Here is a 72089-nt window from a genome sequence, read left to right as displayed (position 1 = left end):
GTTTCTCAATGACTGAGAAATGGTACTGTAAGTAGAGACCACAGCAGACCCTCCTGGTTTCAACCTAGTGCTGGGCCTTAACAATTGCACCCTTTCGGATAGCGCCTGAGCGTGCGATTCAAAGGAATTGTATCAGCAAATGACACACTAAACACAGAGTAAACAGATTTGTTTGCATTGAATATTTATATTTTATATTTAAAAAAAAGCCCATCTGTGTCTTGTGATTTGAGATCAACATATTAACCTCTTAACCCCCGCCTTAACCGAGCACAGTTTCTCCAGTTCGGCTTCTCAACTGGAGCTTACAGCCGCATTTGAAAGCTAAGACCTACAAAACTACTCGTAACTTTTTTGTTGTGTTGTCACCACGTTTCTGAAGAGTTTTTGTCGTCATTTCGCTGCATTTTTGTCATTAATTGTTGCTTCTTCATCACTCTTTGGGTTTCTTTTTGGGGCACTTTTTTGTTGTGTTTTTGTTGCTTTATTCTAGTCGCTTCTCATGGTGTTATTTTTGCTTTCCGGGGGGGGGGCTAAGAGGTTAAAACCAACAGATTTAATGTAAATTTGAATCACAATTACAAAAACATTCATACATGATGTAAAAGTGTGTTTACACAGGTCTGTTTAGCCGGTAACTGAGCTAAAGCCACCATAACCCCGAAAGGACTCAATGGATTCAAATACTGACTTTGATCGTCCTGCCGCCGAGCCCTGTACTTCACAGTACGGTTCTGCACCTTTCTGCAGTGAAGCTGGATCTGTTTAGTGCAAATACTTAAATGTTACAGAATGGATTGTGAACCAGTGTCTGTGAAAAAGTGGGACTCAGACCCATCATTTTAGATCACATGACAGGCTTTTGAGGTTTGACAAAATGTTCTAATCACTGAGCTCCTGTCATCTTCGACCTGGAGCCTTTAATGCCATATAAATATATATATAAATAAATAAATATATAAGTATAAATAGTTCCGTGTGCATATCAAGTACTTCATGGGGTTTGACTGAATCAGGCCAGACTGAGCTGAGGACACGCCACACATATGATATGATTTGAAGAGAACAATACTGCAGCTCTCACAGTACACCAAATGATTTATTGTCACATAAAGGCATACAGTACTTATTATATACATCTCTTTAATTTATGTACAAAATATAGAGCCCATGGATGTTACACATGTATAAAAATATGCATTACATCTATAGAAATATGTACACAATGTGCAAAACGTATGGCGTACGGACAACAAGAGGCATGGCAAGAGCAGTGGGACACAGAGGTGACTCAAGTACACACGATAAGTTCTAACTGCTGCCTCTTCTGTGCTTCGGACGATACGCAACCACCGCAGACTGTACGTGGAGAGACTTCAGGACGTCCGGCTAAAAATGTACACATGAACTCCACAGGGGAACAGTCAGGGTCCTTTAGCGCAGCTGCCACTTCCTGTCCCACACAAAAGAGTGGTGAGCTCTGACACGCTCAAGAAGGACATGTTCACTTCATAAATTACATTACATATTTTACACGCCAAAATAAAGACAAATATGTTGACAGAAAATAGTGTCACCTTTTGCAATCGTAATTTATTATGAATGAAAAATACATTTATTATGCTAAATGTAATTAGCTTAGGTGCATGATGAAATTTAATTCATAATTAAAACAAATAGGCTGAAGATGAATAGAATATATATATATTTTTTTTTTGTGTATCTTCTTTTTCCAACAAATGTTTTTGATAAATGAAACAATTTAAATTTCATACTTTGTCTACTTTATTGCTTTTTGCCCAAACAAGCAAGCAAGCTAGTTCTGCTAGCCTTCATTTAGGAACACTAGCGTTTCCTGTCCCATTCTAGTCTGATTAAGATTTGCACTGATAAAACGGTTTTTAAAGATTTTAAAGCTGTGAACAGTGAGTTACTGGCAGATAATCACTGACTGGGAGGAGATGTTGTGGTTTAAATAAGTAGCCGTTGTCATCTTGAAGCTAAAAGCTAACATGGAATGACTTTAAATTTACTAAATATAATTAAAACCACATATAGGAGCTTTAAAATAAAAGAGATTATTTTAAAGTTTTAAAAGTTCAGGTTTCTGAATGTTAGCATCAAATGAATGTTAGCCATTAGCTTAACACAGAAGTAACCTCCAGGGAAGTATTTACATCCTGGTCGCACTCTTAACATAAGCAAATCTGAATTTCCAACATGCAAACTATTTATATGAGTGAATAAAAACTAATCCACGAGGTGACAGAAGGTGACAGGAAATAGTGCAGGTTAGTGGGACCAGTTTAGCAGTTTCGTACAACGACCTAATAAGATGAGATGCAAAAGGTGACATATATTTAGTAATTATTATAATGGGCGTGTTGTGTGATATCAAGTGTGTGGTACAAAATATAAAAGACTGATTGAAGTCAAATAGCACGACAAAAGTAAAACCAAGGCAGGATCTGACAGTACAGTACAAGTATTTCAAACGCGAGCAGCCGTTATCGCGGTTAGCCGTGACTGTCCGGCCACACCACCACCACCACAGTTCAGAAGTTAAGTGGTCATCAATGGAAAATAAAAAACCTCCGAGCACAGAGGTCTGGTATGTCTAAAAATAACTCAAACCACAAGCAAAACAGACACGTGACACCGGCGTTTGTACAGAAGCCACGTTTGTTCCCGATGATTAAAGCAAAGACAAACACGCTGTGATGTTGTCGTTTCAAGGCCTGGTTTTGGCAAAAGATATTCAACAGACGACATTAGCGGCGAGAAAACAAAAATAACACAAAAGATAGAAGTTTGTCCAGAACTTTGGCGCCAACACATTTACATGGAGATGTGAACGGCAGAGTGATTCGTAGGGCTCTCCTGTTATTGCTGAAGTGAATACAAATCAGCGAGACACCGTTCAAAGCGGCCAAAAGAAGCACCAGCAAAGAATGTTCACTGCTGTACTCTGGTACAGCGATTACTTTCACTACAAAAAGTAAATACAATGGAAATCAACTTCCTACATGTTATCTTGATTTGAGTAGATTTAACTATATTCGATTTAGTCACTTACTGGACTTGGATTATTTATGAGATCCACGAATATTTATGACTTGCTTACATATAGCCCTTCTTTACTATAAAAGTATCTACCAATGAGTACAAAAAAATTGCACTTGGAATAAGATACATCGTCTTAACCAATTGGCAGAATTATTTCATTTTTTGATTTAAAATTAATTTAAAAATGTCATGAATATTGAAAAATGTATGTTTAAATGTCAACATAAAAAATAATGTCTTCACGTATTAAAAATTCAATGTTGATCTATTCCAGGGGTGTCCAAACTACGGCCCGCGGGCCAACAGCGGCTTTTTATTATTTTAATTGGCCCGCTGTTAATTCTAAAATTATAATTCAATTTTTTTTCTTTTTTGTTTGCTTTAATTGAATATATATTAAATACATTCATAGGAAGCTGTGATGAAGGCTGTTTTTTACTTTAAGCATATTCAATTAAAAAGCATTGTTAACATTTTATTGAATTTGCCAACTTTAATACAATAGAGGTGAAGTTATATATCTGACCTCGACTGTGTGGCCCAGTTGTTTGTGTATTTTTCTGCATGTGGCCCTCAGTGAAGAAAAGTCTGGACACCCCTGATCTATTCAAATATATAAAAACATTTTATGGATGGGTTGTTTGTGTTTATGTTTTTTGTTACAATAATAACGCATCGGTTTTATATAGCGCTTCCTAGAGACAAAGACAGAGCACATGATTATACAATAGTACTGCCCCGGGATGCTTCGCTAAAACAAGTTAGCATAAACCTGCATGTATGCAGCTCGGCTACCATTTATCGTTTTGTCAGTGAAAACAGCGAGCGCACATGCTACATAGCCTACCTTAAAACATCAAGTTTCCATCCGTAACCGTGGGATTAAATAATCCTAAGAACGATAAACCTACTCAAAACAAGATGATTTTAGATATTTTTTTGTGCAGTAGAACGTTTTGAACATTGGCCCCTCCCCCTTGTCTTTTTGGCTTTATGTGTGAACAAAGCGCTGTTGTACTTTAGAGCGATATGATGCACTTGCTGCAATACAAGCTTTTAGTTTGACATGTTTTGAAAAAGGAGCTTAGCCCTTTCTGCTGCCTGTGCGTTTGGACAGTGGGACAGATAAAACAGTCTTCAGGGGCCGCGTCTGACGCAGCCCGATATCGAACACAGTCATGCACACGTATTAGACGCACATGGACATGCAGAAGACGGGAAGACACACGCAACACTTACCTACACATTGAAAGACGCACATTATTTGTCATGCTAGGTCGCTGCCTATTAGCTCCCATGCTCACAATCAACGTAGCCAACTCTCCTTTCAAGCTCTGCTGTCGTCAAAGGGACTTTACTGTACGGACATTTACCAAACGTCTTCCGATGTTTTTCAGGGGAATACCGATGTGTGACTTTTTTGGCCGGATAACAACAATGTGTTAAGTGCTGTAAAGGCAATTAAGATTTAGATTTGTAGGCAGATTGATCAAACATGGTTCTCAGTGCTGATATGTGACGAAGCAGGCAGTGCAGAGAGGTGGCCACAGAGCCGAGCGAGCCCTCTGCTGGTTAGAGCAGACAGCTGACCTCCACAGACATGCTCATGGTGACAGCAGCTCACACGTGGTGTCCAGTGCGTCTGCGGCTTGTTCCCTTTCCTCCGCTGAGTCCCACGTAAAAGCTGCCAACATTAGGAAAGTCTTATTCAGTTATTTGATACATTCAAATAGACTTATAGCGATTGGCCACGTTTTGTTGATCACAATCAGTTGGATCACGTCGTTAGATGTTGGATATGCTTCACATTTCCTTATTTTGAGGTGGTATAGTGCATAGCTCACATATGACGAGGAAACACTCCTCTTGTCGTCAGACTGAGGTCCAGCCTTTGATCTTTACAGTCATTGGTTGATCAGCTGACCCTCGGGTCATTCAAATGTCTGACACATGATCAGACTACTCTCACTGTACTGTGTGTACACTGGCTTTGAAGGGGGTTGGTCCTGACTAACTCCTGGATTCCACCAGCTGCTCCAGGCTTAGAGCCATTAGCTCTTATTTACAGAACATAAATGTCAGTTATCAATGTCCATGTCCAAGTTAATAACTGTGTCTGTGTTTAGACACATTACAGTCCTGGATTAAAGTTGTCTGTGGTGAGTCAGTTGTTTATTCGCCAGGTGGAATTCAAAGGTTTAGTTTATCTTTCCTGCAGCTCCATTTGTTTATTGAAATGTGTCGTCTGCACAAACATGGGCTTTGGCACACAGGCCTCAGACTTGTTCCTCAGTAACGTGATCCACGCTGCAGCCTCTGCAGTGTTCAGAGGGAGCAATCGCTCAAGTGTCTCAGTCGTTGTTTGGCTCATTCTCTGGAGATGATCTTCTTAAATCTCTTTCTCTCTGTCCTTGAGGCTTCTTTCAGGCCGTGTTTAAAGCTGTGCAAACTGCTGCTTGTGGAGTCAGTGCTCTGTACAGCGTCTCTCCTCGTCCCTCAGTCCCAGTGCAGCTGCAGGTCATGGGAGTCCAGGAAGTCGGAGGGGATACTGAGGGGGGTGAGGGGCCCGGGTCCAGGGGGCATGGTGAGGTCCAGCCACTCCATGTTGTCCAGGGCTGGATCAGATAGGCCCATGTGCAGTGAAGAGGGGGGAGAGGAGGAGAAGGACAGCTCGGATGTGTCCATGGGAGAGTAGGGCTGCTGCTCCATGAGCTGGGCCTGCAGCTCCTCCATCAGCCCCCGTGTGCGAGCATCAGCCGCAGGGGAGCTACCTGCCAGTGCGCCCTCCAGCAGCGCCTCCAGCTGGCTGTCTGGGGTCAGAGAGCTCAGACAGGGGAGGCAGGACATGCCCCCCTCCATCAGAGGGCCCAGGCTGGAGGGAGGGGCCATCTGCACCTGCGGAGGAGGCCGGGACAGGACCGTGTTGACCGGCAGAGTGCTGATGTGAGCTGTGACCGGCAGCGCCTTGTTCACCGGCGCTGGACTGTCCTGCTGCACGAACGGAGCCATCTCTGAGGGACACAGAGCATTCAGCTTTGAATCTCACAGACAAGAGAAGTCAAACACACGCCATCATCATTATTATTATTATTATTATTATAAAAGGCTGGCTGTGTGCCCGGCGCCTCACCTCCACTCTCAATGAGGATGTCGAACAAGTCATCCATTTGCTGGCTTGTTGCCGTGGAAACCTGAAACACAATCAGTCAAGTTAGAGACGTGTGGGTGGATCACAAAAACTCTTCAAGGCCCCACTGCCAAAAACACAGTCTCCCAGGCTTTGTGAGAGCTGCTGGAGCCAGGGGTGAAGTAAACCCGGTCAGAACGACGCTCAGAATCAGCATCGACATAAATGAGCAGAAACGTAACTTGTTGAAGAACGTTCCGGTGAAATGAGTGACCTCCGCTTTTGTACTAACCTGCGAGTTGTTGTTGATCTGCAGGTTGCGGCTCTGCTTGACTGCGTCCTCATAGCGGGGCGGCTCTCGACTTTTGGGCCGCTGAGGGACAAGTGAGGCGGACTGGAGGATGAACGTGGGATGTCCCGGAGAGGGAGCCTGGAGACAGAGAACATCATTTATTATAATTTATTTCTTATTTAATATGAACAAAGCAATGCGATGAACCGGATTGCACTGCTTTAACAAACTCTGGACACCTTGGTTACCTTGGCGAGGGGCCCGTTGGTGACTTGGTGGCTGGGGGACGCCCGAGGAGAGGCCCTGTTGTCTGGGGAGGTCCTCAGAAAGCACTGGGGGTTGATGTCAGCTCGAGTCTGGCTCTCCAAAGCGGGCGTGTTATTGCACAGGGTCACAGTCTGCTGGGACACAGAGATAAAGAGGAGACACGTTACACTTAAAGGAGCACTTCGGTCTCTCCTCGCCTTATATAGTTGATCAGTTTGGGGTCTGACCTGTAGTAGTGGTGTGGAGGCCGTCTCCATCTTGGCGCTCTGACGCTGAGGTACAGAGGAGTGCACCAGAGCCGGGGCGGGGTTCGACACGGCCGCCTGGAGCTGAACAGGCTGAAAGAGAAAACACAGAGTCAGATTAATATTTGTCTACAAAATATTCCTATTACAGCTAGAAAAGGTTTTGTTCTGTCTAATGTAGTTTTATATTGTCATAAGGCAGTTGGGTTTATGTATATATGGGCAGAAGCAGGTCACATTAACTTCTTAACTCCCGCCTGAACCCAGAGGATCTTTTTCCTCACGTCATCAGATTTTTTTTCCATCATTTTTTTGTTGGGTGTTCAACTCATTTTTGTAACTTTTTTGTCATTTTTTGTCACATTTTTGTCATTTTTTCGTAATTTTTTTGTATTATTTTGGTCAATTTTTTATCAAATTTTTGTAATTTTTTGTCACATTTTTTCGGCAATTTTTTATCAATTTTTTGGCATTTTTTGGTCAAATGTTTTGACATTTTTTCTTCCATTTTTTGTCAATTTCTTGTGACATTTTTGTGACATTTTTGCCACTTTTTCATAAATTTTTCGTCACTTTTTTATCAATGTTTTCTCACTTTTTTGTCACACTTCCATCATTGTTTTCGTCTCAGTTTTGTTGCTATTTTCCAGAAGCTTTTGGACTGGGGTAAAGCCAAACTGGAGAAAATGTGCTCGGTTCAGGTGGGAGGTAAGGGGTTAAAAGCTTTTTTTATCTCCCACCTGAACCGAGCACATTTTCTCCAGTCTGGCTTTACACATATCTAATATGTTCTTGGAAAAAAAAAGTGTCAATATAGCAACGAAAACGAGGATGAAAACGCAGCAAAAATGTGACAAAAAAGCGACAAAAGAGCGAAGAAAACGCAAAAAAATTACTGTAATCTAAAGCAGCACAAAGTCACTTGTTTACCTTAATAAATCCTTTTCGTAGTCCCTCTGGGGGTAATACAAGTGTTAATGGGATGATTGGGGGGGTCTTTCATTTCCCCCTGGTGTCTCTGGCCAGAAAACGGCAATTGCAACTTCGCTGCCTACGGGTCAGAGGCCCCAACACACACTAATGGAATCACGACGAAGGCTAACGGGCAAAGCTAACGGCGGCCTAGTGCCACATAAGAATCGCATAATAATCAGAAAAATAATCAGAACCTTCTCCACATTTAATGCTTTTTAATGCCCTGTCCTGTGGCCGTGCTGTTGCTCGGTTTGGACCTCCATCTTTAGTTACTTTGACGGATGAAGACAGACAGTGTGTTTTTTTACTGGAACACGGATTTGTTTAGGAAAATGAGTGACGTTTGGACGGACCCTTTCTTTTGCATATTCCGCATACGGCACACATTTGTCTTTCTTGCTGAACGCTTGAGTGCGTTACAGTAGGCCGCCATTTTGCATAAGAAATAAAACTGCGCGCTGATATGAGCCTTAAAATGTGCAGACAAAGAAATGGCAGAGGCTGCAGATGGACCAGGAAATGTTTGATGCAATAATTATATTACAATGACAAAGACTCAAATATTGCGGTTAACCTTTCAACCCCCACCTGAACGGAGCGCATTTTCTCCAGTTTGGCTTTGCCTAAATCTAAAAGCTTCTTGGACAAAGCGTCAAAACAGTGACAAAAACAAGGAGGTTTTGAAACTACGGTTCATCTGTCAGCAAAGGGTGAGCACTTATCAGAAGAGCTACTTATAACTATTATTCACATTTTTACTGCGACAAATACAAAAGTTACACACTCAGCGTTACATCTTTGCCCTCGGATTTTCTGGTGGCACCCCTGGTCTACTGCTATGTTCAAAATAGAGCTTTATATCGGCAGAAAATGCTCGTATAGATACAGACGGCATCTCTGGAATTGCCATATATGGTCATGTTTGAAAACAATTAAGGGGGAAAACAATTTGGGGGAAAAAACTAAACTTTCTCTAATTATTAAAAAACTACTTTAACAAATGCTGAATTATGAATATAGTTTTCTACTAAATAAAGATACAAAGACATGGAGAGGAGCAAAGTGGTTCAACAGCCCATACATACATAAATAACATAATACATACCATATAATATAATAAAAATGCTAACATTAATGCTAACGCTAGCTAGCACTACGTCTGCCGTTTTTTCGCTTCTACTGAACAATCTGCTGTGATTAAACATCCATATTGACCCGATTTAGACTTGACTTTATTTGTATGTGATAAATGAGTTTATATTGCGCCAGAAAATGACTATAAAAATAAAAATGTGTTTCCCAAAAGATTCCGTTTTCCCCTTCGGCGAGGCCACGCCCCCTTCTATGCCGTCTGTATCCATCTACTTTGGAAAGGTGGAACAAAATCAAAATCTCGGGCTCGACTGTACCTGCAGCTGAATGGTGTTGCTCGGCAGGGACACCGGCATGAGGATCTGCGCGGTGGCCTGTCCCGCGGTGGTGAGGAGGGTCTGCGGCGGCTGCCCCAGCACCTGCGACACCCCTCCCGCGTGGCTGATGAAGAACTGCTGTAGCCCCGGGGCAGCCTGCTGAGCTAGCGGCCTGCTTTGGAGCTTGGGACTCCGCTGCGTCGCCATGATTTGGGCCGGGGCCTGAATTTGGAGGGGCTTGGCGGAGGAAACAGTCACGTCTTCCAGTTTGACCACGGTGGGCCCGGGGGCGGTCATCTGAGAGCCCAGTATGGAGCTCTGGCCGGCGGCTGTGGCGGATGATAAGCAGTTTGTCCGGATGGCGGCCTCTTTCTTGACCGAGTTGGGGACGGTAGTGCAGTTGGAGAAAATATTGCACGTTTCCTGTTTGACGCCAGGCTCCGCGTTAGTGCCGCCGCCGCCGCCGCCTCGCTTCTCCACCTCCAGCTGCATTTTGAGCTCCTCCACCAGTTTCTGCTCCTGCTCCAGCTTCTTCATCAGCTCCTCGATCTGGCGCTCTTTCTCGTGCAGCCGCCGGTCCTTCTCTCGGGGCAGGGTTCCGGCCGGAGCGTCGGACATCCCCACGTCTTGCGGGGCGGAGTCAGCGGCGGCGACGGGCGATACGGGAGGGGTGGGGATCATCGTCTGAGGACGGGGGGCTTGTTGGGGGGGTAGGATGAAGGTCGGGGCTGTGGTGGTGGTAGTCGTGGCGCTGATCTCCATGGGGATGACGGTCAGTGCGGTGGTGGGTGCAGGGGCAGAGGTGGGGACGTGGTTGTCCTGGAAGGGCTTGAGACGCTCAATGAGGTCAGTCTTTGTGCCGGACACAGGGAGACCACGCAGTTTGAGTTCCATCTTCAGCTCGGCCACCTGGACACAACAGAGGCATCGGGGCTTATCGTTAGACAGTTGTGCTGCCAATGGTTTAGGAAGAGTAAGTGTGTAAAGCGTCATTGTCTTACAGTAGATGATTATAATAAGTAGATGATAAGTAGATAATATGAACATGATTTGTTGTGCTGTCCAGGGCAGAGCTGTCCAAACTTCTTTCATCGAGTGCTACATATTGAATTTTATACTGCGTTAAGGACCAGAACGCAGTGGTCAGTGCAAAGCAACATTCAGAGGTACTAAATGATGCAGTTTAGTTTAGTTTAGTTTAGTTTATTTCTTATTTGGCGTCTTGCACCCAAAGGTGCCCAGCCCGCATGGGCATCTTCAATAACAACGCACTCTCAAATGAAGACAAGCTTAATGTGAGGAGCCCACCACATGGCTTTCTCGTCCAAAAGGAACTTTTCCTGTGGTCATTGTAGATATTGTGAGAATATGGTGCAGACTGACCCTTTTATGGACCTGGCTACTAATAGGATGAATTCTATAAATGGTTTTATCAATTGCAACACCACCCATGTAGTGCATCGCCTTGAATGCCCCTGTGGGTGCTTCCACGTGGGCCTCACTAAAAGGAGGCTGATAGAGTGGCTGAACACAGATATGCCATTCACTCTCAAAACCTAAATTATCCTATGGCCAGACATTATATGGAGGTCCATTACAGCCACGACTACACCCTAAAGGTGTCAGGAATTGAGGTTATCACCTTAAATGCCAGGGGTTGGCGATATATTCTTTCGCCTAAGGCAAAGAGAATCATATTGGATCCATGCTCTTAATGCTACAGAATACCCTGGCCTGAATGAGGATCTGGACCTCTCTTGTTTTTTGTAATTTTGTTGTTTATGTTGTGTCTTGTTGCCACTATATTGTGAAGATGAAATGTCTACCCCTTGTGTCCAAAAGGACTATGACAGCATGTGTCTCAATGTTCTGGTTACACACCTGTAATCAGACACTACACCCTGATGAAGGCGCAAGCCGACACGCGTTGTTGTGCTTTTTAATGTTTCTGGCCCATTAATAAAGCCTTTTGCAAAATATGAGTGCCTGGACCTGATCTTTCTCTGCACTCTCACATGAGCTGTACAAATATATATTACACATAACAGTAACAATGTCCAACCTGTTGTGCAGTGAATGACCACGGACATTACTTTGAACACCTGCATTATATTCACTATAATCCAAATATAAATTAATAAAGGCTGAACGATTTAGCTAAAAATCAATATTGAAATTTGGATTTTAATTGCTTTTATTTCCTCCCATTTACCATCAAAAACGTTTTGTTACATATAACTGAAACTTAGACAATGTTATTGCTCATAAAATATTTACAACTGACTTAAAGTATTACTTACTTATTAGTCCTTAATAATAATTTTTAATATAATTCAAAATAGCCCACATTTACATAATTGTATACACGAATATTGTAATATTTTTGATCTAAAACATTCCCAAACATAAGCCTCCTTTTAGGTTCTAAAGGGTCCCAACTGAGCTGCAACAACTCTTTACTCTTTACAAGCAGCACAGGCTCTCCTTCATCTGACATGTGGAAACAGTCGGCGTTGAGGGAGTTTCTGAGATCAGTGCTTCAGAGCGTGCAGGCAGCGTGGCCCGGGACTCTGAATGGAGAGATTAGCGCGGCAGCTAACGCAATGCTAACAGAGGAAAAAAGCAATAGTTCTTTGCGGTAGCTGCACCGTAAACGCTGGCATTTTCACTGTACCTCCATGATCGACTGCTTAACTAGACTGAGAAGTAAACAAAAGCACGAGCACATGGCCGTCGTTCTTCTACGGGCCGCGCGCCTCAGCGTTTTGGAAATCGTATTGTGTAATATCGGAATTCCGCCCTAACATCAACCCATCTTCCAGACAATGATAATAAACCATCACCTTCATCTCCTCCAGGTTGGCCGGCAGGATCCCAGGCTTACGGTGGCTCAGGGTGTGGAGCGTCCGGGTGGGGGCGGGGGGCGTCGGAGGAGGAGGGGGGGCGCCCGGCAGCGACACCATGATGGAGGTGGGCAGGCTGTTTGCGCCGCCGCTCTGCCCGTCGGCCACAGGCCTGCAGGAAGACAATAGGTCAGTGCGCAGCCGTGTGAGGGGAATGACTGCATTTCCTCTGTGACCAAGAGGAGCGCCTGGGAAACGGGACAGGAAGTGTGCGGCGCGTTTCGGCCCCCTGTTCCTGGTTGTACGTACTTGAGCGGCGCGGGCAGGATGGTCTGGTAGTTGTAGTGCTGCTGCTGTTGACTGAGGATCTGCAGCTGGAGGAACAGCTGCTGCTGCTGGAGGAGCCGGGCGTAGGACGAGTCCATGAGCGCCTCGCTGGCCTCCTGCTTCTGGTCCGGCGGGACGTACTGGTGGTACTTCAGCTTCTTCACGCGGGACTTGGCCTCTTTGCTTTTCTTACTGCGGCTTTTGTCCGAGTAGGCTTTCTGTTGGCTTTGCTGGGAAGAAAAAGTGTAGGTTTATGCTCATTGTCACAAATCTGTAAGATCGTTCACTCAGGGCCACTTGATTACAAAAAGGAAAAATACAAATCACTAATATTTCAGCCATATTTGAAAAAAACAGATGGGACAGATGGGTCTGGGTGCCGTTACATTATTATCCCGATACTAGTACTTTAATGATACTTGGTTTTCGATACCTATATACTTCAACAATACTTTTTTCCGATACTTATAATAAAAATATTTTTGTCATGTTGGGCCAGAAAACAGAACAAGAATGTGTGGAAGAAATGTCTCCAATGTCAAGAAATGTGTGGTAAAATTGTGACAAAAATATGAAAACATTTTGTAAAAATAGAGGGGGAAATGGGGCAAAAATAGGAAAAAAAATTGAGAATAAATTTGGGAAAAAATGGGAAATTGGTAGTAAATGTGGAATACATTGGGGAAAAAATGGGGGGAAAAAGAGGAGAAACATTAGTAATAAATGAGCAAAAATGAGAAAAAAATTGGGGCAAAAAAAATAAATTAAAAAAATGGAGCAACCATTGTGATTTTTCTTTTTATGGGAAAAAATAGGGAAAACAGAAAAGTAAATATGCAGATAGCAAATATATTCATAAATGTTTTCTCCGTGAAGTAATTTTAGTTAGTCATTGTTGAGTGCATAAACTTGAATTTACACAGCCCTATATCTGACCTGGCTCTTTGTATTTGTATTTGTATTTGTATTTGTATTTATTTATTTAAAAGGGACAATGGATTTACACAAAGTACAGTATACGTAAAATGCAGGATTATAGCTCAAGCTAATTTCCATCCTCTGTCCCCAACCGGACCAGGCCCGGCTACACCACACACCAATCACTCTGCAGAGCATCAATCAGTCCACTATAAGACTATCGAGAGTACAGTGGAGTCTCACTTTTATGAGCGTAGGCCCAGGTTTGGAGGGAGGGGTCAGGGCGGTAATGGTCGGCTGGGGCAGCGTGATGACCGGAGGGGTCTGCTCACTGGAGGAGATGACCCTCATGAAGTCAACGGGTGCTGGAGCGGTCACTGGGACGGCCTAAAAGGCGGATACAAGGCAGCGGTATTAAACAAACTCTACCCACTTTAGGAAAGAGGTGGCAGAGAGGACAGAGTTTTGTTGTTTGGTCAGAAACTTCTTTTTCACACTATTTCCATTTGAATATACAAATCGACTTTCATCACAAGGGCAAATGTATTTCCTCAGAGCTCTGACCTGCAGGATGGTGCTCGGGGGGTGCAGTGGCGCGATGGGGACTATAGAGGGCGTCTCTGGAGCTCGGATGTCCCCCGGTGATGGGACCGAGGTCTGGGACTCCTGACTGGCCGGCTGCTCGGGGGACAGGGCTTCACTGCTGTCCTCGTCCAGCACTTTGGGGTAGTTCACCTGCCCCACTGAGAGACAGGTGTGACATTGACAGTACAAAAAAAAACACCACTTAAGTCCTCACTAAAACCTTAAGCCTTCTCACCAATGATGGCTTGTTTGAGGGTGGAGTCCACGGGCAGGATGTTCTTCTCCACCAGCTCCATGGGCCCCGGCCTCTGAGCGATCTTCTCGTTCAGGTCGTCGGCCAGACGGGCGCGCTTCAGCTTCATCTGAGTGGCCTGCAGCGACGGCTCTGCGCCAGTTTCTGGAAACATTAAGTTCATCATGAAGCATATGATTATTATTATTAGGCCAGCATGATAGGAATGCAACAAATTAGTGTCTAGAAAACATCTCAAGAATAAGGCAGCACAATAGAAAACTAAAATATTTGAGAACTGTTTTGAACATTTTGATGATAAACATAAAATGCAATAGCACACATGCAGTAAATGATAAACACTGGTAGAAGGGTGCGTTCTTACTCGTGTTAAAAACAATAAGCCTTTATTTCACCAGTATCCAACTATCTGCCCATGACTTGGAGGCGTAAGTCAGTTTAGGATTTCTAAAGAACACTATTGCTAAGTTTTATGTAAATGACGGTTACGTAAGACATAGTTAGAAATCAGAAAGTGTCAGGCAGAGCTAAATACTGTTACTGTCACAGCTGCTGTTAGAAAATTGTAACTCCCTCAGGAGAAACTTACTAAGAAAGAACATGACTCTCAGCCAGAGACACTTTTTTATCTTTTATCTCAGGCTTGAGAAGAACAGAGTGGAGAACAGAGTCAGGACTAAACTAAAAAATATTTTATCTGCACTCGAATAAAGTCATTTTTTCAGCAGTATAATTCATCTGACAACAAAACACCCTATCTCTATGGGGTCTACAAACATATTCTGAAATGCATGTGTTTTTCAGCTTGAAGAATGTGGACATTTGATGTGATTTGATGTGGTCCCTGTACCTTGAAGGATGTGCATTCTGACCAGCTCCGCTCTCTCGGGACGACTGCGGATTTTGTGCTTCAGGAAGTTCTCGGTCTAAGAGAATACGCACAGACAGTTAATTGCATAATCCATTTTGATCATTCTCGTTATGTCTGGTTTATTTGGGTGCTCGTCTCACCCGGGCTCTCTCCAGACTGCGGATCTGTCCATGGAAAGCGGCTGGACTCTTCAGCGCTGCCACAGAGACACGTCATTAAAAGCAGGACAAAAACACAGTTGTTTTTCTAACTGACACGGCCGGACACAGGCCAGAGCAAACATGTTTGTTTTTCTGATGTCTTATTATTGCTGAGCGGAGCTGTTATCCTGTGTCCGCCCACGCTGTAGCTGCCGCTCAGTGTAAGCCGTGTGACCACTGTACGGCTGTGTCACTGTACAACTGTCAGCGCTGTTACTCTGGGAAGGTGCGCTTTTGTCGAGGTTAATACGATTCACAAGACGATACAGTGAGTGTCAACAATACTGAATATATGTTGACATTTTTGAGGATATGTCTTTACTAGAATTTACTTATTTCGATTCTTCATTTCTATAAAATCTCCAAAGTAAACACTATAAAGGGTTATGATGCGCACTCCAGGACAGTAGGTGGCGCTATGCAGAAGTACCCTCAATGCCACTGGTGGTGAGTAAGCCCTTTTTAGTGTCTGTGAAAGCCTATGGACAGTCCAGCATTTCTCTAGCGAATAAATCAATATTTTAGAATTGCACACCTGGGATAATCACACAGACGACATTCAACACTGTCTATAAGGGCATGAAAGGAGAAGAATCCACTCGTGTCATTTTTGCAAAACGACAAAATGTAGTGGGAAAAAAATGGGGGAAAAATGTAATTCAATCTTGTACAATTTGACCTTATTTTTCTCTTAAAGCAGTACTAAGTAACTTGTTTGCCTTAATAAATCCTTTCCGTAGTTCCTCTGAGGGTAATGCAAGTGTTAATGGGATGATTCGAGGGACTTTCATCTCCTCCTGGCGTCTCTGGCCAGAAAACCCCAATTGCAACTTCGCTGCCTACGGGTCGGAGTCACCAATACACGCTAATGGAATCACGAAGAAGAAGCTAACAGGCTAACGGGCAAAGCTAACTGCAGGCTAGCGCCACATAAACAGTATTTACAGCTAAGTTTGAGTGAAAAAAATGTATAAGATAGTAGAGTAGTATAAGATCGCAACATGTTACGTCACTGCAGTGGCGCTTATGGCCTCTAGGGGCATGAGTTACTTAGTACTGCTTTAATAAAAATGTCACACTAAAAACTGTCTGTGTCTTAAAAAGTAATAACTACCGGTTAGTGCTCATGCTCATATTGTTTTATATCAATCGGAATTTCAAATCAATACATAATTTATATTTACCAATACCAAACAGTAATATATATCAGTGGTGATACTATACAAATAAAGTAACCACATGGCCGTCTTTTGGTTGTACTTTGTCCCCCGTCCCGCCTAATTTATTTAGATAATGCACCTCTTTTGCAATGTGGCCCAGTGAATCATATGAACATTTGGAAACAGAGAATTACGTAATAACAGGGCTCTTCACATGACATGTTGGATCTCAACTTTAATGCAGAAAATGTTGAGACCAATTGCTCTCCTGAAATATAAAATGCATCTCTGGGATAAAAAAAAAAGCAACCTGGCAGTCGTTACCTAAATTTGTTCTTTTTTCAAGTCCGTCCCACATTATTGTCAGTGGTAAAACAGGACGTTTTACAAGTGTCATGTACAAATGTCCGCGGTGTTACTCACGAGGCATGATGCCCTGCTCCACAAGCTGCTCGCGGGTCCGTCGCTGCTGGAGCCTCAACTGCAGCACTGCAACACAGTCACATTCAATGATTTACATGAGAGAAACATTATAAAGAGGAATTTGGAAGTCAATGCAAGAATAAAAAGGGGAAGACCGACAATGCTGCAATGGCAAACCTGAAATCGAGTGTTACGAACGCCGACCACATAAAAGGTCACTTTCAAAGCACATTTGGCTTTCAGCACTACATCATTACTAAAGCATTTTATGGCATGATGTTGCAGTGGGACTTAACGCCAGCGATTAATAGTTACGGGTTGCACACTTTGGTCTCGTTTCTCATAAAAATTCCTGCTGCTGAGTTTCAATACCACTTTTATTTATAAAAGAAAGAGACCCAGGAAGAACAAACACCCTTTTTTGTGTGTGTATTTTTGGCCCATAGGCTTTATTAGACAGGACAGCACACGGGGGAAGCACGCACCCAAAGAATAAATTACAAACAAACAAAAGAGTGGACTGGACCGGCTTGATAGTGCTTGATAGTGCTCAAGACAGAGCGAAATAGTGCTCAAGACAGAGCAAATCTAAACAAGACTTAAAAATGCATATAACTGAAAGAATCTTATCTGCACTCTTGCCTCTTACTGTAATTGATTAATTCTATGTTGATGTTTTTATTGATTGTATTTGTTTTCTTATATTTATGCAACTGTGAAGCACTTTGAATTGCCTTGTGTATGAATTGTGCTCTACAAATAAACTTGCCTTGCCTTGCCTTGATAGAGTTGAGGACGATTCCAAAATTGAAAATCTCAACTACAAAGGATGAAAGGCTCTCAGACAATGTTTGTGGCTAACTTCCTGTTGGCTAGTGTCGGGTAAACACGACTTCCTCTCCACATTTTCACGTAAATTAAAAATAAAAGGATTATGAAGATGGAAGAAAACTTAGATAAATGTACGGTAAGTGTGTTTCATAAAAATGTGTTCAGATGGTGGCGCAATTTTACAATCTGTTAGCGCTAAATTAACATTAGCATTTAGCTTTAAGGCTAAAACACATACTGATAAACATTTAAGTCTCTACCAGTGAAGTATTTCCATACTGACTAAGTTAATAATATGTTTATTTAGTAATTTTCTGACACAATGTTTAAATATGTATTTCTTTCACAGATCGTTATGCTAGGAAGTTAGCATCATTCCTGTTCCTATAGTGTGTTTTCCCGTGACGTCACTTTTCCGAAGTCGGACATGATGGCGTCCGACTTCGGAAAAACAGTCCCGCGAAGTTTGAAACAGCAAATTGGTGAATTATTGTCGCGTTCTCGGCTTCACAATAGACAGAAAACTACTTTGCAGTATTATCGTTTACCCAGAGTTGTGCAAAATAAGAGAGGAGACAGAACAATTATCTAAAGAAAGGAGACGATTATGGATTGAAAGCCTCAAACAGAATATGGATTGGAAAAATCTGGATTTTATGTTTGTGGATAGGCTAATTTTGTTTTAAAAAGTAAAAGGTGTTACATTTAACGCTACAATGTTTGTTGTCATAAAACTAAAACATTGTTTTACATTTAATTAACAGGGTATGGCCTATGTGTAAAAAGGTTTAATATTTTCAATTAGTAAGACAACACCTTATACTGTATACATTATATTTTTTATGTAATGAAGAAGAATCCACTGATGTGTTATTTTTGCAAAATGTCAAAATGCAGTGTAAAAAAAATGAATTTAATCTTGCACAATTTGACCATATTTTACTCTTAATAATAATAATAATGTCATCCTAAAAAACTGAAAGCATTCATATTAACAATGCCAAGAACCGACATTACCTTGAAATGTATTATACATGTATCCTATTGTCAAGTATGATTTTTGTTTTTATGTATATGCTCTAAACAGTGTGCTACAAAACTCTTGCAACTCTTGTATTAATGAGCAGTCAAACTCATCTAATCCGTTTTATTTCTTTTTCTATTTTACTAATCAAATCATCATTGTGACCTTACCTTTCCTCAAACTACTACAGCAGTCCCTCACCGTCTCCACTTCCGTAAAGGCCATCATTAAAAGTTTAGAAGTTCCTCCTCACACCATAGAAAAGCTCCATTTAATTCCACAACAGCTCATGATTAAACATCCAAAAATCCAGCTCAAAACTACGCAGCCAGATGGAAAAAGTCGAATCTGCAGCCTGTCCACTGACTCCTCTCATCCCCAACCTCAAATCATTTTATTAGAGCTGCCACCTCCTCTGACTCTAACCCTCACTTCCCTCTCGCTCACGGTTGGTTATTTTTCTAGCGTAGGGTGATGTAAACACAGCCAGATGTTCCAAACTAACTTCCGCGCAAACTACAGAGAACAGTCTGAGTCAGCGCCGGGAGAAAGAAAGAAAAAGAAAAAAAAAAGAAGCTGGTTGTGATAACAAACGAGCATTGTCAAGCATTGTGAAACTTTAGAGCAGATAATTCAAGGCTGGGACATCAAGAAAAAGTGATGAGGCAATGAACAAGTTCTAACGTGCATCTCGGTGCTAAGAATAGCCGATGGCATTATTTCAGTCACTCAAACAACTCGAGAATAGAAAAAACTGTCACTGTCAGGGTTTGTTCCTCCTATTCAGAATAAGGCACAACAACAAAATGGCAACCGTGCTGTATTAGTCGCATTGTGTCAACAGAAGCTCTAAAATCACCAACAGAGCTGATATTCTCTGGACCAGATATCAATCTGACCTTTGCCAGGATGACGTGCAGCCCAACGCTGGAAACATGCACTCATCAGGTCAATATAAAAACTGTACATCAACTTTCACAGCGAGTTAATGTGGGAATCATTAGGTTTAAGTGAGACGTATGGATTTCCAGTCAGTGCACGCTAATCCTACTGGAAACACGCCGCTGCCTGTCAAACACATGTTGACCTCTGAACTCTAGCGCCTGTGCAGAGCTAACATTGGAGTCCCTCAAACAACAGCCGCGCAGACCGCCACCGAACACTTTCAGACCAGGTTTAAAGAGCTTTCGGACTTTGATGCTGCCCGTTTCCACAGTCTGGCCAGTGTGTCATGTGTGGATGCTAGCCAGGACCCAACTGTGAAATATTATTACCACAGTGCAGTTAAAGGGCCCAAATCCTGCTGTAATGTTGTTATATCACCAGGACTATATCAAACACATGTTATGTTCTGTCTGCTCCATGGATGTAGATTTAAGTATAGAACATATGCACATGGCATCAGAAGCAGAGTTTGCAGTTTTGAAGCTCTGGAGGATGATTTTTCGACTTGCTGCTCTGTGGAGGAGGGGTGAGCTGGACGAGAGCTCAGCTGAAAGCTTACAGCTGATCTGTGGGAGAACGGGTGGCTATAGCCCAACCTAGATATTCAACCCATATATGAATTGGAAATTATTCAGTCAATGAATGTATTATCGCTTTACCACAAAGCAACAATGATGCTTCGAGCCGTGTACAACTTGGTTTAAGGCTAATTAAGAGAAATATATATGAAACAATCTGACTGAGGGCGCATTAGAGTTTCAAACTGAGGTTGCAATGCACCCGTTTGTTCCCCAGAGCAGAATTAGCAGATAACTAAAAAAATGTTTTTTACAAAAGTAAAAAGTTAATATATCTCTATAATTGAAACTAGAGATGCACCGATACGATACTGATATTGGACCCGGCACAGGTAAAATACGCCATCGGGTATCGGCTACAAATATCCGATACTGATCCGATATATTGTAGAAACACAAAGTCATTTTGAAGCTCAGAACCTGGAGAATTCAATCCCATTTTTGATCACTGCGCAAAATGCCTTGGCTAGCAACAGCATGCTAAGCTAGCTGGAGCATGCTAATGCTAACAGCCAATAACAAAGTGACAGAAATACTTAGCCTAAAAAATTAAAATTGGCCAGTGCTAGAGCGGCCACGTTTTAGTAGCATAGTTCATGAATAACTGATTTAACACAGTTTTAATGCACAAGTTGCAATCAGATCACTTTATGACTTTATGCGAGTTTATGAGAGTTGTTTGTAAACTAAATACCCGATCATATACCCAAGGATAGTGTAGAAAATCCAGTGATCCTTGTGGATATAACTGATAATTGATCTGTAACATCATGACAAGAAAATACTTTATTGATCTCACAAAGGAGAAAAGAGGAGCCTCCACTTTTTCACTCAGAGAAAGACACTTTTAAGAAAGTCTCTTGGTATCGGTTAATATCTGAAAGTTGAGAAATGCGTTTACAAATAACAAAAATCAGGTCCAGTGTCTCTGAGAAACCAGAATAAGATGAATCCCTCTGACAGTGGTAGGGTCTGTCTTGTGGGCAGCGCAGTTAAAACACTTGACAGTGGAAAGTTAGTGAGGAATGTCAACAGTAGTAGCGCCACTCATCATCTCGTGTCCGTGCCAACAGTCGGCTCAGAGTTTCCACAGTGCTCCTCCTCTTAGCTCTGCGATGATGTGCAGGTGTTAATCTGTCTACAGCGCTGACATCTCCCACCGCAGCATCAAGACGTCAGGGATAATAAATGGACAGGATTTGCACTTTTGAATATACTATTTCACATTTCTCGGACTACCAAGCCACTTTCACATAAAACACTGTTCCCCTCATGTGTCCCATCACTGTCCCATGCGCTGATCTCTCGGAGCGTCTAAGCCGTGATTAGGACATGGAAAGCTCGCCGGAGAGTCTTGGGAGCCCCTAAAGCCTGGAGATCATGGAGCCATCCGTCAGTGTCTGAGTCAGAGGAGTGAGCGGCTGGTGAGCGGCTCACAGCAGCGGCTTTAGGGCTGAGGGAGGCGTCGGCCTGGGCGTCACACTGCAGGGTTCTTTTGCCTTCACTTTAATGGGGCTCATTTCGCAGATTAGTTCATTCAGGAAGTGCATGTAAGCCATTTACATTTACGGCAGTGAGGGGCAAATCAGGTAACGCTGCCTCCTGCTGCAGGAGCGCTTTAAACACGGAGCAAAAGTCAGATCAGGTCACTCCACATTTTACAACATCTTTAGAATGCATCAAAACATTTCATCTTTGTTACAGCCACAAAAGAAGAGTCATACGTTTTTACAATTATTGCTGTTCTCAGTTTGACACTGACAAAACAGATTAAATGTGTAAGAGATTCTGCATCTAAATCAGTGTTGTTTTCGTCAACGATGACGACATCTTTTCGTTGAAGCCCCTTTTTTTTAATGACGATAACGTAACGATGACGAGCTAAAATGAGCTCTTTGGGGACTAGAACATGGCGAGACGTTTACGAGTTTACGTCAATGAGACGAGACGAGACAAAAATGGGAGAAGGTTTTTTTGTCAAACAGAGTTTGTGCGCGGAGTGAGAGAAGACACGATAATGATGCTCATGATGCGCCCGGGCAGCGGCGCCTCTTTCTCTCTCTCTCCCCGTGGCGTGCGGTCCCTGCTCGCGTACATCCTCCTCGGAGCGTCTGACCAGGTCACAGGGACTTTATTGTTTCTCAGGACAGTTTTCAATACCGTGGCGTATGAACGCAGAAAGCACGTTGAGGTGGCTACGTATGTGCAGACAGCTCTGTTGGTAAAAAATAAAAAATCTCGAAGCGATGATCAGAGGACGAGGAGAGCGGGCGCTTTTGGGAAAAGTACTGTTCACAGTAGGCCTACCACTTCTGCCAGTGCCTATCGTTGTGTAATCTGTTTGTCAAACGCTATAGCCAATAGAAGCTATTATTTATCCCAATGTCCAAGACTTATCGATATCAATTATAACTTCTTATAATGAAACTGACGAAAACTTGACAAAAACCTTTTTAATTTTCGTCTGACTAAAATGTGACTAAAACATCACATTTTGAAATGACTAAAATGTGACTAAACCTAAATGCATTTTCATCCAAAAGACTAAGACTAAAAGGGCTGCCAAAAACAACACTGATCTAAATGAATATTCACTCTGCATTTGTAGAAATGTAACTCTTCTGCATTTCCTCTCTATGTTTTATGGTCAAAGTATTGTGTCATTGTCTCACAGCACAGGTTATTTCACGGGTCTATACTTGACTCTTATCCCTGAAAAAGGCTTTTGCTGAACTACAACATTCTCCACATTTAGAGAACACATTTCAGAACTCCAGTCCCCCATGAGCCCCAACATGTCTTTAATAATATTAGAAAAAAGTTTTCTAAAAGAGGCCACAGAACCTCAGAACAATTTTAGGTGAAGAAATGCAGCCACAGCGGGTGTTAATAAGGAGCACTAATATTATTTTTACATCTTTAGGAAAGCAGCTGATGCTGGCAGTGAGGGAGATTTCATATTGGGTTTGTTGATGTTGAACACTTCTCAGTGCTGCTTGTAAAGTAGCTTGTTGGCAGCTTCAACAAATGAATGTGACTGACATATCATAAAGAACTCATCAGGTTCTTGATTCACCCACAAAACCACAGGCACATTCTCACAGCCTTTATATAAGCACTTTTTCAACTGCTCTATGAAATCTAGCCAGAATCAAATTCCACTTTCTAAAAGGAAATATTTTTCAACCAAAATATTTGTCCGTATAAAACACATGTTGTTTGTTTTGTTGCAAAAGGTCTCCACCACATCGCTGTTTATCAGGCTGAGCCACACGACTCCCATGACTCTCGCACCACTCACCGTTCTTGCGCTCGTTGAGCGGAGGCAGGGTCTGCGTGGGCTGCAGTGTCAGCTCCTCCATCTCGTGTGTCATGGCCTCACTCTGTGGACTGGGCACCAGCAGACTGGACATCCCACAATCCCCTTCTGCTCCTCCGCGCTGGGACACCTCCATTCTGCTGGAGAGCACCTGGGCCAGCCGTCTGTGTTCGCCCTGCTGCAACCTGCATGAGCACACAACAGAAAACAGGATTGTTAGAATTCACAGACAGACCGAGGCAGAGGGACACGTCCTGTTCAAACAATCAGGAAAACATCAAGGAGCAACAGTAGCTAAATATTTTGGAACCAGTTGCCTGTGCTGACATAATTTCTCCTTTACAAAATGGTGAGTGGGGTGTGTCAACTCTGGATCAAGGATCAAACAGGCGACCCTTTCCCAGTGAGGGGCAGTGGGCATGCTTGCAGCATCAATGTCACCCCTTTTTGCCGATTCAAAGATGATGCAATAACGTTAACCACCCCACAGTTGATTTGCAAGTGGACATACATGACTGTAATGCGGCTCATTAACCATTTTGCAGCTCATCTGTGGTTTGCAGGCCTCAGTATGATTTCATCCGAATAGTTAAAAGATTACAGTGGTATTTTACATAAAGCATCTGGAAAGGCTCAGCCTCAGACCAAATTATTCATTAAACAAGCTGGTTTGGCCATTACACCGACTAATCATGGCAAACCACCGGCGCGGGATGAATGCTCTGACTGTTCAGGCCTGACGTGACGTGGACTCAGAGCTTTCAATCTCTGGGAAACATTTTTGCGAAGAAAACAAACAGTGGAGTCTCCATGGCTTCTCCGCGCCCGGTGTTGGCCTACAGTTGACAGACTGCTCAGTCACGTTTGGGTGCCACTGTATTTATTGCCTCCAGCAGCACCCACATGCATCCAGGCGAGGACCACAGCACTCTCCCCTCACCACTGCACTGTTGTGTTTGGCAAACAGACCAGTCTCCACAAAACCTCTCCACACAGTGACTTAGAGCTCATAAAGCTTTTAGTGGTTATGTTCAGAAAAAAATTATTGGTGCTCGATTCCCCGATAATCCTGTTCTGGTTTGGCAGTCAAGTATCTGATATATGGACACGTGCAGAGCCTAAGATGACGTTCTACAACCTTTAACCCAATTCTCAAACACCATGTGACAGTGGCATCCTACACAAGTTTGTTTGGTCGAGACAGTGCATGTCAATGAACACACATGGATGTAAACACGCCGGATTGTTGCCATTGACTGTTTTCCATCCGTTGTCCCCCACTTGCACGTTCAAACCAACTCTCATTCACCCTGAACTATTGTACATGTTTTTAGTAGTAGGGGAAACCTTTGCAGATATGGGGAGAATGTAGAACATAGACCGGGGATCAAACATGAGACTGAGCACGCCGCCCACGTGTATCCTATAGCTGCATTGTTAAAATACTTTGGACACTTTAGCCTTGGGAATTCTTTTTTTTTTTTTTAAATGCACATATCTCGGTCTCTACCTATTCAACAGTGGCAACGGGGGCTAAGGCTACTCGCATTAGCCTTAGCATTACCTAGAGTTCCCATTTGGCCCTTCAGAGTCCCAGGTAGGTCTCTAGTTTCCTTTACTGTAGCTTGTTCTCTCCCATTGGTCAAAGTGATGAACATGCTTCCAGTTCATGTTGATAAACAGTTGTACTTCTTTAAAATTAAGCTTGAGGCGCTGCAATATATTTCATCAAACAACATTCATTAACACAAAACTCGTCTTTGGGTTGTTTTTCACTTATTACAAAACTAGACACCTGAATACACCTTATGTGTGATTCTTTTCTCTCTTTTTTAGTCCGAGGGGGTGTGGCGTTGCGGAACGAAGCTGTAAAGCCGACACTTCTCTCTCGCTCTCTGGAGCGCGTTTGACAAAGCAGAGCGGCTTCCTATGGAAATATCGAAACAGTTGAGATTTTAAAGATTTCTCTGAGTTTTTAAATGGTTAAAATCGGTCCAAGGACGGCTGAGAAACATCCTGTTAAAGTCTTCAATCCGCGAACCAGGCTGTTTAAAAGCACACTTGATGAAAAGCGGGGCATTTTTGCCTCTTCCAATAACGTTAGTGTCCGTGCAGAGAGGAGAGAGTTGGAGAGAAGAGTTAATCAGAAAGGAGTGTGTTTCATAAAACACGCAAAATCTCTGTTTCCAGAAAAAAAATCTGTGATTTTGATCAAAACTACCCTCTGTTTAGTTCATATTTCTCAGGAACCGAGGCACGTAGACTTAAACTGTTTTCACCTACGGAAAGCCTCCCCTTTCAAACGATTGGTCCATAGCTATAGAATACGTTGTGGTGCTTCAAATATCATGAAAAAGTGTCTGGATTGTTGGCACTCCACAGCTAAATCCCCAAAACAGCGCAGCACACAATGTGTTACAATACAAGGTAAGGTGGTCTGCCAACTCACCTGGACCGATAAGCTCCAGCCTTAACGGTCTTGATATCGGTGCCGAAAAGTCACACTAATGTCACGAGGCCAAATCACTGCTTTAAAAGGCTCTCTCCTCTCATCGCCCCCCCTGCATCTGATCTGTTCATCCTGAGAGCGCACAATGTCAGATCAGATCTTCACGCTGTGCTTCTCTCATGCTGTCCAATACTCGGCTTAAGTGCACAGGAAAGACATACAAAGTGTGCGTTTACTTGCTAAACCTCGTAATCTTAATCCTCAATATGAACATTTAGTATTCATTATCATTTTCCATGTAAAGTGTCAGGACATCAGGAGGCTTTAGGAGTCTCACTAATCACACTTTCAGCCCTGACCAGGAGTCAATAACACTCCAGGGTGGATTGAACGTGGATGGATGAGTGTTGAATCTGGCTCTCGTCGCAGCGTCTCTTCCACTTTCTAAGAATGACAAAGGACGCCACATGGGAGGGGGTCAGCCAGGCCCCGTGCGTCGGCCCCAGTCGGCCTCACTGGGTTTCCGTGACACTACGGCAGACACAGAGCTGCGGTAACGGGAGCTGGAGTAATTAACCTGCTCCATGCTAAGCCCCTCATATAGATTACAATCAAGCAGAGCCACGGGACTTTCTTGGAGCGAGAGGATGACACTCGCACAGGGCTCTTCGTCACCGTCACCAAGCAATTTTCAGTTCAGTTCAATTATTCAAACACTGCTTTACATGTATCCAGTCCAACCGTTTCAGCTCGAAGGTCCGGGTTCGATTCCCACCAGGGACGGGGCCTTTCAGTGTGGATTTTGCATGTTCTCCCCGTGTCTGCGTAGGTTTCCTCCGGGTACTCCGGTTTCCCCTACCACTAAAAACATGTAGAGTAGGTTAATCCTCTGGCCAGGTGTTTCTGACCATTAGCCTGGCTGCTCACTGCTCCAACAGGTCGCCCCAGCGGCATTGAGGATGGGTCAAATGCAGAAAATCAATTTCCCTACGGGGATTAATAAAGTATAACTCAACCGTAACCTCCTGACGTCAACAGGTGGGAACAGCATGCAGAGATTTTACTGAATCATGAATTTAAAAATCCACAAAATGATTTGGTAACAACAACATTATACAGTAAAAGGCCTTTGATCTTCAGATGCTTGCTTCTTTCCAGTCACATTGAACCAAAATTCATTACTAGATTTGAAACCATGCCTTCATTTCCATCACGAGATGAACTTGATAAAGACAGTCTGAATAAAAGAATGAAAATAACAGCAATAGATGTATGCAGTAAAATAGCCGATATCAGAAGATAAAAGGCCGGTATCTCCGGAACCGAAAGTGATTTTTTTTGCACTGGAAAGAGCTCAGTCTGAGGTTTAAAATGAGTCCTCCCACAACTTCCTAAACCTCAGGGGAGCGGAGACACTGCAGTGAAAATTGGTCACAAGTTTGTACCTCTTTTATATCATATTTCATATTGGAGACTTTTGCTTATAATTTCGGAACCATAAGAGACAGAGACTTACCCTTTTTTGTTTTAGAATCTACTGGCTTAGGGTCAGTCATAAAGTGCCCCCTGCATGTGACAGTTCTTCTAATAGATATATTTCTATGATCGAAACCTTTACTATAACACTAAAATCGATATCGGTCGGGCCCTAAAATAGAGTAAAAGTACCATTTGAAAGCATGAAGAATTGGGGGAAAATGTTTAAGGAAAGACACTGCAAGTGAAAACTAAAGATTTTTTTTAAATGTGGAGATTTAAATTAAAAACTTTTCCTGTGGATTACAGACTTTAGCCAAAAAAGGGCCAAAATGGACAGCATTTGTGCTGCCAAACTCTGGATAATGATAGAGCCAGGTTGAAATGTATGGGTTATTTTAATTGATTTATTAGATAAGTTTTGCTTTCAGAGGGGACTAGCTTAGTCTTGAACAGGAAGAAATTTTCAAAAATTAACCCTTGAGATTTGTGATTTCTCAAACTCACGAAAATACTTCTTGAACTCCACCTCAACGTTAAGGCTTAAATCCAGTGTTACGGACCAATCACATGGCGGTATTGCCGTGAATAGGCGAGTTTTACATCGGCAGCAACAACAACCACTTCTATCGGCACTAATTAACAAGACGGTGACGATAGAAAACACGTACTTTGCTACTACAACGAATAACATTTAAAAAAAACATCAGGCATAAAATCAGAAAATGAAAATACAGTGTTCATACAGTGTTTCAGAAATACTTTAGACTAGATAAAGAGTTATATAAAGACGAGGCGACATCATGAGGCTGATTTACTCCACAATAAGGACATGAATGAATGGAGAAAAAGACTTCAGCTTCAAAAGACACTGTAGTCATACCAACCTCTAGTAGCAGAGGGCAGCACGAGACGTCTGTGGGAGCTTCTGCGAGGAGTTGGGCTACGTCATGAGGTCCGGCCTGTCAGGAAGCAAGAACACAATGGACTGTGAGGATTCCTGCGTGCAAAACATCACATAACACATATTTTGTGTATATTTGATCCAGAGGGCACGAAGACGGCAGTGTGCATCGATGTTAAGGCTGGACAAGAACAAAAACTAGAGAGCGGTACCAGCTTGATTGAATAAGAGTGGTATGTTATCAAATGTACTGCAGGGGTTACATAATTTCCTGGATATGGAGTTCACATTGAAGGCTAAGGGGCCGGCATGAATAGCTCCGTTTTTTGAAGAAGACGGCCAGAGGATAAAGCGTATGATAAACAGCACTTCAGTCGGCCTGAATGGACCGGGCCTTGGTTGGATGATGCTTGTGAAGGTTGTCTCTATGACGATGGAAGGGGATCCTTTGCTCCATCCGCAGACAATGGGCCGCTAAAACAGGAGCTCTGTAACAGCACACTGCGGCTCCTCGCGGAAAAAAGAAATCGATGATGCGCCAGAGCACTCCTGCGTACTTTACAAGGCAAATAGCTGGATTACCGAGAGGACATGAGCAGTGAAAGTGAGCAGTTTACATGGCGGGCTTTACATCATCCATGCTCACGACGCAACATGGACTTCAGTAAAGAGACCTCTTTTAATAACTTCATATTCATCGCATCAGTTATTTTCTATTGTTTATTCCAGTTTTCCTTCTTTCTGAAAACAGGTAGAATCAGTAAGAGCCTTTAAAAACAGACACTGGTCATTTCAACACTTTAAGTATTAAACTCAGTTGTGTCCATGCTCTGTTTCCCAGTGTCTCTTTTTTTTCCTATGACGTTGATGTTATTACTAAACAAGCTACAAACCCCTAAGCAAGAGTTTATTAGTCACTAAATAATGTTCGAGTCAGTGTGTCAGTCTAGAATACAGCTCAGCAAAAGCAGAGCAGGTTGACTTTAAGGAAGTTGAACTGAGATTATCACATTTTTGGACTTCCACCGGTCAGATTGGAAGATTAATCGATTTCTGGGGAAACGCTTTATTTTTAACTTTTTGTTTTTCAAAAGAATTTAAAAGGAAAACTGACGTGTCAAACAAAAGATCCTGTTTTCCTTGAGCCCAGTTTCAGTTTGACGCAGCATCAATACTGACAGACTTTGTTTGTTGCCTGCGAAGGAAGGTGTGAAAACCCACGAGATGCTGCACAACTGCATTTTCGTAGTACTAGTATCTATTAAAAAGACACTTTAGTCTCCCTCTTCCCCTTAAGGCCGCGGTAACGGACGGGAGAAGCAGTTGAACAGATCTAGCCACGTCCAGACTGTCACGCAAGTAGACCTATCGAAGTCTACGATCGCCAGACACATTTAATAAAGAAAATACACTTTGAGTCTTGAAAGAAAGCAGTTCTCCTCGTCTACTCTTGATCAGCTTCAAAGAGATGCAGTCATTCATCGAGTGCAGGTGGGCAGACAGAGGAGCTCACGGACACGGCTCGCGCCAGCTGGTTTGTTACACAGAACCATGGAAAGGCGAAACTAGAAGCTCATCATGACAGCTCTGAAGGCATTTCAAAACTCTGAGCTTTCAGCAGCTTATTGTGTATGTTTTGAGCTGATGGGGAACTCGCGAGAGCCCGAACCATGGGGAGAACACGCAAAACTAACCGGTGTCTCAATGACTACGAGTCTCACGTAGGCTTTCAAACCATGAGACGACTTACCAAACTGAAAACAAGTGTCTGAGTCTGAATACGATTTAGATATTACACGGCAGCAAATAAAAAATCTCTGATCATTTCTCACTCATTACACTGTCACTGTCTGGACACAACTATTCTACTTCGAACTGAATGGAATAAATAAGAACCGGTTTATCGTGTAGAGCACCAACCACTCAGACGCCATAAAACCATCTTTCAGAAGGAGGAATTCGCAAACATAACACACGGCGAAGGCGATCGCTTTCCTTCCACAAACAACTCGACGTGAGCGGCGCGTGTGGAACAAAGTGGCAGGAGCGACAGCGGTGGGCTAATGGCGCTGAAAGCTGAAACAACACGATGACATGGCGGGAGCAGATGGAGGCGGCGGAGGTGGCGTGCTGCTCTGTTGTTCCATCGGGCCGTGGCAGACGCAGGGGGAACGGGATAGGAGTGCGGTGAGGAGGGTCTGGACGCGTGCCACTGTAGTTTCAGGGCAGATAGCGACAGATAGGGAGGGACTGGTGGTATGCGCAGCCCGTGGCTCTCAGATGCTCAATGATTAACGCCATGTACTGGATAACAAGGGGCCGGAGGGGGAACTGGCTTTGGTTTAACTGCCTCCTACAGCGAGAGGTTAAGTTTCACTTGGTGTTAGTCAAGCGGAACGGTGGATGAGACATAAGTAGTGAACTCCCAAGCATATTGTCACAACACTAACAGTATGACTTGTCACAAGGGCTGTACAATATATCGCCAAGTCATCATTATAGCAATATTATGTGATGGAATAGCTATATCACAAGAAGCCACAATACATCGCAAAGTCATCATAGTCTTCCATCTGATGAGACTTAGACATTTCTGAGGTCTGCTGACCAGCTCCTTTTGTCTGTTCCTAAATCCAAGCGTGTGTCCAGAGGGGACCGAGCCTTCTCAGTGGCGGCCCCTAAACTTTGGAACAGCCTTCCTCTACATGTGCGCTCGGCTCAGTCTGTAGAGGAGTTTAAAACCAAATTAAAAACTCATCTTTTTGCTTTGGCCTTCGGCTCCATGTAGACCAGACACAGTTTGTGCCTTTATATGACCTGTGTTTAAGTTTTATTGTGTTTATTGTATATATTGTTACTGTTCTTGTACAGCACTTTGGTCGACTATGGTTGTTTTTAAATGTGCTTTATAAATAAAATTGACATTGACATTATAGCCTAAAACAAAAACGTCATCAGAAGATGGCGACTGAAACATCAAGGTAAAGACTTCAACATCTCTAATCCTAGTGTCCGACCAAATGACCCTTGAAAGTTACGTCCTCCAGTTCGTCAGTCATCTCTGCCTTCGAGGTCTTCCCTAACCCCCTTCCAACCTTCTCTGTGACCTAACCGTCAATAGACAATCCTCCCCCTACATTCTGGATTTTATCTTCAACATAGTCCTCAGGGGAAGTCCTTAGTCAGGAGAATTCTTGGGAAATTCTTCACTTCCTGCTGCGATCTGAACGCCAAACGACTTGTCAACAACAGAGGCCGTCATCGCCCTCACCTCCTGAACTCTTTTCCGCCGTTTCCAGCGTGGTCAGCACAATCTCTGACGCATGTCTAGACCTTCGCAGTACATTTGATGATCCCTTGAGTTATTGCAGCAGTGAGTCTCATCAACATCCCTTGCAGTTAACAAACTATCTTCTTGGGCAATGGTATAAAGTTGTTCCCGCATTAAAAAAACAAATCTGGCGAGTTGCGTTTAGTTCCAATTACACAATTCGAGGAATCCTGCATATTCAAAGGATCAAAATGCCAAACCCCCACTTACTGATGTCATGAGGTGGCGTTCCTTTACGTTTCCAAGGTTCGGCAGTCTCGTTACAATCGCTTTCGCCTAAATACAAATCCTTTCTTACATCTGGTCTTTAGCCTTAAACTGCTTCACTCGTCTAAATTCCAGCACAGGACCAGAAAAAAGTGTCCAAAGGAAGAAGAAGAAACACAAATAAAGCAAAAGTAGGATCTATAGGCCTAAAAGCACACGCTACATCCCAATAACGAGACATTACACAAGACAGAAAAAGGAATTGTCAATATCGCAACACTGCGTCCTTAAGACGTTCCGTGTCCCGATAGAGGTGCTAAAAATAAGCCTGTTGTGGTAAAGGATTTCAAGCGGTTTGCGGTGTGACATTTCCTCTGCTCATTATCGGGCCATTATGGCCGCGGCGCTATCATCTCCCACTTCTGCAAACAAATCCCACAGTGACCTGGATGACACACAAAATATGTCTGTGCAACTTGTTGACAGTGGGAACATTTTTGCGAAATGACGACAGTGTTGGGGTGTGTCCGCTGCCCCGGGCAGCCTGTTCACTGCCGGGGTTTTGCCAGATGTAGCGCAGGTGATCGACTTTACGATGGCAATAAAACAAAACAAAAAGGATTACACTTAACCTTTGTAATTCGGTTGAAGCAGTCTTGGGAGGCTGAATAGAACTTTAGGACAGGGGCGGCTTGATCTGGGAAATTCTGATAAATACTTCTGACAAGTATACTGCCAGTTGCGATTACTAACTAGATGTTTTTCAAATCAAATTCAGTCCAGGTAAAGAAGCACATCCATTTCAGAGCATGTTTGGAGAAGTCTAAAAGCTTGAGACAGTGGTTCTCAAACTTTTCAATAATATTCAACCTTTCAAGTACCACCAGGCCTGGATCAAGCTCCACCCAGGACAAAAACAGGCCTAAAAAGGGTCTATATTAGACCTAAATGGAGCTCTTCTGAAAATATTTGCATTTTTACTTTTTTATCTTAATTTTGTAATACGTAAAGTGAATGGTGTTAATGTTTCATGTTTGTTGCAACTGGTAAATGAAGATATGTTTTGATATATTTTTGAACAAGAGATTACTGTGATTTCTGTATTTGTGTCGTCATTTATATTGTTTATATCGCAAATTAATATTTTCCTGTCTTAAAGCATCGAACTTCGTATTTTGTTGTGAAGAGTCAAAACCTTAATCTACGAAGAAAACCCAGCAAACACAAAAAAGTCAAACAAAATCAATATCATGACTAAAATGTGGTCACAATGTTACTTTTATGTCAATTAAGATCAAAGATTTGCCATGTTATTACACACTTAAAGATAAACCGAGTTGAACACAATGCCGACAGTGTGTGTAGTGATGGGAATGAGAGTCCGCAGCGAATTCTGCGCGCTGTCGAGAAGAGGTCAGATGTCACGTTTCTACAAATAGTAATGGCAGTGAGGAGTTCCAGTCATGTCCATACCCACGGACAAAGACACACACACGAGATAAGTGGCGACACTCTCAGCGCACACAAAGCCAGAGCAGCTGAGGTGATCCGGTTTCTACCCGGCATAAGCACCGGCGCAGGGGCTACAGATGGGTGGGACCGTAATGCTATACAATACCAATAGGATGTGCGCAATTAGGAAGTCACACAAAACATTCTACACAGTATGAGCACACATAAAGAGGAAGCTAATATGGGCTCCTACTCACAGTACATTTTTGGTACTGTGAAGAAAGACACTATAATGGATAGACGAAGATTTTAATTCAGTCCACAACCGAGGACTGAAGAAACAATATTGCCTGTGAGAAAAATGCAGGATTTCTGTAGATATAGAAATTTAAAGCAATACAAAGTAACTTGTTTACCTTAATAAATCTATCCATAGTCCCTCTTGGGTTAATACAAGTGGTAATGGGATGACTGGGGGGTCTTTAGTCTCCCCCTGGTGTCTCTGGCCAGGAAACCATGCCTGCAACTTGACTGCCACCGGGTTGGAGCAGCAATACACACTAATGGAATCACGAAGAAGCAGCTAACAAGCTAAGAGGCAAAGCTAACTGCGGGCTAGCACCACTGTAAACAGTATTTACAGCAAAGTTTGAGTGAAAAATAAAGGTCTCCATGGTGTAATTGGATGAACAATATCCCTCTCTCCCTTTGTCCTTTCTGTCAGCGAAGTATTTACTCTCACGGACAATTAATGATTAAAAAACCGCAACATGCTACGCCACCTGCAGTAGCGCTTATGGCCTCTAGGGGCATGGGCTACTTAGTACTGTCTGCTTTAACTACTGTAAACTACAACGGTATCCAAGCAAGTTCAGCCAGAGTCAAGATTTCAGTCACATCGGGATATTCTTAACATTTCTTGGAACATGGCCTGTAGCCGGAATGTCAGAGAATCTGTGAGAACATAAACCCAACGTAGCATGATTTATCAATGACATGACTGACACCCACTTTGGAAATTCCCACACTAATATATGTTGTGAAACCAGTCAATGAACAACTACAAGTTTAGGAGGAATGGTGAACACGGTGTGGGAGTTCATCTGGCTATCGAAAAAGCAGAAGTGTGGTGTATTTAGACTTAAAATAGCCACAGCCCGGTCCAACAAAAACGTCTGCTTTAATCCAGAGATAACACACGCACGATGACATCAGACGGGCGCTGCTGTTCTCACAAGCTCAGTCACACATGCGCCACTGCTTCCTTCCTGAAGAGGGGGAAAAAAGAAATCTGGAAGACAACACAAAGGGATGAGGAAAACGGTTTTACTGTCAAGAGATGTCCGAACACTTTGGTACCTCATCTCACTGGGATGTGGTGTACAAATCATTTTACTTCAGTTTGGGTGTTGTTAATGGTGCAAAATAAACACTAAATCAAGTTTTGAGGGGTTCCGCAATGTGGCTTTAGGTGGGACGGTCCATCCGCTGACCGAACTCCTCTGCTCCCGTGTCTGTAGTCTTCCACCGCAGCCTGGTGCAAAGTCGCCCTAAAAATTTGACTCATTTGGCAGTGAGCGATCCTACTCAATACCCCAACAATGTGGAAAGCAGTCCACCTTAGGGGCAGCATTAAGGACTTGGACACTGATCAATGCCTTACCACATGCAAAGGGATTTTTTTGTTTTTTTGAATGCGGTTTCATTACGTTTAATTCTCCACAGGGCGCGATGTGGTGAGCCCTCGTCTAACCTGATCTGTTCCCAGCAGTCTCGCAGCAAGCCAATACTGCCCTGGGAGGTTGGAATAAGCCAAACACAGGGGCTTAACGCACGGCCGTAATGATTTTTGCAGTAGCGCAGAATGTAAAGTATTAACAAAAAAGATGACTAAGGAGCAGAGACATCCTGCTTTTTCTCCCCTCAAAAAAATCAATTTAAAGATAACATCGAGGGGCCTTGAGTGCGTGGTTACTGATACTTCAAGCCGTGCCAACTCGTAGTGATGCTGCGTAATGATAGTGCGCATCCGGACTCTGGGATAAAGGGTAGAATTAGCATAGGGCCTCAAATAACAGGGCTAAACAAAACGATCTAACCAGTAGTATGTTGGGGAAATGCGTTATATTTCATGGGGCGTCACTGCAGTGGAAGAGGTGGGTGTGTGTGTGGGAAAAGCTACTTCAATCTGACAGGTGAATGAGTGCATCCCTCACCTTGTATATAAAAAAAATGTAATAAAATAAATAAAACAATGTAATAAAACAAATTTAGGATGAGAATCAATGTCGACATAACTGCAGTACATCGACACTGAATCATCGCCCAGTCCGAGCACGTTTGCCCGCTGTCTTGCGAAGTACCAATCTCCTCCCAACAACAACCTCCACACATTTTCGCCTGGCTAGCTCGGCGGCTAACGCAGGCTAACATGCTAAAAACAAGGCAGCGCAGCCGTGAGCCGCGCGCGCTTACCGGGACTGCCAGGGACGGTGTTGCGGAGCCCGTGGCCGCCGTGGTCCGCAGCGGTGCAGCCGGGCATTGACAGGGGGGGAGGTTTCGGCCCCGTGTTCCGCTTGTTTCCTGACTGCTGCTGGAGGGATTGAAGTTTATTTCGCGGAGGAAAATGGCTGCGACTGGTCTGGATGCAGGGTGACGTAATGACGCCGAGAGGGGGGCGTGTCGCTGGTCACTGGTCAGTCGAAAGGGAGAAGTGGACTTTAGGACTTTAGCACCGTCTGTGACAATAACAAGGAAGGCAATCCTGATGGGAACTGAGCGGTGTCACTGCGAATCTGTGCGGTTGCATGTTCCAGAAAACACAACAAGCTTCATTCCACAGAGTTAAAATGTCCAACACCTGTTTTTGTTTACAATGACAAAGATACATGTACATATAATTAGTTATGGTCCAAACGCGAATTCCTAACTTTATTGTGTATTCCTAACATTTTTATTTTTTATTTTTAAAGGGGGGGTATTATGCAGAATTGACTTTTTCAAGCTTTACATCATGTTATTATGTCATTCCCTCATTAAAAACATGCCTGAAGTGTTGCCTTGGCACATTCACGCATTTTTGAGTAATCTGTAAAAACTCTGATGGCAGCCATTTTAGGGACAGGTTTGCCTGAGTCCTCCTAGGAACGCCCCCACCTCCTGGAGACGCCTCCGAGCTTTCGTCACCAGCCGAGTAACCAATCACTGTCGGAAAGGGTCAGAGGTTCTTATAGAGACAGAGGCCTATTTCAAGACATTCGCTACAGCCATTTTGAGAGAGCAATTTTATACAAGGCAGTTATTCTAATTTACTGCATTTACAGACCAACAGAAGGTTTGGTCATCATTGTAGTGTGATATAGACTGGTGCTATGTGATTGAAAAAAGCATAATACCCCCTCTTTAACAAATCTGGTTCTTTAATATCCTTCGTAATATGCTTACAACCATCTCAGTTTCCTGCACTGGATTCATGTGAGCTCTCTCTCAGATCGTCTGCAAAATAAAGCATGTTTTCCTAATCTCTCCCCTCTAGTATGCTCAGAAAATAGGACTGACTAATACCAGTTTTTAGTCAAAAAGTCATAAAATAACCAGTTGTTCAGAAATGTCAAATGATATGCGTCTTTAAAGGCCCTATACCTGATTTTTTGAATGAAAGGGGAGGCCACTAAATTAAAATACCAGTTGTGGTCCAAAGTCATTCGTAGCTTTCCTATTACCTTCGTAGCATCCAAATTCTTTACAGGGACAGGTTTATGGGCAAATTTCACAACTTACAGGGTCACTTTTCAGGGTCACGTTCACACAAATTTTAGAAAAATAGCCTGAAAGTTCATGAAATTGATACAAATGTTTTATAAGTTGATGCACACTGTTTTCCCTACAAGCATTTGAGTTTGCAATATTCTAAAGGAGGATAAAATAATCTGCTTTCCATTTCTAGAAGTAAACTCAGGTATAGCTCCTTTAAGGGGCGGAACGATCCCAAAGTCGACTTGTAGCAGGCAGGTGAGCTTAAACACTGCTCAATGCAATGCGAGTACAATATTACAAGCAAATACAAAAATTAGTCTTTATTTATGAACACACAGTTACCATTAAAAATATATATATTCATTTCCTACAAAAACAGCTCACCTCATAGAGTTTCAGTTCATCTTTCAAGTCATAATGCAACCCTCAGTAGGTTTGCACAAAGATTCTCTATTCCTAAAGCTTCCTCTACAAAAACAACTTCCTATTTATACACAGAAAGTGTTTTGTAGCTGCCAATCACACTTGCATCTGACATTTAATACTTTACATTCATTCTATTCCATTCATGCACATTTAAAAGCTAAATTCCCGAGGGCCTGTTTATGATTTGGGTTTGCTTTTCTGTGGTGGTGCGGGCACATCCGCCACATTATGCATAAACTCATACAGCTGCTTAGCATTGTTAGCATTTCCCAATATCTCAGTCAGTTTTTCCAGGCTGATTTTGGCTAAATCTGCCAGGCTTTCCGCATTCTTTATAACAGCCCTGTAGTTCTTTGTATTTACCCCTGGCATCTTCAGCAGGAAGTCATACGGCCCTGGGTTGTAGAGGTCACTGGACTCCGCCACTGTGTCCGACTCGGCAGTGACGGCTTGGGCAGCTGCCGCGTCTGGTTCTTGCCGCCCCTGTTTTAGCTCGCCGAAAAGCTCGGCGGTGGCGTGGGGCGAGGGGCACCACAGGATACGCAGCCTGGGAAAATGCAACGTCAGCAGGGTGAGCTTTGAGGAGACGTCATTGGAGGATATCTCGTTCCTGAATTCGGAGCGGGACATTAAGGAAAAGGGTTTGGCCGGGTCGAATTCGATCAGCAGCACTGGTTTCTTGTAGTAGCGGGTCATGGAGAGGCACTGGGTGTAGAGGCGGCCGCTTTGCAGAGAGCCGATCAGGTCGCTGACGCTCTTCCGCTCCACGCACACGTCCGGGGTGAGGATGTAGTCGCCCACTTCCAGCGTGACGGGCTCGATGTCCAAACCACGGCGGTGGAGCAGAGACGGCAGCTCGCTACGAAACTCACGCATGTCCACGATCACGCGGGACGGCTCCTTGGGCTGCTCCTGACCTCCTGGTGATCAGAGAAAACAGGAAGCAATTTAATGTGAATAAAGCAGGACATTTACAGTCAAAGCCCCTCAATGAAAGACAAGCCTACCTGCTTTGCGAGTGTTGGTGGTGGCATTAGCAGGCTCTAAATTTCTTGCAAGGTCCAGATTGGTGTCTTCTCTGCCTTCTCTCTCTTCTGGGATCACCATTGTTGCCTTTTCTCTGCAGGAAGATCAAAATGCGATAGATCAGTATCCAACACAAGAAACCAACTGCATTCCAGTTCAGCTCTCGAGTGTAATTATCCAATTAAAATCCTCAAAGTGGGCAGAAGCAAAACAGGCATAAATCATTCTTCTGTCAGCATTGACTATATTTTACATGAAAAACATGAAAAATTGTAAAGACAAGACAGTCCGAACGGAGAGACTGGGCTGGTCAGATTGGCCTGCAGTGCCCTCTGTAGAAATGACACGTAGTAAAATATCATTCACATTCAGCCAGAGGTGGGATAAGTCACTAAATGCAAGTCTCGAGAAGTCATGAAGGTCCAAGTCCCAAGTAAGTCCAAGTCAATTGGTCATGGGGTCAAGTCAAGTCACACTATAGTCAGTAAGTCCCCTCAAGACGCACATGTTGGAGTTGGGCCTAAATTAAAGGCATTAATAAGCTGCTTATTAAAAGGTATTCATAAGCTGCTTATGAATACCTTTACAAGGTTCATGGCCTATTAACATGTTAAATACCTTATAGTCTTATAGATTGCTCATAAAACACTGCACCGCTGCAATACCACCCCCTAGTGGCTAGAAGCAGTTTTGTTGTTATGTAAAATCCTGTGAGGACTTGACAAATGTCAAAAACAACTTTAAATAGAAACAATAAAAGTGTTTTGGGTTTTTTTTTTTTTTTTGAGTTTTTATTCCTGTGAAAAAAGTGAGAGGAGAATCATATTCATGACCACGCTGGCTATTGTTTTGTTTGGATTTTTTAAGTTTTAGCTTTGAACTTTGATTGACATTGTCTTCAGCAAACACATGGTTATTGGCGTTGCTAATGGTTGCTAGTAGAAATCCTTCCTGAGAATGATCCCTCACTTCCAAATGAATAAAAATATTAATTTACAAAAAAAGGCGAGACTTTTTCCAAATGAAGTTATCCTGTGCTGTATCATTTAGTAAATGAATTAATTCAACTATAAAACTATTCAGTTAAATAGAAATAAAGGGTGTAGTAAGACTACAATGAAGTGTACAGTATGTATTTATTTGTTGTAGTTTCTAACCTGATCAAGTGTTCAAAGGCTTTCTTCTCTTTCGAAAGCGCTGTGAGATATTTCTGCTCCTCTGTTGACCCTCCGTAGATAAGGAAGTACACCCTAGAACACACAAATATACTTTTAACAAATCAAAAAGACCAGGCAAAACCATATCCTCAGTTAAAACCCACCTGAGCGGTTTCCCCGGCCGGCACGCTTTGTAGACTTCCAACTGTCGGACGAAACTCAGCTCCGCGTCATACAGTACGACGAAGCTGGGCTCTATTTCGTGAAGCACCCTCGTCAGGCTGTGAGGGTCCACACAACCTTTGAGAGGATGGATGACCGTGAGAGGCTCCTTCAACACGCCGTAATAGGCATCGGAGGACAGGCCTAAATTCATCTCCTCTTCTGCGTCATCTGCGTCCTCTAAAAGCTCATCCTCGCTGCTGCCCATGGCCGCCGGCTCGTCCCGCTCCTCTTTCCCCATCATCTGCGTCAGGGTCAGGGAGGCTCTGCTTTCGCCTTTGGCCTTGGTCTTGCTCGACTTCTTGGCCGGTTCCTTTCCCTTAGTAGATTTTTTGAACGGGCCTTTCCCCTTTTTGCGCTGCTCCAGTTCCAAAGCGGCGGCGGCGTTGGGGTCCCGCTTCCCGATGGTCCTGGCGTAGAGGCGGTTGAGGAGCTGGTCCGAGCCCTGTCTGATGTACTGCTGGAGTTGGGCGCACGTGCGGTCGTCGCTGGCACAGATCAGCACACGGCCTGTAATGATAGAGAAAATATACAGAAATATCAGCGTATTCCCAATCTGGATGCACGTTTTTCCTCTTGGCTTGTACTTAGGCTGTGTAATATCACCAAATGTACATAAATATTGTGAACCCAAAACACTGTATATCCTAAAATTACCTTTACATGACAGAAATTTAGAAATCTTCTGGTTTTATTTCTGTTTTTCCTAATTTTGCTTCATTTCTGGTCCTGACTGTGTTATTGTTTAAAGCGCATATCACAGGTTCGAATGCTTTTAGAAATATGACTTGGATAACATCTGTTGTAAGTAATAATAATCATTTTATTTCAGTGAAGCAGCGATTTAAATAAAGAAAGGTTGGGAAGAAGTTATTTTTATTTGAATGTTTAACCTCTTAACCTCACCTTAACGGAGTGCATTTTCTCCAGTTCGGCTTTACCCAAATCTGAAAGCCTCTTTAAAAAAGCATCAAAATAGCGACAAAAAAGCCATGAAAACAAAAGCTGCAAAAATGTCACAAAGGAACAAAAGAATAACAGAAAACTGGCAAAAATGTGGCATTTTTTAAAAAATATATTTGTGGGTGTGACCCATCACTATGAGTGATCAGGGTTTTCCGCATAAAAAGTTGCATAATGCGCCTTTAACTCATTGACTGCCAATGTCGTCTATAGCTGTCAATTGGGTTTGCTGCAGCAAAGCCTTAAGCATGTCTGGTGTTAAAATCTTAGTTGTAGTTCTTTTATTGAGTCACTAGGTGGCAGCATTGCTCTTTGGATGCAATCACAGTCACTGTTTTGCTTGATTACAAAAAGCTAATTTTCTCAGCTTTTTGGTCAGAAAACAGCATTTTGGGTGATTTCATCTATATTCAACGGACGATTACTAAAGAATGGAAATAGAGTCTGATCTTTCTTTTGGTGGGTTTCGTGTTGACATAGACCTAGACCTAAATTTTCTGTGTGTGTCTTGAAAAAACAGTCAAAATCCTGAAAAACCTCTGGCAGTGGAGAGCTCCCTGATTTGAAAATGGCTGGCAGTCAATGAGTTAAGCTGCTGACAGGAAGTGACATAGATAGAGGCACGGCAACAGTTTAAAATGATTTGCCTCCATCTATGTCACTTCCCGTCAGTGTCCAATAAGAACCAATCACAAAAATGGCCAAACTAAAGAAAGCTGGGTTAAATTTTTGTTGCAAAATCTTAAATATAATTGTCTTAACTATGTTTCAGACAAAAAATTATGTCATGTGCACTTCAAGTCCATTTTTGACTCCATTTGAGCAAAACTATTGACTATTGTGTCATTATTGGTACAGTAGAAACATTTGCATGACGGGGAATCAGTGCAGCATTAAACCAGCAGTAGAAGAAAGGGTAAAGAGGTAGGGGTTGGGAATGTACTGTAGATTATGAATAAACTGACCTGGTTCATGATCTGAGCTCTTATTCTCTTTCTCGATCTCCTGCAGAACTTCAGTCAGCGCTTCCCATTTCGGACTCTTCTCCAGCACCAGCTCTCGTTTCACCTCTTAAACACATCAGCTTTTTTTTATTGATAAAACAATCAAAAGCGCGGCTCGTAAAATGCAAAATGAAAACGACGCTGTGCATTTTGGTTACCGGTGGAGGAGGGCTTTGGTTTGTCTGTCTCCGCTTCTAGTTTAGCTTTCTTCTTGCTCTCGGGGATGCGGTACACTCTGCTTCTTGCATTCATGAACATAGAAGTGCTGGAGTCGAGAAACAGCCAACCTACCAATCAGAAATGTTAGAGTGTGCTCTACTGTAAACGTGGCCACGGTGCTTTGTTCTACCTGAATTTGAGCCAAAGCTCTTCTGGCTGGAGCGCAGTGACTCCAGCAGGTTGAAGAAGGTCACGCAGTCGTACTGAGTGAGGTAGAGCAGCAGCACCCTCAGCACCTTCAGGTCCTGCACCAGGGCTTTGGTCTTAGCCCCCAGCTGGTGCCACAGGGGGTCCAGGTAGTGACGGATGGTCTGGAGGAAAAGCCAGGGGGAGAAAGTGAATATACAAGTGAGTATTTTGGTCTTGTTGAGTTTCATCCATGGTACACATGGTTTGGCCCTGTATTAGTAACTTCTTTTTAATTAATATCTTCTTTCTCTCTTGGGTTTTGCAAGTTGTCAGGTACATTTTTCTGATGAGCTTCAAACAGAGTTTTTAGACTTCCATCAAATCATTACATTTCAATGTTTTTAACTGCATAAATATTGGATTTGTTGGCTTTCTGTGTCCACTTCCACTGACAACTTTAATGGTTCTTTTCCATAAACGGAAGATCGGATCAATGGGAGGTTTTACATGCACTTCCCCACACTTTGGCACAGTCAGCCACTCATACTGGACAAGACTAAGTTCCGGTTTATGCTTGGTTTAATTGTCGTTTTCTCCTTCAGCTGAATCTGCTGCTCTAGTGAAGATTTAGTTCCTCACTGCTTATTGTATCCAAGCTGGAGACCGTCGTAATCTGCCTTTAAATGGCCTGTGACAAATTCTATGTTTCTTAAAGATGGTGCTATCTGTCAAAACTTGAATAACTGACACAGGAATATAAGATCTTTACATTATTATTAAGTTTAGCACCTTGTCAAAAGCGCTCCCCAGGGTGTTTTCCAGGGACAGGTCCTCCGCCTCCAGCGAGGGGTTGTAGCGCTTCAGCTCCTTCAGGCAGGCGCTCATGATGTCCAGGATGGAGCTCTGAATGGCCCTCATGGCTGGAGTCAGTGACACGTGAAGCTCCACCACCTCCGGCTTGTGTCTGTCCAGAGCTGTGTTCACCGACGCCTGGAACCTGCTCGACACAACAACAAATCAATAGGAATGACGTTGTCACATTTGATGAAAGCCAGTATTGCACCTGGGCCAAAGGTAGAGCTTCTTGACGAAGAGGTTTCTCATGACGCGCTCCACCTTACAGAACCCGGTGGAGAAGGATGTGGCTTTGTCCGTGAAGGCCTTTATGAAGCCAGCCTTGTTCTTCTGCCTGAACAGACGAAGGATGAAGGCCTCCTGACACGACTCGATGATTTTATGTGCCCTGTACACCAAAATGCCTAAAAACAAACAGAACAGAGAAGTGTTTTTAATACGTCGTCTTCCTTTTAAAGTGCATAGAAACGACAGCAACAGCGACCTGAAATGAGGTGAGCAGGGATACGATCTGTGAGGAAGTCCACCACCAGAATCCTGCTGGTGACGAACAGCACCCCTCCCTCGGTGTACACGTTGTATCGCTCCGTGCTCTGGACGTCACTGGTCACTGTCCGGGGCAGGTGGGTCACGCCCTCTACACGCAACTGCTCGGTCAAGTATTCCTGGGAGGGAACAGCGAAGCAAAGGCACAGGACTGCACTTTAAGTTTAACCGTGGCATTGGCTGAGTATGAAGAAGTACTGTTCCAGCAATACTATCAGCAAACTCAAGGTACCTTTACTTTGCTGTACTGACTACTACATTTTAGAGCAAAAGTTTTTGAATTAAAGGGACTAGAGGCAATTTGGTCATTTTTATACTCACTACTGCCACCTCAGGTCTTATGTGTAACTGCACTTGGGACCTGAACAACTTTTTGAGTGCAGGATTTTAGAGGCAGTTGTGGTGAACAGGTCTGGGCTCATTCTACACATGAGCACGTGGCTGGAACATGTTGGGGAGGAAAATACTTAATTTGGACATTTTTAAACTCCTTTAAATTAAAGTATGTTCGATTTTGATTCAAACGCATCTTCTTTTTCAATAACCTCATTGCAAACAGTGCAGCAAAATACTTCTGACCAGAAACATCCAAATTACAAAACGCCAGCTCAGGATTGTGCCGTCAAAAGTCAAAAACACTTTCATTTCTGGGATTTCCGGTGCATTCCACAATAGTATGCTGTAAAATACTATAGTTATCGTTCACTTAAAAGCACTTGGATACTGTAATGTCGATACAAACCAGTTGTGATCAGGCAGCTAGTGGAGTTGTTCCATGATCTTACTATATTTCATTAACTGCTGTTAGTCTATGGACAAGAGACAATGTTTACTGGTTTTCCCGAGCATGGCCTGGACATACTTATTCCTTTCCAAACTCTATGGTTTTGATTTTTTTTTTTACTTTTACCTTTTCATTTTTTACTTTCAGTATCTTTGAAGGTGGTTTCTTTTCTTTCACTTCAGTAGAGTTTCAGATACTTCCATAATGTTTATTGCTCCTGATTATTTACTTTTATTTGCAGAGGTGGGTAGAATAGCCAAAACATATTTTACAACAAGCCCGACTATTTACTCAAGTAAAGGTTAAAACAAATCATGCTTACTGTGAGTAACTGAGTAAAGGTTTGAGGGGAAAAAAAATCTGATTTATTTTCAAAGGCGCCATAAATTGTGAGACAAAGCAAAAAAAAAAAAAAATCACGAGGAAATCCTAATATTTACCCCAAAAAAATCCCAGAAAATGGCAAAAATACAAAAAATAAATAATTTTAAAGAACAAGGAGCACGGGACGACCCACATCCATCTTACTGATCAAAATTAAGCATGTGCCCCTTAACCTCCTACCCATACTTAACCCAAATCTAACAGCGTTTCAACTGAAGAGCTGCAGTGAATGCCTCATTTGAAAGCCAAGAACTAAAAAACTGATCCTAACTTTGCTGTCACCGCGCTTTGATCGCATTATTGAAGCGTTTTGTCATGATTTTGTCGCTTTTTCATCGTTTTTATCCTCCTTTTCGTGGCTGTATTGACTGGGGTCACCATGTCAAGTCGCTGCTGAGTCTTTTCGTTGTGATCCCCTGCGGTCTCTCACCTGCTCGGGGGTGGTGGCGTTGAGCAGGAGCACCAGGCTGTCCCGCTCGGAGTAAACCCGCATGAACTGCAGCAGGATGCGGTCCAAGCCCATGCCCTCCGCCGCCACCAGCAGCCCGTCCGAGCCGAACAACCCCAGGAACATCTCCGTCTCGTACTCCAGCAGCGGGGCCGCCATGGTCCTGGAGACACCCGGGCGGCAGGCTCAACCCGGGACAGTCAAAAACAAAATAATAATAAAGAAGAAGAAGACCCTTTCCTCTTCAAAGAAAACTATAAAGCGCCAGCAGAGACCTGTCACACAGCTGCACTTTCTTCTGTTTTGAAACGGCTCTTCCGGTCACGTGACGGCGAAAGCCAACGAGTTCCTGGGGTTACGTAAGCGCGCCCTCTGCTGGCTTGGAAAGGAATCGATCGCTCTTACATTTTTTGTACTGAGCAGTGTAAAATTAAGAAATAAACGATAACTTTAATCATGACAACACTGAGAATAGTAATAAGAATAGACTTACTTATATGGTCTCAATTGTTAGTGTATAATAATAGGTATATAAATAAAACCATTAAATACGTGGGTCCAGTCATGTCAAAGAATTAGCTTATCTATAATAAATGAACTCCCACCTGAATGTGTTATTACAAAGGTTTAAACCTGAATGAGGAAACATTTACAGGGCTAGTGGGTGTCTTAGTGCCGTCATGTATTTTGAGATGGATTATTTCACTAACGCAGGTAGACAAAGGCTGCCTGTAGGTATTTGAGATGCTTGTGAGCCCATATTTTTCTCTATTAAAAAAAAAAAAAAAACAATCTGTGGGTTTGTGCCATATTTACAGAACGTATTTGCCTTAGGTCTGAATTTGACAGCATCTGTTGTTCTCTGTTGAATATAGATTACTAGTGGGTTGAGAGTGTGCAAAACGTGAAGCACTGTAATGTGAGAGTCGGTATACTTTTTTCATAGAGTACTAGTTGATTTTAGTTGCAATATCTACACTCTAACAATGAAAAAAAGAACACAAATTTCCTTTTTAGTTGCATTACACACCTAGAAAACGTGTTTTACTTTCGGAATCTTTAAAGGTGATTTCATTTATATCTTTCACTTCAGTAGAGTTTCAGATACTTCCATAATGTTTATTGCTCCTATTAGTATTTAGCCAAAACATATTTTACTACAAGTAAAAAGTAGTGGCCCAAATACTTTATTAATTGTGAGACAAAGCATAAAATCATGAGGAAATCCTGATATTTACAAAGAAAATTCCCAGAAAATGGCAAAGATACAATTTCAAGCAGAAGTAGTTCATATAAGGCTATGTCAGTAAAGGAACTTAGGAGGAAATTTAGTGCAAACAAAAAACAATTTCACCAAGAAAAAACAACATGTCTGTGCAGGCTCTCAGTCGTACAGGAGTTGTCCATCTTAAATGAAGGTTCTTGAGTCATTTTTACAGTGTCTCTCATCCAAAAGGCTCACGAAGTAGAGGCGAAACATTCACTCTGTGTGGTGTGACACGTCTGCACTGTGGCCCACCTGCCAGCAGAGGGCAGTGTTGTCCTGTGCCTCAAATAGACCGTGTGCCACTCATAGCCCTCGTGCCTTCGGTGGGAAAAGCACCAGCGGTGAATCAGGCCGGAGAGTGGAAATATGACAATATCAGCCTCGCGGGACAAACCGACTCACAACATTATTCATTCTGCTTATGAGACTTTCACGCTTCGAAAAATTGAATCAAATCATCCACAAAAGCACCCCGAGGATGAGAAAGTGAGCATAGCAACCAAAGCTAAGAGGCCATCCCAGTAGTCCTCATTAGAAACAGATAGAGAGGCTAAGTGTGGCTCCAGAGGTTAGCACAGCCCCGCAAACCAAAGTTCACACTTGCAAAGAGGAAAAAGGCCAAGGAATTTCAAAGCCTCGTGTTTTAATTAATGTGAATGGGGAAAAAAAGATGGCTGGAAATTTCAATTACAATAAATTTAGATTGAGTTGGAGTAAGAAGGGTCGAATTAGAACACAGTGTGCTGAGTCAGCCTTTCAGCGGAAAGAGAATAACAAACAGCAGCAAAGAAATTATAACAGAAATAATCATGTTTTTATTATTACTACTGTTATTATTTTGGGAGCTGCCCTGCTGAAGTTAGACGTTTTAAATGGATAGTTATTAATTTATTTCCTAGACAGGACATGACGACAGAATTCAAGGATGGGCTTGACGCATAGGACAAAATCCCCTTCAGCGTACCACTATACTACTAGTAATATAATAGTACCCCTAAACTACTATATTGCAACTACACCTTGCAATAATTCCCCTTTTATCCACTTTCGACATGTTTAATTTGTGTGATTATACTTGGATTGTGTAAAGGCTGATGTAACTATATTTAAATAGGGAAAACGTGCAGAGCTTCTAACTTCACTCCCGTTTGGGGCAATGGAGGAGAGGCTATGCTAACGCCGTCTGTGCTCTGTTTACGTGACTGAGCGCACGCGTGGAGACCAGACAGCTACGCATCAACTCGTCTAAGCTCTGGTAAGAACATATCTCAGTATTTAAAATGGTGGCCTATTCCTTTAATGCTTTTATATAAGCCTATTGAAATCATTTCTATTTAGAAAATGGGCATTTTATCACCAGTGACTATGTTGGCTTGCATCTCGTTTGGTTTTAACGCTCTATAGAGTCAGCAGTGGGAATTATTTTTAATAGAAAGACAAGCTTTAATTTTTAGCTAGCGACATACTAACCAATCGATGGCACTGTAATAAATGCAGTTTGAGAGCAGTGCTCCTTAGAACAGGTCACGTTATCGTTTGCTGACTTTTTAATAATAATAATAATAACTTACACTTGTATTGGCCTTTACAAGCCTGTATTACCAAGTTTCTCAAAGCACTACGCTGTCATTATTCGTTCACTCCATACATGGAGTCAATATTTATAGGTTTGGGAGCAGGACTACGCCTCAACCTATCACACTTTGCACGTCACCAACTACTCTTGCTTTCACCTAACCACGCCTCTAATTACTCACGAGCCATTATATGCCAAGCCAAGCCTCGTCATCTCAGTTTGTTTGAAACTGTGTCGACCCCACCCTCCCTCCCTTCATGTCTTTTCCATTTCAGCAACGATTCTCCTGCTTAGAAGGGGGGTCCTGAATAGCTGGGTTCATCCGAGACGGAGCCCCCACCCACAGTCTCGCCCAGTTTCCCTCTACACTATAACCTTGTGAATCAAATCTTAATTGCACTTTGTTGTGGCGTGGTCTTGTTCACGAGTGAGGGACGGATGGAGCGTGAGATCGACAGACGGATCGGTGCGGCGTCAGCAGTGATGCGGTCGCTGTATCGGTCTGTCGTGGTGAAGAGGGAGCTGAGTCGGGGCAAAGCTCTCGATTTACCGATCGATCTACGTTCCCACCCTCACCTATGGTCATGAGATTTGGGTAATGACCGAAAGGACAAGATCGCGAGTACAAGCGGCCGAAATGAGTTTCCTTCGCAGGGTGGCTGGGCGCACCCTTCGAGATCGGGTGAGGAGCTCAGTTACCCGAGAGGAGCTCGGAGTAGAGTCGCTGCTCCTTCACGTCGAAAGGAGCCAGCTGAGGTGGCTCGGGCATCTGTTCCGGATGCCTCCTGGTCGCCTCCCGCGGGAGGTGTTCCAGGCATGTCCTAGTGGGACAAGGCCTCGTGGAAGACCCAGGACACGCTGGTGGGACTATGTCTCCGAGCTGGCCTGGTGTCGCCTCGGGGTCCCCCCAGAACAGCTGGAGGAGGTGTGTGTGGATCGGGAAGTCTGGGCATCTCTGCTGAGACTGCTGCCCCCGCGACCCGGCCCCGGATAAAGCGGAAGAAAATGGATGGATGGATGGATGGATGGATGGATGTGGCGTGGTCCTTGCTAGTGAATTGGTGGTGGTAAGCTACTGTTGTAGCCACAGCTGCCGTGGGGTAGACTGACGGAAGCGAGGCAACCAGTCTGCGCCATCGGCCCCTCCGACCACCACCAACCACTCACTCACTCACTCACTCACTCACTCACACATTCACTCACCTGGTGTTACCAAACGGTCTCCCATCCAATTACAGGCCCTTCCCTGCTTAGTTTCCAAGGTCTGCCGGGATTGGGCAGAGCAAAGGCGGTATAGGCTATTTATTAAGTAACTAAATCCAGGACGCACCTTTTTCAGTAGAAAACGAAATGACAAAAATGTATGAGTGAAGAAAAATGCTACCTCAGAGCGGGTGTGTTTTAATGAGGGATGATTCGGTCACACTGCCTTTGCTGCATTAACAAACCCCTTCACATGCAGATGAATCCAATGATCTTTTTGATATCACATACGGCATCAGTGCATGTTCACAAATAAGATTATTACAACCTCCAGAGCCTTTTGAAACGCACATGAGAAAGACGCTCGCTCTGACACTTAGAGCTGGGTCAAGTGAGGCAGAGGCGCGCTCACCTCTTTGTTTGGGATGATTACCGACGGTACCGGAAACCCTACGCTTCCGCCACGAGCTCCCATTTGCATGTATTATCAGCCACAAAACAAGCGCGTAAATGTTCGGAGTCACACGGAAGACGATTACGCGGGAAATGGGCAAAGGAGAAGAGAATGGGGGGGGGAACGGAAAAAAAAACGGCATTCACGCAAATGTATGGCTTTTTGTGAGGAGCGCGAACAAACACAGCTCGCCGGCTGTCACTTCCACTTTAGCAAATCACCATGACACTCGCGCCAATAAAGGGTCGGCGACTCAAGAAGACAGACAATAAGGGCAAGTGAAAGCAGGCCCGGGGAGATAAACACATTTTTCTTGTAGCATGGGCGACGGCGGATGAATAATTCAAGGCGGGGTGGAGGTTTCGGAGGTGCTGGGGGATGACAAGGGGAGACATCATACAGTCGGAAGCATTGTATTAAAGAAAGATTGGAAAGTGATGTGTTTTGTAAGCGAGCAATTTAAAGTGATACTTTTGGGACCGGCTCTGTTTTTATAAAGTGATGGAGGGGAGTTTCGGCGTTCCGTACACAGGCAAGTCACTACAAATTGTGTGCTTAGATTGCTTTGGTATGAGCTTGAAGAAGATCGTGCCGTCGAAATTGCTAAAAAAAGATTACTTCGTGGTCAACCAATGGAGACGCCTTTGTTGTCATATGTTTATTATATTCTAATCAAGTCAAGACACGCAAGGATTGACAGCCTTTAGCGCTTTTGGGTAAGTCTGGTTCCTGGTTGCTCAAAATAAGGCTGACATTTGAATCAAAATCATCATTTGAGTGGACGCAATGAGACTGAAATCATTCAGTCACAGCCTCACTGTAGCTTAGACCTTAACAAACTAGTCTTCCTTTCTTAACCTCTTAACTCCCACCTGAACGGATCCCATTTTCTCCAGTTTGGCTTTACCCTAATCAAAATGATTCTTGGGGGAAAAAAGCACCAAAATAGCCACATAAAAATGAGAAGAAAACAAGGATGTAAACGCAACAAAAATGTGACAAAAATGTGACAAAAATGTGACAAAAAAATGACAAAAATTCAACAAAAAAATGACATAAACTCAACCAAAAAGTGACAAAAATTCAACAAAAAGTGACAAAAATTCAACAAAAATGTGACAAAAATTCAACAAAATTGTGACAAAAACTCAACAAAAAAATGACAAAAATTCAACAAAAAGTGACAAAAAACTCAACCAAAAAGTGACAAAAATGTGACAAAAATGTGACAAAAATTCAACAAAATTGTGACAAAAACTCAACAAAAAAATGACAAAAATTTAACAAAAAGTGACAAAAAACTCAACCAAAAAGTGACAAAAATGTGACAAAAATGTGACAAAAAACTCAACCAAAAATTCAACAAAAATTCAACAAAAATTCAATAAAAATTCAACAAAAATTCAACAAAAATTCAACAAAAATTCAACAAAAATTCAACAAAAATTCAGCAAAAATGTGACAAAAATTCAACAAAAATTCAACAAAAAAATGACAAAAATTCAACAAAAATGTGACAAAAAATCTACAAAAATTCAACAAAAATTCAACAAAAAAAATGACAAAAATTCAACAAAAATGTCACAAAAACTCAACCAAAATTCAACAAAAATTCAACAAAAATTCAACAAAAAATCAACAAAAATTCAACAAAAATGAAAAAAAAAAAAGAAAGAAAGAAAAAACATACAAAAGGTGACACAACACAGCAACAACGCGAGGAAAAAGATCAGTTTTGTGGGTCTTAGCTTTCAAATGAGGTGTTACACAGGCCTTTATAATAGCCAAAGAGGACAGAATGCATTTGGTTTAGGCGGGTGGTAAGAGGTTAAGACGTCATCACAAGCTCTGATCTCAGGAAGCCCGTGTACTCCGCCATAGTTGTTGTGCACACACACCGTACTAAAGCCTAAGTCCACGGCCGAGTGTATGTTTTCTGTTGAGCTGGGGATTCACAGCGGCGCACTTCCTCGGACCAAAGAAGACAGACCGAGAGGGAGAAGGAGAGGGGAGGAGGTACAAGAAACAACTAGAGGGAGCGTCGTAGATCAAGGAAGCTCACAGGCCGATCTGATCTCCTCCAGAGCGGCCTGGGACGAGAGAGGAGAGAGGAGAGGAGAGGAGCCACGGGGTCTCTGCTAAAGATAGAGGAGAGATCAAGTGTAAAAATAGGGTATCTTTCAACAATAACAACAAATCAAGAAATACAGTAGTGAATAAGCTCCGATATTTGAAATCTGAGCCATTTTGACACAAACGTCTTGCGATACAAAATCTAAATCCTTTTTTTTTCATTTATATTTGAATAACATATAGTCGACCTCCTAGCATAATGCCACAATACATCTTTGTTTACTCTTTTAGTCATCATTGCCTGTCTTCCTCAATAAGAAGGTTTGAAATGATGACGCATTTAGATGGAGAACATCTGTTGCAAGTAATAATTTTAATGAAGAAATGTTGGGCAGAAAAGTTATTTTTATTAGATTTTTTTTAAGCTGCTGACAGGAAGTGACATAGAGATGAAGTCCCATTGATTTAACCTCTTACCACCCGCCTAAACTAAATGCATTCTGTCCTCATCTATTATATAGGCCTGTGTAACACCTCATTTGAAAGCTAAGACCCACAAAACTGATCTTTTGCCTCGCGTTGTTGCTGTGTTGTGTCACCTTTTGTATGTTTTTTCTTTCTTTCTTTTTTTTCCATTTTTGTGACATTTTTGTTGAGTTTTTGTAGAATTTTTGTTGAGTTTTTGTCAAATTTTTGTTGAATTTTTGTCACATTTTTGTTAAATTTTTGTCACATTTTTGTTGCGTTTACATCCTTGTTTACTTCTCATTTTTTGTGGCTATTTTGGTGCTTTTTTTCCTAAGAAGCTTTTTGATTAGGGTAAAGCCAAACTGGAGAAAATAGGATCCGTTCAGGTGGGAGTTAAGAGGTTAACATGGTCGGCAGGGCAACAGTCTAAAATTGTTTGCCTCTGTCTATGTCACTTCCTGTCAGTGTCCAATAAGGAAGTGTAAATAAATGTCAGAAAACTGGGTAAAACTTTCAGCAAAATCTTAAATATAATTGTGTTAACTATGTTTTAGTAAAAATTGTGTCATGTGCACTTTAAAGGAACAGTACGGAGTTTAAAAATGTTAAAATGATGTATTTTCCTCCCCCTACATGTTCCAGTCCTAATGTGTAGGACCTATTCACCATAATTGCCTCTAAAATCCTGCACTGTCACTCAAAAAGTCGGGTCCGAAGTGCCGTCATGCACGAGCTTAATATAGACCTGCAGTTACACGAATGACCTGAGGTGGCAGTAGTGAGTATAAAAAGACCAACTTGCATCTAGCCCCTTTAACCTCTTACCACCCGCCTAAACCAAATGCATTCTGTCCTCTTTGGCTATAATATAGGCCTGTGTAACACCTCATTTGAAAGCTAAGACCCACAAAACTGATCTTTTTCATCGCGTTGTTGCTGTGTTGTGTCACCTTTTGAAGGTTTTTTTTTCTTTCTTTTTTTTTCATTTTTGTCACATTTTTGTCACTTTTTGGTTGAGTTTTTTGTCACATTTTTGTTGAATTTTTGTTGAATTTTTGTTGAATTTTTGTCACATTTTTGTTGAATTTTTGTCACATTTTTGTTGAAATTTGTCACATTTTTGTTGAGTTTTTGTCACATTTTTGTTGAATTTTTGTCATTTTTTGTCTAATTTTTGTCACATTTTTGTTTAGTTTTTGTCACATTTTTGTTGAATTTTTGTTGAATTTTTGTCACATTTTTGTTGAATTTTTGTCACATTTTTGTTGAAATTTGTCACATTTTTGTTGAGTTTTTGTCACATTTTTGTTGAAATTTGTCACATTTTTGTTGAATTTTTGTCACTTTTTGGTTGAGTTTTTTGTCATTTTTTTGTTGAGTTTTTGTCATTTTTTTGTTGAATTTTTTTTGAATTTTTGTTAAATTTTTGTCATATTTTCATTGAATTTTTGTCACATTTTTGTTGCGTTTACATCCTTGTTTTCTTCTCATTTTTTGTGGCTATTTTGGTGCTTTTTCCCCAAGAATCATTTTGATTAGGGTAAAGCCAACCTGGAGAAAATGGGATCCGTTCAGGTGGGAGTTAAGAGGTTAAGTCATCTTTATGAAGGTTCATCAAATTTCCCACAAACTTAAACATGACTTGGGAAATGATGCTATGAGGCTATGAGGCTCGAGTTTCGGAACCAGACTCGTGCCCTTGTTCCTTGTAACGCGAGCGAAAAAGCGCTGTTTTCAGAGCGAGGTGAGCTGAGAAGATCAGAAATCATTAGAGCGCCTCGAACTTACAATGAGCCAGACCTATTTTACTCATATCTTTTATTCATGGCCGTGTCATCACCTCCAGAGCTCATCGGATTTGCTAATCATCATTTGCATATAGAACCGGGGGAATACGGCTGGTCTGATTTCAGGCCGGCCAGGCCAACTCACGAACACAATCAAGAGAGTTGTAGCTCAAGTGATTTAGTGAAAATTTAAACGGCCAAAGTGGCTAATGGGATTACCGTGGGTGGCGCATTGGTTAGCGCTCTTTTAAAGAAAAATCCTGGCTCCGCTTCCCGGTCTGGGTGAAATCTATATTGCAAGGCGTAGTAATATTACTACGCCTTGCAATATAGTTCCCCTTTTTATCCGCTCAGAAAATCGCCATGTTTAATTTTGTGTTACTCTACTTGGATTGGAACGTGGAAGAGCTTGGTCGCTTCTAACTTCACCTCCATTTGGATCCATAGATGAGAAGAGAAGAGGCTATGCTAACGCCCTCTGTGCTCTGTTTACGTGACTGAGCGCACGCGTAATGACAAGACAGCCGTGCATCAACTCGTCTAAGCTAAAGTAAGAATATATCTGAGTATTTAAAAAAACGGTGGCCTATAACTTTAAAGGAGCTGCATCCAGCATCTGCATCATATTATGAGCGACGGTAAACCAGGAAGTAGCATCAACGCTAGGAAACGTTAGCCCGGTGGATGCTAATTGTTAAAAACATCACAGAGTCTTGATTGAAACTAGATTAGATTCCTGCGCACTGCAAAAAGTAATTTACTAGATTAGTTTAGATGTCTCATTTTGAGCATAACAATCCAATTTTTTGTTGTTTTAACTTGTTAAGATTTAGTTGGGCGTTTGACCTAGATTATTTCACTTGTTCTGAGATGTTTCTGACTCGTTTCAATACATTTCGCCTTCATTTCAAGTAAGTTTCTCTGCCAATGGGGTAAGAAAAACGGTCTCGTCCCATTGGCAGTGTTACTTTCTTATTTCAAGTGAGATTTACCAGTCTGAAATTTCATCAAACTAGCAAAATAATCTTGGTCAGATCAGGAAAAAAGGTCTATATGAGTTGAACCCTCTCTAAACAAGATATATTTCCTCAATTCAAGTAATTTAAGCCAATGCTTGATATTCACCTTTTTGTAGTGTGTTTGGCTTAACAACAATTACAATGTCCTAATTGTCATGATCATCAATGTCATCAATCTCTCTTTAATGACTTTACCAGTTAAAACACGGTTTACATCATTGGTAACATAGCAATGTGTAGCAGCCGCGTAACTAGCAAAGAAAATGCCTCGCAAAACCCTGTAGCATTGAGCCAAAGGCATTGGAGGAGAGGCAGCGCTCCTGTATAAGTCCTGATAATCCAAACGCTAACAGAAGACTGGGAAGTTTGACTTTAATTGACGAGAGGATGAAGCCAAGGATATCTTGCGTGAGAAAAGATACGTGGATTAATTAGCGTTGTTGCTAGCTGCGGCGTGAGCTGGCGGGAGCAGTGTTTGCGTATGAAGCTAATTGTGGTGGAGTGGCATCTCATCCGTCAGTGTCACTGTCATAAGAAGCATGTTTGATTGGATTTGCCTGTTTTAATCACTCAGCCTCTATTTTTTTGCTGATGCTGGTTAAGTAGGGCCCGGTTAATTACAAGGACGGATTATCTCTACATGTTGAATGTCAACATGTTAAATGCCTGCAGTTGTGCTCATGCACACGGATCTGCGGGAAGCGTAGGCCTACATGTGGGTATATTGTTTCGATTCTCAGATAGAATACTCATTTATGAGGGTGAAGCTTGTCCCTATAAGCCTTTGGGGAAGGGATCGGCGGATTGATGCCATGCAGAATCGTATTGCTCATCACACTGCAAAAAGTAATTTACTAGATTAGTTTAGATGTCGCAATTTGAGCATAATAATCAAAATGTTAGTTATTTTGACTAGTTAAGATTTAGTTGGGCATTTGACCTAGAGACTAATTTCAATACATTTCGTCGTTATTTCAAGTAAGTTTCTCTACCAATGGAGTAAGAAAAATGGTCTTGTCCCATTGGCAGTTTTACTTTCTTTTTTTACCAGAGAACCAGTCTGAAATGTCATCAAGCTAGCAAAATAACCTTGGTCAGATCAGGGAAAAAATATGTGAAAACCCCTCAAACAAGATGCATTTCCTCAATTTAAGTCATTTAAGCCAATGCTTGATATTTACCTTTTGCAGTTCATGTCTAGTTTGATACTTTATTTTTATTTTTTTTAAACATATGTTTAAAACAAATTAGTATATTTTGTTTCTTGTCATTTTCAATATACGGGGCGGACTGGGACTGAAAAACAGCCCTGGACTCTGACCAGCCTGGCCCAAATTAGCGTAATTGTGACTTCCACAAATACATATTTTAACCTCTTACCACCCGCCTTAACATTAAACGAGTGCATTTTCCCCAGTTCGGCTTTTGATTATTATTTTTTTGATTGGTGTCATCAGCAAAAAGAACGGGAAAGGTGGTCGTAGAAACAGAAGCAAAATCATTAATATAAATAATAAATAATAATGGTCCCAAAATTTAACCTTGTGGTACACCATACTCCATGGAATTCCTTTTAGATTCATGTTTTCTTATCCTGGGCTTTACCCAAATCTAAAAGCTTCTCGACTGGAGATCAACAATGTAACGCCTCAGTTGAAAGCTAAGACCCACAAAAGTGATGGAAACTTTTCGTCACGTCGCCCCATTTTTGTCGTTTTTTAAATGATTTTTTCTATCATTTTTTGTTGTGGTTTTTTGTCCGTGTTTTTCTCATGTTTTCATCCTATTTTGATGCTTTTCTTTTTAGCTTTTAGATTTGGGTAAAGCTCGGTTGAGGCGGGACCGGTGGCCCTAGAGCCAGTGGCCCTTCTGTGCTCTTCCAGAATGGACATATGGCCAGTCCGCCCCTGTCAATATATATAGATCAGTGTTTAGTACATTTATACAATACATTTCTTTCCTCTGCTTCGCTTCTTCTGAACAGGTGAGCAGCTTTGGAAGATTCTGGCCTCGTCCCATTCATTTTATTGAAAAATGTGTTAGTATTGGTACTGGATTTGATAGGACAGAAAACCTCTTGTGTCATCCATTTCTACTTTAGAGAGCTATAATTGGAAAGAGTTGGAGAGCCAATCAAATCAAACCAAACTTTATTTATCAAATGCTTTTCATACAAAAAATGCTTTACAGGGCTTAAAAATCATTAAAATCATCCCCACCCGCAAACATACAGTAAATAATAACAACCTGCACCTCCCCGCGCCCCACACAAACAGATTTGCAGACAGTTAAAATATTAGTCTTAATAAAAGCGGACATAAGGCTGGGCACATAAGGCTGGGCACAGATGAACCGAAAGAGGAACCACCATCCAGGGAGCCGTCTGCTACAGGTTGGCGACCTCCGCGCTCCTGTTTACTTGTGTCTGAAATAGCTCCATTATCGCCGTCGCCGCGGTAATGACAAGCAGATAGGCTGTCACAGTGAAGTGCGCTACAGGTTGGGCACGGTGCATTGACGGACAGCAGGCGCCGAGTCAAGATGTCTACATGTTTGTATTTTATTATTTTCAAGTGTGCTTATGAATAGATGAAGGAAATGAAAAGGTCGTCTGGCTGCGAACGAGCGCTGTGAATGACTTTGGATTGCATGTTTGCGTAAAGCGTTTGCAGAAAAACATGCAAACGGAACAGTCTGGATATCTAATTTGGCGAGGAGCACATTCACCATAAGTGTTTTTTTTTGTCCTGACAGTGTTTCCCACGTGCATCTTTACCAGGAAGGCCGTCAATTCACAGAGATTGGAGATGAACTGAATCTAACAACAGTCCAGGTATGTTTCTGAGACCCCTTTGTTCATCGGCAGAGTTTGGATCGCACCCACATTGCGGCTTAAACGTGCCTTCATTGTTTATGATACCTACCGTAATGTGTGAAAGCCATTATATATTCCCTTCTGCCCGTTGCCAACTTCAATAAACAAGTGCGTTGTTGTTGTGTTCGCGAGAAGTCGCAGGGGACTCGGGAAAAATTTGCACCTCAGATGGACGCGATACATAGATTCGGCAGCCGAAGGGTTTGTTTTTGCTCGTGACGGACGTAGCAGAGGCAATTTCGCGCTCGTCAATAAGAGCGCTGGCCCGGTTTGGGGGAGGGCAGGTGGCGTCTTGGTGGGGAGGTGGTGTGGAGAAGCCAAACAAACTGTTGAGCGAGTTTAAGGAGCGTCAGAGTGGGAGTGCGCGCTGGTGTGAACAGCACTATTGTGGCTAAATGTCAGAGGAGGCCTTCTGTTCCAGGTCTGACTAATAATGAACAGACAAAACAGACACGGGGGAGGCTTTACAGGTTTTTGAAATGTAGGGCTGGAAACTCCAACAGGAAGACAGAGAGAATACCTTAGACATGAAGGGAAAATGGGGATTGGACATGAACATAATTATCAAGATGTAGGCTCTCAGTCGTACAGGAGTTGTCCATCGTATAAGAAGCTTCTTGCATACAGAACAGAGTGCAGAAGAACCTTTTTTGTACACACAGTGGTATGCAAAAGTATGAGCACTCCTTTAACTTTCCCACATTTTGCCACAGTATGGACCATAAATGGAGTCAATATTTACTGACTAGGTTCGGGAGCAGGACTACGCCTCAACCTATCACACTTTGCACACCAACCACTCTTGCTTTCACCTAACCACGCCTCGAATTACTCACGAGCCATTATACGCCAAGCCAAGCCTCGTCATCTCAGTTTGTTTGAAACTGTCGACTCCACCCTCCCTCCCTTCATGTCTGTTCCATTTCAGCAACGATTCTCCTGCTTAGAAGGGGGGGTCCCGAATAGCTGGGTTCATCCAAAACGGAGCCCCCACCCACAGTCTCGCCCAGTTTCACTCTACACTATAACCTGTGAATAAAATCTTAATTGCACTTTGTTGTGGCGTGGTCCTTGCCAGTGAAACATAAATATATTTAATTTAAACTGTATGTGAAAGACATACACCACGTGACACACAATCATGAAGTGAATTGAAATTTATACATGATTTTTTTGTATCTATATAAAACTGAAAAATGTGATCTGCAAAAGTATAGCCCCCCCCCCCTTTCCTTTTAGTGCAACCAATTACCTTCAGAAGTTTATTGATGATTTCTGAATGATCACATGTTGACCCAATGACCTCATAGAGTCTACCTGTGTGTAATCTAATGTCAGTTCAAATACAGCTGCTCTGTGATGGTCTCAGAGGTCTGTTAAGAGACTATTGTGGAGCAGAAGCTTCATGAAGTCCAAGAACACACCAGACAGGTCCGGGATCAAGTTATTGAGAAGTATAAAGCTGGGTTAGGTTATAAAAAGATTTCCAAAGCTTTGAACGTCTCTCAAAGTACAGTGAAATTCACCATCCAGGAATGGAAAGAGTCTGGCATCACTGCAAATCTACAGAGACCCGGCCGTCCTCCTAAACTTACTGACCGAACAAGGACAGCACTGACCACAGCTGTTACCAAGAACCCTATGATGACCCTGGATCAACTACAGAGAGCTGCAGCTCAGGTGGGGGAAACTATCCACAGAACAACTATTAGTCGTACACTGCACAAATTGGGCCTTAAGCCACATGGAGGCCATATGGAAGCGTTAGTGACACACAAACATAAATATATTTCAATTAAATATAGTTATGTTTATGGTCCATACTATGGCAAAATGAAAAAAAGTTAAAGGGGTGCCCATACTTTTGCAAACCACTGTAATTATCAAGGATGAGGACTGGGAACAGGGACATAGAATAACAAAAAGTCCAGTACTTCAAGACTTCGAGTGGAAAACTAAAATTATGTATATTTTTTTTGAACTCCCTTTGTCACATCTAAGCTTGGAAGAAGTTCAGACCAACGCTGGAGGGGCTGTGGTCAGGCAGGAGACCACACGTGTTTTGGGACTGGTGTTGAAAAAAGGTGTTGAAATGTGTGTTGAATATTTCAACTAAAAATAAGTGAAAAGAAAATAATAAAAATATAGGGCTGAATGATTTCGGGGAAAACACCAAGACCCAACTACATGTATTCACTTCAACACATAAAAAAAAAAAAAACTTTTGGCAATTCCTTAGATCCTGTAACATATAATATAATAGTAATACAGCATTTCCTCACAGTGTTCTGTCGATCAAATCGTCTATCATTAGATTGACATCTTTAGAGAAATGGTGGATAATCCTGACCGGTGAAATACTCAATAATAGGCTTGTAAAGGATCGATCACTTATTGATCAATGCGAGCAGTAGGTTAAAGCCGACCGAATCATAATCATAATTGACTTTTTTGACCTTGTAACCATGTCATAAGGTACCACATTTATCACAGCTCCATCGATTTGCTAGCATGCTGTTCACTTAAACCAAACGTTTGCATGTGTTAGCTTGAGTGCACTCTCTTGCTGTTTTCTTTGCTCCGCGGGTTTGTTATTTTACAGAAACGACATTAGCGCAGATTAGAAATGTCCCTCACGAGGAGATTTGTGAATTAGACGCTCCGTGTCAAAACAGTCAGACGGCGACCTTTTCCCCGAATCGTACAAACGCTCCAACACAACCGCCGTGACATAATGAACTGAGAACAACAGATGGGCCAGATCAACAATGGATTTGTCACTTTAAACGGTGATTGTGTTCCGTGTTACGCAGAAGGTCAAACACGAGGGAAGCAAGGAACGATTCCTAATGATGTCAATAGAATAAAATACAAGCATTCGTTTTGATCAGGGGTGTTATTATTGGGGGAATAACCGGTAACACTTTACATTACGGGCCGGTAAGTCCTTGATACTTACAGTGGTACTTATGGTGGCATTTACACTGGTAATTCTAGGTACTTATTGTGGTACTTAAAGGATACTATAGTGAGAATTACAAGTTATGTACTTCTAGATACAGGGGTAACTCTTAGTAATGAAGGTTGTACTTCTTGTTTTCCCAAATACTGTTTCATGTTGTTTTATAGTCACACAATCTTAGAAATTACGTCTGTGTGTAGAAGTACCACATTTACTACTTATGAATTGCTGCTGTAGTATTCTTGAATTACCAATAAATACCATAGATGTATCACTGAAACTACTAGAAACTATAATTTAAAGCAGTGGTTCCCGACGTCTTTTGTCTCGTGGACCCCCTGGACCTTTCAGTGGTAATCCGTGTACCCCCTACCTCAATGGTGTTGCAGTTTATTTTGAAAGCAATCACTTAAACGGCAATTTATATGTAATAAGGTTAAAAATAAACCTAAAATTCTCCCAAAACTACACATTTGATGGCAGAATATGGCTTTTCTTATCAAAATAATGTTCAGTTTCTCCTTTTTTTTTTTTTTTTGGAAATTGTTCCAAGTACCCCCTGCTATATTCTCGAGTACCCCCAGGGGTCCCTGTACCTCTGGCTGGGAAACACTGACTTAAAGGGACTATAGGGAGTTTAAAAATGTTAAAATTATGTATTTTCCTCCCCCTACATGTTCCAGCCATGTCCTAATGTGTAGAATGAGCTCAGACCTGTTCACCACAACTGCCTCTAAAATCCTGCACTGTCGCTCAAAAATGTGTCACTTCGGCCCGAATTGCCGTCATGCACAAGCTTAATATAGAAGTTGCAGTTACACATGTGGCCTGAGGTGGCAGTAGTGAGTATAAAATAGCAAACTTGCATCCAGCCCCTTTAAAGTACCAAAGTACATAGAAGTACAACCTTCATTACAAAGAGCATTACCACAGTGGTAACTCTGTACCTCCCTAACCCCTTACCCTAATGACTAGTAATCATGACTTTTAGTACCACAATAATAACCTAGTAATTATCCTGTAATTACCACCATAAGTACCACGGACTTACCGGCCCGTAAGGTAAAGTGTTACCGAATAACCACATAAAAACATGTCTTTGTTGCTGTCTGATTCACTGGAGCTTTGAGCACAGTTTAGTTACTCTGTTCACATGGCAACATATAAGATGGAATGTTCTGCAGTGTGGCTTTCAGCATTAATTGCCCAACAACAACAACAACAACAACAACAACAAGAAAAAGGCATTCGGGAACAGCCGTGATCCAAGGTTGGCCGCTTCACCCGCTGCTGTTTCTCGACACTTTCATGAAACTCCGGTGCACTGATCAATCTGTCTAAATCTTTCATGACACGGGAGCGCACACTCCCGACTGAAAACCGACTTCTGCTTCGTCCAAAATTGATGTCGAGATTCCTCTGTTTCGGCTTCGATTGTTCTGGAGCGCGGCGGGAACACAATTGCAGTGATTACAGGACATTCGATGATTGCATTAGACAGTCTAATTGCATGTTTTAGCTGTATTTGAGGGCTACTAAATTGCGAAACAATTTTTTTACGATTTGAAATGTATTTGTCGAGGCATAATGGCACGTAATGGCTTGATTTGCATGTGACTTCTGAATGGAGACGCCAAATGTAATCAATAAGAAGGCAAATCCACTTTGAGCTTGTTTGGTACTACGTGATAATAGTGCAATATAATAACAATGTTTGAAACACACCCCGTAGTTTGGAAACACAATCATCTTCAAGAAACGCAGGAAACCCGGCGGTCCCGTCCTCTCTCGATGTGCTTTTGTATGACAACGATGAGGCGTCAGTAAAACCTATGAAAGTAAAGGACTGTGGCCTCTTAAATAACAACATCTTATCAGCCTGTGTCACATGTTTCTCCAAGTGCTACATGAAGTTATTATTCATTCACTCCACACACGATGGTAGAAAGTTACTATTGTAGCCACAGCCGCCCAGGAGCAGACAGACCATTTACCACGTGGCTGTAATATGCTGTTTATATCCTGATCTCTTATCAGTGCCCTCTGCTGGACACTAGAGAACACACTGGTTATTTCTTTAAAAATCCATAACTCCGCACAGGAATGGGCTAGAGACTTACTTTTTTTGACATGCTCAGGAATTCATGCTCCTTAAATGGCCACATTAAATCATCTCACTGGCCGCATTTGACTCGCGGGCCTTGACATTGACTCGTGTTCTAACCATAGATATAATATCATAAAATTGGGTAGGTCCCATTCAGCCCCATTCATTGAAAAGGTTCCCGAGTCCTGTGTGAACCTTAATGGCCGCTCTGTCTCCTCCTACGCGGCCTGTTCCTTAAAAGGGCAAAAAGGCGGGAAGCCCTGCGCTGGCGGGGCGGGGGCGGAGCCTCCACAGAGCTCCAAACCTTGACAGGCTTTGGATCCAGTCGATGCACTAAAAATGCTTCCAATTTTTGGGCTGATAAACAAAAACTAGCGTGGTTAAAAATATTTCACCTACCCCACCATTGTCACCTGGGTCATAGCGATTTTTAGAAGAAGAAAAACTTCAACCGTTCGATTGAAGTTCCATTAGAATCAATCCTCCCAAGTGTCTCTTGGAGTCGCCCCTGGCCACCAGGGAGTGGTATTACAGCAATGTCAGCTCCCCATGATGAGGACCATAGCGGAGGGCGTTCCTCGCCCATTGGTTCTAACACATGCTTTTATTTGTGCACTGAAGACAGCTTATCTTTTTTCTCTCTTTCTAATTCAGCATTCAAGGCGACTCTGGAGATTTCTAAAGCAAAGCCTAAGTAAAAGGCCGTTATTTGACTAAATATAAATGTGGAAAGCTTCTCTACATGATGTTATGAGATTGTGAGTTTAGCCCATCCGTGTCCAGACAGGGCTGTGACGTGACCGTTCTGTGTTCGTCCTTCTGCAGTTCACAAGAGGCAGAGCGGCTGAGAACGGCCTCCCGCTGAGACATGGAACTACCTCCTCCAAAGTTTTCAGCGAAGCCGTGCGTCAGGCGAGCGTCCGATAACCAACGTACCGCCGCTTTGCCGTCGTGTAAACTGCGCCTCCGCTCTCTCCGCCGCTGAATGCAACAATTGTTAAACACATGTCTTCTACTCACCAGCTGGCCTCAGTAAAGTGAGCGCAGCACTCTGTGACCCCGCGCAACAGTCGAGTCATCAAAACAAGCTGCAGCCTGGTGCGTGTGCCCGGAGCCTGATCTCCGGCGGTGCCTCGCCAGCCTTGTCCAGTCCATCCCCAACCCCCCCCACACATGACACCTTCCCCCCACCGGTCTGCCTGGCTGGCCTGGGTCCCGGAGGGCAGGGCGGTGGATGGATGGGCCTGTCGCCGACACGCTGCTGCCCAGATGGCCCGCTCTGTCAGGGGGGCCGGTGCCAGCGGAGCGGGGGGTACAGTCTGACGTCAACCACGAGATGGGACACGCCAACTCTGATCTGCCTCACCGGGCAGACACCTGTGGACCGAGCTGTGGTTAATCTGGCGACGGGGCACTGTGTCATTGATTCTGACAAACAGCTGAAGATTTGTTTATGAAAATAATGTATTCTTTACGCTAATCCTAAAAGGACTCTGTGTCTCTTCCACAAATCCCAACACCGGAGCCCAAATGAGTCCGAGTTAGCGCCGGCTGAGGCCTGCAGTCAGAGAGCTTTAATTAAACTCTAGAATTAACTCAAATTATGTTAAGCTGTTATTATAGATTTTTTTTGCAACTTAATTGTCCTCATCTGTTTTTGGCATGTTTTTCTCTCTGTCCATACAGTTGACCTTTACCTCCATTATAATGGTTTATTTATTTATCATCATTCTTTACTTTTGTCATTTAACTTCTCATGATTTATTATTTCAATCACACCGTACACATCCTTTCATTCTCCCAAGAATCAAATGTCTATCAGTTTAAAACATGAGCACAGGTTGTCTATTTACATGGTAGAATTAATGAAGCAATAATTTTGCCATTTATTTCAATGTTGTTCAAATTATTTAGATCATTTTTACTCTCAGAAATCAAGTAGACAGAGAGGCTTTGGGGTCCGGACAAAAACCTTGGAGGTCCGTATCTGGACCTAAGTCCGGCAGTTGGGGACCCTGCGCTACGCTATCGTCATTATTCATTCACACCATACTTGGCGGTGGTAAGCTACTGTTGTAGCCACAGCTGCCCTAGGGTAGACTGGCGGAAGGGAGGTGACCTGTCTGTGCCATCGGCCCCTCAGACCACGTAGCCTGATAAAACACACCCACTTCTTTCTGCGTGAAAGACGGTGGGTCTGGTCACACACGGTGAACAAGTTGCTGATTGGCGGCTCAGGCCGAACCAATCACGACCGTCACAGAGAAATGACAAGGTTACGTCACTCGCTGCACCGCCATGTTGTTCAATTCATTTTAACATCAGCTAAAACTAACCATGGATGAAGTCGTCGAGGATTTTACCTCCGCGTGAGTTTATATTCAGTTCATGTTTTGTGAATTGGACACAGCTGTGGTCACGTCCGCTAACTGCTGACTGGTTTATTTCACTGACAATCTGTGTGCATTCGGCCCGCCCGTTCAAACTGCTCCAATTACTCCGTGACCAGACGTGAAATAGACAGGGAATAGTATGGCAGAGCTTTTGTCTTGTGGACCCCCTGGACCTTTCAGTGGTAATCCGTGTACCCCCTACCTCAATGGTGTTGCAGTTTATTTTGAAAGCAATCACTTAAACGGCGATTTATATGTAATAAGGTTCAAAATAAACCTCGCTCACTCGCTCATTCGCTCAGGCTTCCTGGAGTTCCCAAACAGTCTCCCATCCAAGTGCTGACCAGGCCCTTCCTGCTTAGCTTCAGTGATCTGACGGGATCAGTCTTAGTTTTTAGTTTTTAGCAGTACACAGGATGTTGTCAATGGACATAAGCAATCCATTATCCACTACTAATAACTATCTGTTGCTAAAATTGACACTGCCATTTTGCAATTCAGGCATCGTAAAGACTGCAGTTTATTCTTTAAACACAAAGTGAAAAAACAACAGTTAACGACGTCTTACCTTCTCTTGTTTTCAGTTCATCCATCATTGCCTGCCATTCACATCCAAGATCGTCTTTCAGGTGAGACCAGTCCTTCACAAATACATATTTTATGACTTGAGTTGAGCACTGTTGGTCAAGAACACGCAATAATATTAGGGCTCTCAGTAAATTGATTTCATGGACTTGTCAGAACCGAAAGTTGCCTCATCGCACGCATTAAGGCTCAAGAGAACTGCTGTTCCTGATCCAGCATTAAGAAATAAAAAACAGGCTCTCTCTAAAATATTATTATTTTAGTTTCATTTTCCTAGAATGCCTTTTGGCCAGCCTCAAAGCAGTTCGGTGGTTTTAAATCTATTAATTCTGGTTATCTCCTGGGCAAAAAGGGACATTTTGTACTTGCACCCACTTTCACTTAAGCTTCTAATCATATTACTGATTTAACCGGATTTGTGCCTTCCCCACACGAGAGCATTCTTTGTACGGATTATATTTTTTTAATAAAGCCCCAAGTAAAGTTATTGTTTGCAGCATAAATCCTCTTAAGTCCTTGTCATTTGTCGTAGCGTTAATATCTTCTGTAATAACGCTTAATATACCCGCTGGCCACAGACTCTTGAAATGGCCTTCAGGATGTGCCAGTAAACGTCACCGGTGCTGGAACTTTGGTGACATTTGATGGCGTGTTTAAGGACATGGGAAATGCATCAGCGTCCGCTTAAACTGCAGGGAGGGGGAAGAGGTGGAATGAGTGCCGCGTGTCGTCGCTTCGATCCACGCGTACATGTCCGCGACAAAGCTGAGCGGATCGATAAACAGGAGCGAGCTTTCAGCAGGCGCAGCAGAAAGAAAAAAAAACAAACACAGCAAAGGCCGTGACACTCGCCTCAAACACCGCCCGCTAATCATTTTATTCTTATTTTGAACAAATCACGTAGTTGGCAATTTGGACAAATCAATATGTGCCCTTTTGAGTCATACAGGCTAAAAAAAAAAAACGTCACATGAGACCAGTCCAGGAATAGTTACTACCTCACCAGCATATACCCAAGACCCCCCCAAGACCATTATGAAAACTAAAAGTACTAGAAATATTGTCAGCTGACTTAAAAATCAAAAATCCAACACAAAGATATTCCAATCTGTGTGTAAATGAAAACAGATAATTTGCTTATTTGGAAATGTTGCTTTGGCCATGTTATACTCACTACTGCCACCTCAGCTCATACGTGTAACTGCATATTCTATATTAAGCTCGTGCATGACGGCACTTCGTACCCGAAGTACAACTTTTTGAGTGACAGTGCAGGATTTTAGAGGCAGTTGTGGTGAACAGGTCTGGACTCATTCTACACCATTCTAGGACATGGCTGGAACATGAAGGGCAAGGTTAGGCAAGTTTACGTCACAGAGGGCCGATTTTCATCATTGCCAAAATACCGAAGGCCAAACCTCACCATTGTAGCCTAAAGTTAAGAACCATTTTCAGCAAATGCCAATGTTTTACATCTGTGGTTCTAAAATGGTCAATTTCTGAGACCCGCCATTACCTTCATGACAAGCTGCGACCCAAATAAAACTATAGTTTGTCAGATATCGTATTTACCACACCTGTTTCTATTGAACAAGCCTTGGATTTGCTTTGAAGATTGAAATTATGATAAAAAACAACCCCTATAGGCTCGCGACCCACTTTTGAATCCCAACCCATCAGTTCAGAATCACTGTCTTACATTATATATGACCAACTGTGATGTTCTGCATGTATTTAAAAAATACACAATAAAATGTACTTTATTTATAGTATTTGAGTATAGTATTTGATCCCTAATTGGCATAATAATATTTCTCAAAATCATATTGGGAAGCCAGAGATTCTGTGCTGGAGGGCCACACATAACACATTGTATGCCTAAAAATGCCCAAAATGTCCCATATTTTCGGCAACAAAATCTGAATAATGGATCGAGCCAGGTTTTAATTTATGGTTTTATTTTTATAGTTTTGAAATAATCCGTTTTTTCGTAGAAAATTCTGTAAAATGTAAATTTCGCTGTGTTTTTGAAATTCAAAACTCAATCAGGTTAGGAATTGAATATTTAAAAAAATCCTTCAGAAAAAACCTTAAAAATATAGTTAAAGCAGTACTAAGTAACTTGTTCAATCCGTGTACCTTTCGATCATTAGTTATTCCGTTTCAAAATAAAATCAGAAAAACAACATTTCCATTTTTTTTTTTTTTTTTCCCTTTTTAAACTTGAATTAGAAAAAGAAATCTTGTATACGTCAATGTCAATGTGTTTGTTTTGGTTCTAGTTGTTTTAAATTCCCCCCAAAATTATGACGTTACTATTATTTCGTTTTATTATTGTTTGCGACACCGGAAGTGAGGAGAGACCTGAGCTCAGAGCCGCTCCTACACTTGTTTGGAAGGTTTTATGGATATACTTTTTAAAAATTGGGCAACACATGCAGAGATCAGAGATGCTTTATATTACCACAGAGGGAATGGTTGCTCAGAAATATCCGTGAGGAGATTCTGCTTGGAAAACAACTTTAAAAAGCTGGGCAGACACTGTGCGTCTCTGTCATGCAGTGTACAGGGGCTACGAGCCACGAATCTGCTCACGACGAACGTACGAGTGAAAATCGCACGGTCACAAGGTTTTCAAACATGTTTGATATTTTTTGCGAGTCGTGCGGTCCTGGCCCTGTGGCAGCGACACTGAAGCCGGCGGAAAGCAGCGCGAACACGGGGAAATGCAGCTGCAGGCGCCAGGAGGAGAGGACACACGCGTTATCAGTCCCGTCGCCAGACATCAGTCTTAAGGGGGGCATATGAAATCCACGGGGGGCACATTTACTATTAAATACATATTTTTCATATGGTATTCACGTAGCCCTGGCGCACACTGATCATTACATTAAACATAATCAACAGCAAATATGACCAGACCAACTACAGCTGTAACATGAGTCCTCGTGGCGGAAACGTCAGTACAGTTGCAGGCGGCATTTCTCCGAGTTGAACCTCCTCATCAACACATCCTTCAACTCAAACTTGAATTTATGAGAGTGAGGTCCTTTTCAAAAGCAGATGAATGAGCTGGGCCTCGCGTCTGCGCAGAATACTGCGCCGATGCAACGAAAACACGTTTCTGAGTGTGGAAAACGACCGGACTCTGGGGCTGTAGAACGAGCGCCTGCACCCCCACACCCCCACCCCCCTCACCACCGTTTTTGGACCATGAATATGGCTCGGTCAGTGCTGTGGCCGCGTCCACTTTTCTCTCAGCCTTCACTAAAGCTCCAGTGGCTGAGTGTAAAACGCACACTTCTTTTCGGCGGACTTCAGCGCTTTGTAGTAAAACACACACGAGCACCTGTCACTGCCTTTGCCAAAGAGCCGGGACGGGAAATGAGCATAAAGAGGCCGACATCGTGGACTCTCAGAGCGGAGGATGATCGTTAATGCTCCTCTATCATATCAGCTATATTTTATTTTGTGCCCAGACAACACGGGAGCCGTGCGCAATTGCGCACGAGCGCAGCTTAGAGGGAACCGTGCCAGAGAAAGAGAGAGAGGGATGAAATGCCTCGGTGTCAGGAGAGGAAATAGTTAGTTTGGGCTGGTCTCTAATCAGGCAGAAAGCGCAAAAGTAACAGTGATACGAAGCCTATCTTTGCCCAATTTGTAGTGGCTTCTCGTGGTTATACGGCGTATACCTGCGTATCACGTAGACGACACCACATCTGTGTCTGGGGGCCACAAGCATTTTGGGGGACAGGCACGGCCCCCTATGGCCCGCCCATAGCGACGGGTTTGCGCGTTATTATATTTTTTTATTCCTCTTCGTCACTTTAGTTGTGCATGATTACTTTGCAAAACAAAAGTCACTGCTGAAGTGGGGTGGACGGAGAGAGGAGAGGCAGAGGGACAGTTTGGGAATGCACGACGGGAAAGGGTTTTAGAGCGCGGCTCTGGGGAAACAGAGAGAGAGAGCTCCCGAACGCTCCCAGCACCAGCTCTCCCGGGCCATGGGAGAGAAAAAGGCGCGTGGAGTCCGTGAGTGAGGCGGCAACAGGAGCCCCGACACTCACATCTTCCACCTGTTCGCTCAGCTCCGCTCTTGGCCGCCTCCGAAGCGACATCACCGCGCACTGCCTCCTCCTCCTCCGCCACCTCGGCTGCTGCAGCTCCACGAGGAGCTCAAAGTGAGCAGCAACGAGTTTGAGAAATAAAAGTCCTAATGACATAATAAACAATGGTTACAGCGGAGATCGCGTTGAAGCTCGACCTCTTTTGCTGAAGTTTGTTTTTGTTTCCCTCCTGCGCGAGGGAGAGAGAGGCAGAGAAAAAGTTACTCATCATTTCCAGTAGCAAATCAAACCGAAGCAGTAGTGAACCAAATAACTGAAGTTGTTTTAGCAGTGTTTGTTTCCACTGCATAGCAAAGAAATGGGTCAATATTTTATTTAGAATTTTTTGCCTTTCCAATTTAATTTAGAAAATGGAAATACAATAAAACAACCACATAATTAGTTTTTCTGATTTTATTTTGAAACGGAATAACTAATGATCGAAAGGTACACGGATTTTGTTCACCTAAATAAATCCTTTCCGTAGTCCCTCTGGGGGTAATACAAGTGTTTATGGGATGATTGGGGGGTCCTTCATCTCCCCCGGTGTCTGTCCAGAAAATGCATGCATCTTCCCTGCCTCCAGGTCAGAGGCGCAATACACACTAACAGAATCTCAATGAGGAAGCTAACAGGCTAACGGGCAAAGCTAACTGTGGGCTAGCGCCACTGAAACAGTATTTACAGTCAAGTTTGAGAGAAAAAAGTGATCTCCATTGTGTAATTGGGTGTACAATATCCCCCTCTCCCTTTGTCTTTTCTGTCAGGGTAGTATTTACTCTCACGTATATTAATTAGTAAAAAAAAAAAAAACGCAGCTTGCCATGACACCTGCAGTGGCGCTTATGGCCTCTAGGGGCATGAGTTATTAACTTCTGCTTTAAGTAAACATTAGCCTTCTCTCTAGGATACTCTGCACTAGGATCCTAGGTCCACACTTAGATCTGCTGCTATCACTTAATGCACCTACACATCTGTGTTGTCGTCTTATCATATTTTACTTTTTATTTATTTGAATATTTTTTATGCATGTGCTTTGTAGCCTTATAGTTTTAAAGTTTGTATAGCTTATTTTATCTAAATTCTGTGTTATATATTTTATGTTGCATGATTGTACTGAAAAAAAAATCTCGTTTGTGAACCTGTTCTCAAATAATGGCAGTAAATACTATTCGGATTCGGATTCTGAGAGAGAAAAGTAGTAGTAGTAGTAGTAGTATTCATCCACAAAACAAGGACTACAATCAGTCTGAGGTAGTGTCAGAAAAATCAACATTTATTATGAAAAAATACTGTGGTCATTCAAAACAAGCACATTCATTTCTGCTCCCGAAACCCGCCGAGCTCCACTTCTCCTCCAAAAGTCCTGCAGAAAAGCCCCGCAATCGGCAAGAACAGCGCGACCGAGTCATGGATACAAAAATAGCTGTGAGACGTGCGGTTTGCTCTGAGACAGGAAGTAAAGTAGATGAAGCGGATCACGGCCATTATGCTTTTCTTTTTTTTCCCCTTTTTTTTTTTCCTGAGACGCCCACTCCTCCACCACCGCGCTTTTCCGACGACACGAGGGACCAAAAAAAAAAAAAAGAAAGAGGCGGCCGCTTTCATTTCGGTGCTACACGAGGAAACGGACGACAGTTTGCGGGGAAATCGCCTCGAGTGTCCGCCAAAGCTGACAGACGCATGACAAGGGGAAAGTAGCCGAGCCTCTCTCCGTCTCGCTCTCTCTCTCTCGCGCTCTACGTGTTGCTAAAGTGGTTGCCATGGCGACGCGCTTACATTTCCAGCCGGTCAGCAGCGCTGCTCGAGTGTGTGCGT

At 42.7% G+C, this 72089-nt stretch overlaps 2 protein-coding genes across 2 annotated transcripts; both read right to left on the bottom strand.

Moving 5' to 3' along the window:
* Positions 1–4503: 4503 nt before the first annotated feature.
* On the bottom strand, positions 4504–28546 carry mrtfba (myocardin related transcription factor Ba). Its single transcript, XM_079577450.1, has 16 exons — positions 28471–28546; positions 23641–23843; positions 16962–17027; positions 15319–15374; positions 15158–15233; positions 14290–14451; positions 14034–14212; positions 13713–13856; positions 12534–12781; positions 12225–12396; positions 9382–10290; positions 6980–7090; positions 6734–6883; positions 6486–6623; positions 6197–6257; positions 4504–6077 (listed from the first exon to the last, which is right to left on the bottom strand). The coding sequence occupies exons 2-16, from the start codon at positions 23792–23794 to the stop codon at positions 5563–5565; spliced, it is 3141 nt and encodes a 1046-aa protein (XP_079433576.1). The 5' UTR covers positions 23795–23843; positions 28471–28546; the 3' UTR covers positions 4504–5562.
* A 9262-nt stretch (positions 28547–37808) lies between these two features.
* ercc4 (excision repair cross-complementation group 4) lies at positions 37809–45691 on the bottom strand. The gene is made up of 11 exons (XM_079577705.1): positions 45379–45691; positions 43719–43899; positions 43443–43638; positions 43169–43376; positions 42381–42561; positions 42190–42318; positions 41993–42097; positions 40007–40574; positions 39843–39935; positions 38667–38779; positions 37809–38579 (listed from the first exon to the last, which is right to left on the bottom strand). Exons 1-11 carry the CDS (start codon positions 45553–45555, stop codon positions 37837–37839), a joined length of 2694 nt encoding a protein of 897 aa, XP_079433831.1. The 5' UTR covers positions 45556–45691; the 3' UTR covers positions 37809–37836.
* Positions 45692–72089: the final 26398 nt, after the last annotated feature.

Source organism: Gobius niger (genome assembly GCF_951799975.1).
Source record: "Gobius niger genome assembly, chromosome: 19".
Classification (NCBI taxonomy): domain Eukaryota; kingdom Metazoa; phylum Chordata; class Actinopteri; order Gobiiformes; family Gobiidae; genus Gobius; species Gobius niger.
The sequence above is the reverse complement of the archived record's forward strand: the minus strand, read 5'-3'. Positions and strand labels throughout refer to the sequence as shown.

Excerpts from the sequence above, each read along its gene's own strand:
- ercc4 (XM_079577705.1), bottom strand. The coding sequence starts at position 45,555 with ATGGCGGCCCCGCTGCTGGAGTACGAGACGGAGATGTTCCTGGGGTTG. Across the intron at positions 43,377-43,442 it reads AAGCTCTACCTTTGGCCCAG|GTTCCAGGCGTCGGTGAACA; the intron begins GTGCAATACTGG and ends TGTGTCGAGCAG. Across the intron at positions 40,575-41,992 it reads GAGCTCAGATCATGAACCAG|GCCGTGTGCTGATCTGTGCC; the intron begins GTCAGTTTATTC and ends CTATCATTACAG.
- mrtfba (XM_079577450.1), bottom strand. The coding sequence starts at position 23,794 with ATGGAGGTGTCCCAGCGCGGAGGAGCAGAAGGGGATTGTGGGATGTCC. Across the intron at positions 14,213-14,289 it reads CCTCAAACAAGCCATCATTG|TGGGGCAGGTGAACTACCCC; the intron begins GTGAGAAGGCTT and ends CCTGTCTCTCAG. Across the intron at positions 6,078-6,196 it reads CATCCTCATTGAGAGTGGAG|AGATGGCTCCGTTCGTGCAG; the intron begins GTGAGGCGCCGG and ends TGTGTCCCTCAG.